The 56,080-nt window shown below is 39.5% G+C and overlaps 1 protein-coding gene, 1 long non-coding RNA gene and 1 pseudogene across 3 annotated transcripts; 2 read left to right on the top strand and 1 right to left on the bottom strand.

Annotated features, from left to right (window-relative positions):
- Positions 1-5,523, top strand: part of LOC131536553 (uncharacterized) — a 13,720-nt pseudogene extending 8,197 nt beyond the window's left edge.
- Positions 5,524-10,856: 5,333 nt separating this feature from the next.
- LOC131536545 (uncharacterized) lies at positions 10,857-27,180 on the top strand. 2 transcript variants are annotated; one of them, XM_058769550.1, is made up of 7 exons: positions 10,857-11,230; positions 11,575-11,892; positions 25,087-25,410; positions 25,562-25,642; positions 26,055-26,102; positions 26,191-26,271; positions 26,351-27,180. In XM_058769550.1, the coding sequence occupies exons 1-7, from the start codon at positions 11,170-11,172 to the stop codon at positions 26,380-26,382; spliced, it is 945 nt and encodes a 314-aa protein (XP_058625533.1). In that variant the 5' UTR covers positions 10,857-11,169; the 3' UTR covers positions 26,383-27,180. The 2 variants fall into 2 exon arrangements, with proteins under 2 accessions (XP_058625533.1, XP_058625534.1); XM_058769551.1 differs by lacking the exon at positions 26,055-26,102 and having other exon boundaries at positions 10,860-11,230; positions 26,351-27,178.
- Positions 15,944-20,550, bottom strand: LOC131536590 (uncharacterized). Its single transcript, XR_009270006.1, has 4 exons — positions 20,042-20,550; positions 19,647-19,738; positions 19,273-19,351; positions 15,944-17,437 (listed from the first exon to the last, which is right to left on the bottom strand). It is a non-coding gene; the product is annotated as an uncharacterized LOC131536590 (long non-coding RNA).
- Positions 27,181-56,080: the final 28,900 nt, after the last annotated feature.

The raw sequence follows: 56,080 nt of genomic DNA, 5'->3' as shown, positions 1-56,080 counted from the left end.
CACTTCTTCAACCTGATAAGAGTGTGGAATAAAACTTTTGGTGAAAAGAATGGCAACCCCTCCACTAAGTGAGGTGTTGTGACTCAAAACTGAGACTCCATCCCACTCCGCTGCCCAATCAGCAGCATTTCTTAAATCACTGTGGGTTTCCTGCAACATGGCAACATAATTTTTTTTTTGTTTAACCACCTCAAACACTTCAGCTCTTTTTTCCATTACCCTTAAACCATTTACATTAATTGTTGCAATATTCACCTCACACATGTTAGAAGAAAATAAAAAACAAAAACAAAGCAAAACTGCACTCACACACCCTTTCATGGTCATAGTATTAAGCTTTTTCACAGTCTTCATTTGTATCATCAGACGAGAGTGTTCTCACTATCTTTTTTAACCGATATATCTCTTTATTTGTAAACAAACTTTCTGACATAAAAAGCCTAGTTTTGTCAACAAACTGTTTCGCGTCGGGAAAAAACTCTGTTACACGCACCCCTCTTTTATTTTTAGTGGCCCTAAGAAAGAGTTTAATGTCATCAACTTCATAATTGCGGGTAGAAAAGTCACTCTGAGACAAACTAACGCTGGAATCAGAGGAATCTTTCCATTCCATCGTCACAATAGACATCCTCCACATCTGCTTTCTTTGCTTTATTAGCTTGAAAATCAGTGGCTTTTTTCCTCTTTGTTGGAACTTTGAATTGGCTTTGTTCTGCCTCCATTTCAGTGCCATCCCAATAAGAATCGGACTGCAAAACATTAACCGCACCATCACTTCTTTGCACGTCTGTCTGCACAACGGATTTAGAAATCGGAGTATCCGCATTTGCTGAAGTATTTTTTCCAACCACGGTCTCGGGATTAGTTGCCGGAGCTGTCACACACTCAGTCCTGGACAGACTCACGTCAACCTGACTCTGTCCCAGACGGAGCAGCGTTTGATGGTCCGGCTTCAGCCGAATCACCAACTCTGCCCCCACTATCATCGGCCACTGACCTATTTTCATTTGATTTACTAGGACATGTGCGAATTAAATGTCCTACCTCCCCGCAATTGAAACATTTCATTTTTTCCATCGTGGCATAAATAATATAATCACAATCATCAACTTTAAGATGCAGTGACAAATCGAGTTCTTCATCTTCCTTTAAAATCATGAAAAGAAAGCGTCTAAACGAAACCACATGTTTCAAAAGAGGGGACTTACAGCCAACTGGTATCATCTTAATAGGTGACACCAGTTTACCATAACGTGACATAATTCTCACCAAAGTTTCATCGCTTACAAAAGGCGGGACATTAGACAACAACACTTTCTTAGATAGCGTAGAAAGAGGGAGTACAGGAGTAAAAAGGTTATCAACAACTATACCAGTCTCAACTACCTCATTTGCTTTCTCAACCGAACTAAGAAAAACAACTGTGGCACTGTTCATCCTGGAGGCCGACATGATGTGTTCATGCCCCACGACCTCACCTACAGCCAGACAACAGTCCTCCACACTCACCGCGGACGCCACTTTCACGCCATGGCGCCACGTGAGATTACTCAACCCTTGTGACCGTAGGGCCGTCATGCTGCCCGCACAGTGAGCAGCAGCACGCGGCCCGACAAGTCCAACAGGTATCAAACACTCAAAAGAGAAAAGCCCAAGCAACCCAAAGCAAGGAAAAAAAGAACTCACGCTCAGCACTCGCACCACTCGCACCACTCTGTCCACTCACGCTCAACACCCGCACCGGAAGCAAGAGAGAGAGAGAGAGAGAGAGAGAGAGAGATAAAGAGATACCTTTTAACTGCAGTATTCTCTAACAGGTTAAATCATATTTGTATGAAGGGAAATGCACACGGAGGGGAAAATTACAATGTTAACAGATCATCATTTGGAACCAAGTCCATATATTAGCATTGTTAACCCTTTATCAATAGACAGACAACCAATTGCCTGCCTCATATTCAAGTGCTTTGGACAGTCACTGCAAAAAAAGCAGTAAATTAAATTCAGCATTTGACAGGATGTCAAAAATGTCAAATGCTGAGAGAAAACACAACAGTCAGGGTCAAAAAGAGACTGTATATTTCTCTTATAATCTAAACAGTACCTTCAGAATAAAGTTGATAGTAAAGTCAGCTGTTTGTAGTATGAGGATGTGCAGTGCTTGCATCACATCGCATGCAGTGTCTGTCCAATCAGAGACGCTGACACAGAACATGTGCATGTAAGGATGTTTACCCGGGGTTCAGTAATGTACAGTGTAAAACAGCAGCATATGAAAACCCAGGATTAATCGTCATCCGCAGGTAAATTATATTCTGTGTGAAACATGAAGCAAGATAAACCAGTATTCAGTTTACCTGTGGTTTACTTTCACCCGGTGTTAACTATTTCATGTGTGAAAAGCCCTCATGTTTTTCATTCTAATTAAAAGAGAAGCTGATATATTTAACGATTTTTTTTTTTAACTTTCCCTTTCTTTTTCTTACCATCAACATGAAGATCCCGCAATCAATAGAATAGCTCTCGTGGACATTCTAAAACAAAAGAATATTATTAAGTTATTTCTGGAAAAGACATGACAGCTATAACATCACACCATCTGTATAAGCCTCACAAAACTAACCTTGTTTTCAGTCCGCTTCCACCGGCAATTGGTATGATTCTGCTTGTCAATTTACTGCAACAAAATCAAACAGATTTAATAATAACCATAAAAAATTGCATAAGATAGCCAAGTTTCACTGTTCTAAAGCAAAAGTTACCACTGACAATGCAGAAAAACTGGGCAGCGGAAACTGTTGTTATTAATATCCACAAACCTGCACTGAAATCAGGTTCTGCTCTGTGTTGTCTGCTAATAACCCGACTGCGAGTGATGAGCATTACTGTGTTATCAGTGAGAAGCTGCAGACGGAAATCCGTCGTAGCATCAGAAGACTGAACACGGAGCAGTTTTTCCGTGAGTGTCCCGGAGCGGAGTGATCACAGACTGCTTACAGCGGAGAGAGGAACGTGCTTTCACTGCAGGCTTCGATCACATCCAGATCTCCAGATCCAGATTCACTCAGCAGGCGGAACACACCTCGTCTGGCCTCAATTTAAGACCTATTCAAACTACAATTAACTTAGTGCGACGAAGAACTTTGATCCATGTGATTGAAGAGTGTGTGATGTGTGTTATTTTGTGTTTCAGTCTCTTCATCTTCATCATCCTCACAGACTGAGATCAGTGCAGGCCGCTCTGTGACTCTCTTCTGTCAGCTGTATTCATATTCATATGCTGGAGTCTCTTGTGATGATTGGATCCGTTCTGAGGGAATTGAGCTGTTCTGGGTGAATCAGGCTGGTGTTAAACTGAAGATATCAGACTCAGATATCAGATATCAGCATCAGATCACTGTAACATCACTCTGACTACAACACTCCTGAATGAAGATCACAACAGAGAGTGGAGATGCAGTGTTACTCACAGAGATCGAGTCCAGAGCTCAGTCACATATACTGTCAAGAGTTCAGGTCAGAAAACAATCTCATGATCAGTTACTGAAGAGTCTCTGTTAGATCTGATAATATAATGATGCTAGAGTTATCTTGTGTGTTTACTAATTAAAACATGATAATCATATTCTACAGTTTGATTAATCTGAACTAACATTCATCTTCACAGCTCGAGATGATCCAGCGTCACCAGTGATTCCAGTCCACAACACAAAATCAACTACAACGACACCAATAACTTCTACACAAGGTACAGACAAACAATGATCTTTCACTGTTCTGAGTTTCACTGGATCCTCTCTTGTTCATGTTAATAAATGCATGTAATCACTTACATTTAAATCAAAAGAGTTGTTTAATTAAATAAAGTTTAGAAGGAAAGATCTGTTAGTGTTTAAAGTTCAGATATGTACAAAGAGTTTTGTGGTAACCACTTTGCTGAACATATCATATTGTTAATGAATTCAGAAAGAGATCACATTGGAGAGAGATTCTTTTAAAATATCATTAGATTAGTTTCCTCCCAACACTTTGAGATTGAAATGCAATGCTAGTAGATGATAGATTAATGAAGCGGTGCGAGTTCATTCATCATTTCTGTGATGTGAAGCTGTAGTATGATGTGATGTTGATGATGAACTGAACATGACATGATCACAGATCCAGCAGAAACTGAAGTCAGAAGGACTGCTGGATCATTATTCAGAGGTCTTTACAAAGCTTTGATTTCATTCCCAGTTTCACAGATTGAGTCTGTTTTTTGTGATTATTGTTGAGTTTGCAGCGTTTGCTGCTCCTACTGTGATTCTTCTTCAGATCATCTGTGCAAGAAGAGCTGGTGAGTGTTTGAGATGATTCACATCGATCTTTAATAATCTGAGAGCTCAGTAATGATTTAGTGTTGAATTATTTTGCAGGGAGGAAGAACTCACAGCACCAGAGGAAATAGTGATGAATGCAATATTACAATAAAATACTCTCTATAAATATCAGACCAGATTACAGCAAGATTTATCTTCATCTCAATGATATTATGGATATTTGCATGCAGCTTTCAAGGATATTTGCTCCATATACACATAATACAGTACATGGTAGTTTTCTAGCCTTGAGTTATCTAATCCTTGCATTAAACTTTTTATAGAGGCTTTTTAAATGTTGTAATGGTCCATTTTAACTGATGATGCAACACGTCTGTTAATTATCATATTACATATTTACAGATGTATATTTTTTTATTCATTCACTGATCATTTAAATCCAGAGACAAGTCCTTACTTATGAAAATGTAAGATTTTTTCTGTATTAGCTCTCTGTGTAAACTCTTGATTACAAACATCTCAGAAATTAAAGGAAAAACGCACTATGTATTTTCTCATGTTATTTTCCCTCCTCTCGACGCTTCACACTCCAGTCCAGCGGGGGGCGCTGTTTGAACCACCATTAACCCTCAGAGGAAGAAGATTAGTTTCACTAGTGGTGGAGAGATGAAGCTTCATGAAGCTTTTGAAGCTTTGCAGCCAGATGTGTTGAAAAGTGCTTCATTTCTGGAGGCTTTGAATGCAGGCGAGCGCCACCTGCTGGTCGATGCCAGTAACCTGCAGCAAAACATTATCAGGAGTGTGACAGCGTTAAAATGTGTGCTACATAGTTCAGAAAGACTTGATACAGTAACACACACTCTCACACAGTAAACACATGTAAAATAATAAATAAACTCTTTGAAGTTTTTATAATGTCTCATAATTGTGTAACTTATTATTTGTAAATCAGCGGTCTCAAAGCTCTTCAGTTTAGCTCCAAACAGCTCCAACTCTCTTTATCTGTTATTGGTATTTCATCCTCTATAGATAACCATACGCTTAACAATGGAATTTAGTCTGTAGATGCATTAATTAGCATTTCCTTCCATTGTGAATGTGACCCCCATATGGCATCTGCTCATATAACATATCCTGTGAACTTATGAAGCTTCCGGCTTTGCTACCGTTAGGACGTTCTTGCTTACTGTTCTGCGCTTTGCTCCCTATTTCTGTACTCTCAGGGGGCGCAGTCGTCCTCGCGGTCGAGTTCACACAACACGATTTTCAAATTTGTCTTAAAACCCAAATACTAAGAATTAACGAATGAATTAATTGGGTTATTTCAAATTAATTGTTATATTTAAGCATTACAACAACACTAGCTACGTATAATACATAGTAGGACCATTAACAGGGATGTGCATGAGTTTTCTGAAGTGGCAATGATGACTGATAATGTAACCAGAGTTCGGTCATGATTGTAGCCTATGTGTGATGCTACTTTTTGTTGACTTCGAAACTTAGTAGCAACTCTAAAATAGTCAGATAGGGAACTTTAATTGAACGCTGTTTATTTTAGCCTATACATACGACATAATCTTTGGCAGTATTCAGCGCATATGAATGCACTAGATGTGTTTATTGTAGCAGCACGGACACACATTCACTGGGATGAGAACGCAAAAAGCACAAAAGCACAGCACAAAAACTTTCCAAAGTTGGTGCAGCCAAGTGATTTTTACTTGCAGCCTGATCTGGATTTTCTTCTGGAAAGCATTCCCATGGTTGTGCCATTCTGGGATGACAGTGATGGACTTGGACTGAGACATATGGGACAGAGCGTGGCAAAGTATCTCAACTCTCAACCATTTCATCTTTTGTCCGAATGCAAAGGGTTGGGAGGTTACAGGAACAGCTGGTATGCATTCCAGTTAGAGTAAAGAGAGCTCCTTACGGCCGGCCTGTGGAGATATTCTCTGTCCCTGGGTATCAGTTCAACCAACCCGAATAGTATGACTCGGATAAAGGGCTTCCTCGGGTTGGCCCCAGTCAGAAGTACCAGTGTGGGAGACGGTGCTCCTCCTCCTCTGGATATTTGGTTCTGAGAAGTCCAGCAGCTTCGTGTATTGAGAGTTTTCCCACTAACAGATTGCTTGGAGACCAGTTGTGATGTAATTGGGGAGGCACTGACAAAAGTGGTCTTAGGTGACCTCTACCAGAGGAATGACCAGCTTCCAGTGGAAAGTTTGCGGGGCCCAGATCATCCAATAGGGAGCTTGGTTGACTACTGAAATATAACCCAATTCACCAAGGACTTGTTGGAGAGGAAGGGGTTTGGGTATCCAAATTGAAAAACTAACGGAATGCATAGTCGATATAACAAACTGGATGACGAGTAATTTCTTACTGCTAAATTCTGAAAAAACAGAGGTGTTAATTATCGGACCTAAAAACCCTGCATGTAATAACCTAGAACATTATCTAACACTTGACGGCTGCTCTGTCAATTCTTCTTCATTAGTCAGGAACCTAGGTGTGCTGTTCGATAGCAATCTGTCATTTGAAAGCCATGTTTCTAGCATCTGTAAAACTGCATTTTTTCATCTCAAAAGCATATCTAAATTGCGACCAATGCTCTCAACCTCAAATGCAGAAATGTTAATTCATGCGTTTATGACCTCAAGGTTAGACTATTGTAATGCTTTATTGGGTGGTTGTTCTGCACGCTTGATCAACAAACTACAGTTGGTCCAAAATGCAGCAGCTAGAGTCCTTACTAGAACCAGGAAGTATGACCATATTAGCCCGGTTCTGTCAACACTGCACTGGCTCCCTATCAAGCATCGGATAGATTTTAAAATCTTGTTAATTACTTATAAAGCCCTGAATGGTTTAGCTCCTCAGTACTTGAGCGAGCTCTTATCACATTATAGTCCTCCACGTCCACTGCGTTCTCAAAACTCTGGCCGTTTGATAATAACTAGAATATCAAAATCGACTGCGGGCGGCAGATCCTTTTCCTATTTAGCACCCAAACTCTGGAACAGTCTACCTAACACTGTTCGGGAGGCAGACACACTCTGTCAGTTTAAATCTAGATTAAAGACCCATCTCTTTAGCCTGGCTTACACATAACACACTAATACGCTTCTATTATTCAAATCCGTTAAAGGATTGTTAGGCTGCATTAACACCGGGAACCGGGAACATTCCCCATAACACACGATGTACTCGTTACATCGTAAGTAGAATGGTATCTACGCTAATATTTGTCTGTTTCTTTCTTATTCTGAGATCACCGTAGCCTCCAGATCCAGTCTGTATCCAGATCAGATGGTGGATCAGCACCAAGAGATGACCTCTACAGCCCTGAACGTCAGCGGAGATCAGGACACCTAGATGACCCCCAGAGACAGATCCCCAGTGAAGACCTCGTCACCTAGACGGCCATCAGGACGAGACCACGGGAATCAGATAAGCCCTTTACACAATCTGACATGGCTGCGGTTGGAACTGAACTGCGGGTTTGGTCTGGTCAGAGGAGAACTGGCCCCCGACTGAGCCTGGTTTCTCCCAAGGTTTTTTCTCCATTCTGTCTCGGAGGGAGTTTTGGTTCCTTGCCGCTGTCGCCTCTGGCTTGCTCAGTTGGGGACACTTAATTTCTAGCGATTATCGCCGATTTGATTGCACAGATACTATTTAAACTAAACTGAGCTAGACAATGACATCTCTGAATTCAATAATGAAATGCCTTTAACTGAAAATTGAGTGTTTAATCTTATCATTATACATTACTGACACTCTATCCTCCAATTTGATACTGTTAAGTGCTTTGACACAATCTGTATTGTTAAAAGCGCTATATAAATAAAGGTGACTTGACTTGACTATCCCCCCACAGCTTTATGAGAGCAGTACAGATAGTCACTTCTGCTGGACATGATGTCTGTCATTGCCTTGAACTTGGTTTGTCCAAGTTGAAGTACTTCCCAAATGTTACACACTGGGATGAAAGCCGGCACCCTAAGGTCAAATGGAACCGGAAGGATTTCATCGAGCTTCACAAGCCCACAGAAATTCCATTTCGTATAAAGTTGCTCCTCTTCCTTTGGCACCAAAGAAACCTGCACCTGCCGCTGTTTCTCCACCACAGCAGGACCCGACAGAGGAGTTGGAGGAGGTGGCAGAAGATGTTGAGCAAGAGGTGGTCAAATGTATAGTGTGAAACGATGACAGTATAGTGATGACAGATGCAAGTATTACCGGCAGGTGGAGCCAGCTGAAGATGAGTTTCGTCGATTTAAATCCAGAGCTGAGTCATGTCCAGGCCTACCAGACATACTTGCAAAACTGTCATGATCAGTCTGTGAGCACACGTACGTTCGGCAGTTTTAAGAGAACGTGCCAGAGGCTCATGCTCGAAGAGTTAGAATTATCATTTATTTTGCATACTGACTTTCATAATGATATTCATAAAATATAGCATTTTATGACTAGTTCCAAAACAGCCTCCTTTTAGAGCATCTCTTTAAACAGTTCAGTCTGTGTCAACTAACTGAGAATCAACAGCCGTCAGAGTGACTCGAGCCGCTGTGAAATCCACCGGCTGAAGGGAAAATGTTCCATCCTCGGCGTAGGAACCCCTGCTAGAGACGTTCAGCAGGTGCAGAGTTGATGAGAGTCCTGGAACCGGGTTGGGATCCGCTGGTCTATATAAATCTGCTTTAGCTACATCAGGTTCCTCATTCCTGGTCCTGGAGAACCGCTTTACAACTCTAATTAAACACACCTGAATCATCTAATCCAGGTCTTTGAGTTTCAGCCAGGTGTGTGAATGAGGAACCCTGTGTAACATGACCCCAAAGAGGGAAATAATCAGGCAGAAGGCGGTAGTGAAGCCTTAAACATATTTATTCAAAATAAAATAATATAAACATTAACATGTTAAAAGGATGCTGCAGACCATTAATACAATTACCCACACAGAAAAGTAAATAAAAATAAAATAAAATAGAAAAAACAAATAAAACCCGCAGATGGCCACAGGTTACCTAGGTTGTGAAGACAAGAAGGGCATACAAACCAATGTGCTCCCACTGCAACCAAGCTCACGGCAAATCACACTGCAGACCTAAAAGGAAAGGAAAATAAGGTGACCAAACCACCACACCACTGCAATCCACCAGTGAAGGCAACCCCGCAGCCACCGTCAGGTCAAAAGAAATCTACAACAAAAAAACAAAACATACAATAATATTAACAGTGGGTAATGCAAATAGAACAAGTAAGTCAACCCTATAAGATGACTATGATCTATTTAGTCACTTTTTTTGTCTTTGGTGTGACCTCAGTTCTCCCTCAACCAACTCTGGTCCAACATCCAACCAAAAAGGAAAAAAAACACAATCTCAACAATAATTCAACCGAAAATAACGGTAATCGTGCATCCCTGTAAGGAAAACACAATCAATTACTAAAAGAAATATTTTACAATATAAAAGGAAAAGTCACATACCCAAACCATTTTAAAAGAAACTAAACAATCAAGAAAAACATTAAAATAATTAAAAACATTTAAAACTCCCTTTTTAAACCCTATAAATAAAAATAAAGATAATATACCTCTACCATCCGTTATTTTGGGTTATGACACTCGGGTAACCATCCAGCCACAATACTAAAAAACAAACAAAATAACATGATTAATAAAACACGTGTTAAAAACACATGGCCACGCAATCATCGGCTAATAAAACTACTACCTCCTAACGATGCACCGTGTTCAACACTCAACAATGTTCCACTCTTTGACATGTAACTGCACAAACGATCCTTACATTTGGTCTATTGCCACCATGCAACACGTAAACCAGCTTGGATCTGGCGCGACTTCCATTCATAAATCGTCAGCGGAGACCAAAGGGCGGAAATGGAAGAACAGATCTCATCACTTCCTTTTATAGAACTGAAGCTGATGGGATTTGTAGTTCCTGAAACACGCCCCGTTACACCTGCTTCACATAAAATCATTGAAATAAACACTGAATCAATGACACTAACAGTGCACTTGTAGATGGTGCAGCAGCTACAGCAAACCTTTATGCGAAAGGAAAAAGTAGAGTTTCAGTTGTAGAAAGCCAGTTAAAGAAAGAAGCGGAACTGTGATCTGAATGTGTGAGAATTCACAGCGTCATCCGTCCAAACTGGGTTCAGAGATGATCTCAGATCTGTGTGGGTTAAACCAGTGCGGTCAAACTAACTGAGTTCCCACGGCCAGCAGCGACACACTTCTGAAACACTAGAACACAAACCACGACACAAAGAGACACAAGATGACCATCAGAGATGAGACGGAAAATAATGTGTGTCTGTGTGTTGATATGATTCAGTTACGTCTCGTACAAATGTGTGTGAAGACTCTCTGCTTGATCAAGCTGGAGCTGAATATTAATTATTTCAAACTACATTAAAAACGGTTTAATTCATTTTCTAAAAGTGAGTCATGGATAGTGGAAACCTTTTCAGCATCAAACCAGTTTTATGATTAATAACTGAATGATTGTATTTCTAGAGTTTAATGGAATGCAGGAAACTACTGAAAGAGGTGAAACTAACAGTAATGCACTTGTGCAAAAGTATCGCCTGTAGATTGTGTTCAGATCAAATCTGGTTAACAGTTCAGTGAGTTCAGTAAGAGCAAGTTCTGACATGTTTCACAAAATATAAATACTATAAATAACTTTAGCATGATTTAAACACTCAGTCGGTCAGAGGATCAGAGGAAGTGAACGAACACAGGAAGAGCTGATCGTATCTAAAGAAAGAGTTGAGAGCATATAATGAAGAGGAAGACTGACAGAAAGAGAAGATGGCTGATGAGTGTGATCTGTGTCTGCTGGGACTCATCTTTCTCTCTTCACTTCTCTCAGGTAAAGAAATCTGTCTTTTCTCTACAAGACATTTAGTTTAATTAATCTGAGAAAGAATTCATTTCAACATAAAGAACATACTGGATTATTCCTGAATGAACTAAAACTAGACCGTTTCACTCTCAAACATCTGATGCTGAATTATCTTCATATCAAGAGTGTGTTTGTGATTTCAGCAGCTCTCTGATAAAGAAAAATAGCTTCTTCTGGAGAGTGTGTTGTTCACATTAAGTGAGGAAACAACACTGTATGATCTGAATCTTCTGCTTTTCATGCTGCTGTGTTAGAGGTTATCATTTATTAATATATAATATGATGATCACTCAGATGTTCTTGTGTTTCAGGTTCCAGTGAAGTGGATGATGCTCATGTGTTCATCAGTTCTGGTCAAAATGTCCGTCTGTCCTGTAATAATGCTCTTCATGACTGCAAATCAACATATTGGATCTATAACAGATTCAGTCATTCAGCAGCAGTTGAACTGATTAATTCAGGGATAAAGAAGAAAGACACAGAGAGACATGAGAGACTGAGTCTGGGGTCTGACTGCTCTCTGAACATCAACAACATCACAGAAGAAGATTATGGATCTTACATCTGCAGACAATATGTGAATAAACAACAAGGAACTGATGCTCGTGTGTTTCTGCATGTTCTTCACGGTAAGTTTATGATTATATGATCAATTTAAGTTCTTCATTTAAACTTTCATGATGATTGCATGGATTAAAGCAAAAAACAAATCTTCTGACTGAAAGTTTTTCGTCGGCCAAACTCCATTCCACAGCCGTTCCTGTCACACACCCAGTTCTAGAGCCGTGCTTTTCTTCTTGTAATTCGGAGCGCTTGTCCTCCTAATTTAAGAAGTTTAGGAGCACCTTCTAATCAATACAGTTTTTTTCAATTGTTAACAAGCATTGTTCAATACTGTTCACGCAGTCTGCATTACTAACATGAATCTTGACCAAACGGTTGATCTCACCTCCAAAACTCACTCAGACCAACAACACACTTCATACACGTCTCAAAATAAGCTTGTTTCATCATAACACTGCGAACAACTCTCATTCAGAAAACATACATTTCATTCATAACACACTGATCTAAAAAACACTAAAAACAGGGATCATTACATAATCTATGAACTGTTGTCTTTGAAGTTTAAATTCTTTCATTATAGGATAAAATAACTTCTTTTCATTTTACTGACTGTATTACAGCACAAAGAATGAAGGAGAAAATCAGCATTTCTTTACATACCAAAAACAAAAACCCATCAACATTTACCTGTGAAAAATATACACATACAAAATTTACTTGTGAAAAATAAAAACACATAAAATACATATAAAAAGTTGAGAAAAATGTTCATATAAAATAATAATAATAAAAATAAATTCTTACAAAGTAATAATTACAAAAAAACATAATTAGTCCAGTGGTTCTCAACCGTTTTGGGCCAGCGCCCCTACCCATTCTCCAGGTCCCTCACCGCCCCCCATCAAATAAAACAGTCTGATTGTCTTCGCTGAACATTACAGTTGATTATTATTTTGTGTTTATAATGAGGACTGTTATTTTTACAGTACCATTCAAATGTATGGGGTCATTATGATTTTTAACACATTAAGTTAATTTAAGGATAAATTGAGTTGATCAAATAAGACAGTGAAGTACTTTTTTACAGTGAAATATTTGAAAATAAGTGTAATAAGATTAATTTAAGCTTAGTTTTCAAGCATGTTGGTGATTTTCATTACTACAGCTTCAATGATGTTGAGATCTGATATATCTTGCCCCAAATTTAATGAGACTTGATAAAAAAATACCCTGTTTAGACTATATCCACAGGGACATTAAACAAACAAAAACAAGATTTTAGTTTGTTCTTCTGTTCCTGGAACTCTTGAACACCTTTTACTGCTGTCATGTATGGATGTTTTCAATTAGCTTTCAGTGAAAAATAACAATATTTATCCCTTAGTTTTAGAAAATACCTTTTTTTTTAAGAATATTGAATTTCCCTTTTTTCTGACATAGTAGACATGGTAATTTTGGTGGGTAAATACCACATTTACACTTGAAAATGGAAGAAATATAAACCCTCTTTTAATATATTTCATAAATTCTGCATGTGACAATATTTCAAAGTTTGCTTAAAAATACTTCAAAGTACAACCCCAATTCCAGAAAAGTTGATATTTATTGTAAATGCAATAAAATCAAGAACCTGTGATTTGTTAGTTCTCTTTAACTTTTATTTAATTGACAGAAGTACAAAGAAAATATTTCCAATGTATATATACACTGCCATCAAGATGACGTCTTTCATGGGAAGTCCATGGTTATTAGATCAAGACAATGCCAGGTCTCATTCTGCATGTGCTACAACAGCATGGTTTCACAGACACATGTGCATGTGACCGACTGGCCAGCTGATCTGTCTCCTGTTGAACATGTGCGGCCCATCACGAAAAGAAGAATCAGACAACGATGACCACAGACTGATGGCTATCTGACGTCTTGTGTCTCGTGAGATTGGGCAAAATTTTGCTCTCAAACTTTTAAGAATAAATGCAAACTCACTGCAGAAAAGATTTGTTTCAAAACCATTAAATCTTACTGACCTTTTTTGAATGGTGGTATAGGCTGTTTTATTTATAATATATATCTTCAAAGCATGTATTTTAACCCATATACAACACTGAATGGCACATGGTGTAACGGGGCTGACGAGACGTGAGATGTGCGGATCCATGTGCAAGCTTTTATTTAAAGGCATGGTCATAAATACAGGCAGGGTCGAAACAATGGCAAACAGGTATGGCAGAGACAAGACAAAGAGTAATCCTAGGACAAGCGTGGGTCGACGATCGTCGAACAGTATTCAATGGGGCAGGGCAGAGAGATAATCCATGTACACGAGCTAGAATCCAAGAGAGGTGCAAACAGTGTCCAAACAGCAAGGCAAGGGTTAATCCAGGGAACACGGGCTAGAAACAAACACGGGAAAACAGGCAAGACAAGACTAAGTCAATAAACTGGGCTCAGAGTCGCTATCGCTGGGAGAGTGATAAACACTATACAATACTTGGCAGTGAGGGACAAGAAGTCCAGGGTTTATATAAGGCATGTAATCAGTGTGTGCATAGGATCAGGTGTGCGTGTGATTAGTGCAATGAATGATGGGAAATGCAGTCCAGTGTGAAGTATGGTGTGAGAGTCAATGTGGTGAGCGAGTGACCTCTGGTGGTGAATGAACGGAAGTGCAGGGACAGGATTCGTGACACATGACATTTGATTTGACTGGACTTGAAATATTATCATAAGTTTCCCAAGAAGAAAAAAAGCCACGTGAATATAAATTAGGCTACATTTACGTGCGTTGAATAAACTCTTTAGAAAATTCTCAATCAGTAAACAAAAAGCATTTATATTATTTTTCTAAACAAGAAAAAACATCTCGTGCTTTATTGTGTCTAAATGCGTGTTGGTTTCACGGAAGTTCACCCGCTGCGCTTCAGAAAGGCGAGCGAGCACTGAAGTAAAGAGTCGTTGCTCTGGAAATGATCCACAGTCTAGAACACAAAAGTGGCTTTCATTTTCAGACGTTTAATGAGGCTCAGAGGTGCCATGAGTGCAATTAAACTCATAGATTCATGTGGAGATTCATGTTTTAAATAGAACATTTTGAATATAGAAATATTAAATGAATTAAATAACTGAAACGAAGCGCTAAAAATGAAACTGAAACCGCCAGCAGGTGGCGGCAAGACACTGATTTTATCACTGAATCATTCATTCAATTGATTCGTTCGAACGGCTGTTTCATTCAGGGATGAAGCGAGTGACCGTCTTTATGAATCACTGACTCATTAGATTCGTTCAAAAACGCACTTTCCTTCATGAATGAAACACCGCTGTGTTTGCTTTTAGAGATGCAGCGGCTCAGCTGTTACTTTATCTGGAACTATTTTCATTGATGATATAGAGCAAAATCATGCAGTACTTGTTTATAAAAACTTGTGTGTTTCCTCTGCAAAAAAAGAAAAAAAAAAAGAAGTCCATTAAAGGTAAAATCAATTTAAATGAATTTGCCCTTACGAAAATTAACCATGGTTTTACTATAGTAAAACTGTAGTTAACCATGACTGTAGTACCCGTGGTTTTTTGGTGCAAACCATGGTTTTACTATAGTTATATTGCAGTAATACTATAGTAAAACTGTAATAAACTATGACTGTAGTAACCATGGTTTTAAAAAAATTATGGTTTTAAACCACAAATTAACTATGTGTTACCATAGTTTAACCATGGTTTTACTAAAGTATTTCAAATTACATTTAAGCCTAGTTATTCAACAAACATCTACAAAATAAAAACAGAATGACACGTTACTATTCTATGATACAGGCTTTATTATAGCAGTTACATCATCTGAAACAAAATATTGTTGTCACATGTCAAAATTACATTTACATTTACAGCAGACGCTTTTATCCAAAGCGACTTACATTGCATTCAAGGTACAGTTTTTTTAACATTTTATCAGCTCTTGCTTTCCCTGGGATTCGAACCCATGATCTTGGCGTTGCTAGCGCCATGCTCTACTATTTGAGCTACAGGAAAGCTGAACTATGCTTTCGAACTATGATTCAGAACTATGAACTATAACTTTATTTAAAAAATAAGTGATAAAGTGATAAAGCACTGCAGTGGTAGAGATGGTTTTCTGCTAATTTACAAAATAAAAATAGCAAATAGTTTCACTGTAATAATGCATTATCTCTATAGAAATTAATTACATGTTGCACAAATAAACATGACTTCGTGTTCACACACAACATTATACCGCCGACCTCTTTAACAATATCTTATGTAGGGCTGCATGCAACTAACACATTTTTTTGATAATCAATTTATTTGTAATTTTTTTAATTAATACTAGTAATTGGATGACAAATAAATAAATAAATAAAATATATACATAATTTTTTAATTAAGATCATTTTAATTCATTATTTTAAAGAATGTAATTTCACATCCTGTCTATGAAAACAAATATAAAGAATGTCTCAATGTCGGCTCTGCTGTTCATTATAAGCATTAAAGTGTTAAAATACAAACATTACATTCTAAACCTAAAAACAACAGATTGCTTGTTATTTTGAAACAGAATTGAAAACAATTTAAACAAAAAAACACAATGTTAACTTGTAAGAGGTACGAAGAATAAACACAATCATTCGTCTGAACAGAGCAATTATATTATATTATATTAATGGACAGTTCCAACAATAGTGCCTTTACTGTTACTGCTCTCATAAATATGATTACTTGTGTTACATGTAGGGCTTTAAACCTACACTTAATTTCTAGCAAAAAAATATTTGTAATGTGTATTTTAGTCAGAATTATGAGCGGTCTGTTTGTTTTGATGCACTATTCAAATTCGTTGATGATTATTTTAATTATCGATTAGTTGTTGCAGCCAGGCCTAGTTTTATACGACCTGTAAACACAAGCCCAACACAGACAGATGTGTGCAGTCCATCGCATTAACAACCTTGATTACAATATCAATAACGGTAAAAAAGGTTCTTTCAGTGGAAAAGTTTTACACATACTACAAAATACATTCACAAGAAATGAGAAGTACTTTAAAGAATGTTTAAATGATATCAACTCACGAGAAGATTTCAGTCATTTCAAGCCTAAAGCAAGCTGATTTATTCTACACCGAGTCACCTCATGAGGCCCGATGAAGGCCAGATGAATCCTCCACACTTTTACTTGGTGAAGGAAATGCCCCTCTTTTCAAAAACGTCTCATGCTGCATACATGGCAGTAGTGGTCAGTATGAAGTCTATCATATAGTCCAGTAGGTTACAGTCCACCTTTGGTTTGGTTGTCTTGATCCTCACCCCATATGGTACACTTCTACACAATATTAATAAACAGCTTGCTGGAATACTCAGTTGTTATTGGTCAGTTGCACACTCGTCTACACTCTTAAAAAAAGGTGACAGAAAGAACCAAAAAGGGGGTTTCGCGGCGATGTCACAGAGAAACCTTTTTTGGCAGGTTAATGTCAGTCCCTCATCATCCACTACTATCCACTATCCACTATAACTGCCACTGCTGGTTCAAAGAGTTCCCGCTTTCACAGTCCTTCTGCTGAATGGTTGAGGCTGGGTACATAGCATCCTGTAAAAAAAACATAAAAAACAACCTCTCATTAGTTTCTTAATTTTAATAGGTTTAGCACAGATATAATGATGCAAAACGACAAACAACAATAATGGAAAGGTATTTTTAAGCTGAACAGCAGTCAGAATAGAAACAAAATCAAAGCAAATGAAAGTATTTTGTAAGTTCATGCATCCATCTATTCACTCCAAACCACTTATCCTCTCCAGGGTCTCGGGGGCTGAAGCCTATCCCAGCATCTTGGACCACCAATCCATCCAATTAATGGTATTTAAGCAATATAGTAACAATTATACAGTAACTGTCAAGATTTTGGAAACATTACAGTGTTTTGGGAAAAAAAAATATCTTCTGCTCACCAAGTCTGCATTTATTTTATCAGGAATACAGAGAAAATAGTAATATTGCAAAATATAATTACACGTTAAAAAGAACTGTTGTCTATTTGAATATATTGTAAATTGTAATTTATTCCTGTGATCAAAGCTGTATTTTCAGCATCATTACTCCAGTCTTCAGAGTCACATGATCTTCAGAAATCATTCTAAGATGCTGATTTGCTGCTCAAGAACATTTCTGATTATTAAAACAGTTGAAAACAGTTTTTGCTTCTTAACATTTTTGTGGAAACGGTGATACCTTTTTCAGGATTCTTTGATGAATAGAAAGTACAATTAACAACATTTATTAAATGTATTAAACAATTTAGTAAATAGAAATCTTTTCCAACATTATAAATGTCTTCACTGTTACTTCTGATAAATGTAATACACCCTTGATTAATAAAAGTATTAATTTCTTTATTTTCTTACCACAAATGTTTGAATGGTATTGTTTCCATAATAATGTTAAGCAGCAAAAACTGTTTTCAACAAAGGTAGTAATCAGAAATGTTTCTTGAGCAGCAAATCAGCATCTTGGAATGATTTCTGAAGATCATGTGACACTGAAGACTGGAGTAATGATGCTGAAAATACAGCTTTGATCACAGCAAAAAAATTACATTTTAAAAAGCATGCACAGACAAATCCAAATTAAACCTTGTGGCTCGTTACGATACATTGATGTCCTAAGACACGAAACGATCGGTTTGTGCGAGAAACTGAACAGTATTTATTTCATTTTTTACCTCTGATAAACCTCAATGTCCAACTGTTACAATATCCGGCGCTTGACGCATCACCCTGCTCTGGCACATAGATATATATACATAGATGCCTCATTAACGACTGTTTCTATGGGCTGCTATATGTAAGGATCTATGTATATGTCTATGTATATATATCTATGTTCCAGAGCCGTTGACGCATCACGCGCCGGATGTTGTGGATGAGCTCAGGAGAGTTGGACATTGCCTGTATCAGAGGTAAAAATGATATAAATACTGTTCAGTTTCTGACACAAACCGATCGCTTCGTGTCTTAGGATGTCAATGTATCGTCATGAGCCGCAAGGTTTCATTTGGATTTGTGTGTGCAAGGTTTTTCTCTCAAAGTTTCTGTGCCCATTGATTGGCATTATAGGACTGACAGACTGCAACGGTTTGAGTTAAAAATCTCCGTTTGTGTTCTACTGAAGAAACAAAGTCACCTACATCTTGGATGCCCTGGATGTAAGCAGATAAACATCAAATTTTCATTTTTGGGTGAACTATCCCTTTAAATGATAATATTTTACAATATTTCTGTTCTTACTGTATTTTTAATCAAATAAATGCAGTAGTGGTGAGCAGAAGACTTACTTAAAAAACACATTCAAAAAACATTTTAAAATATCATATCAACCTCTAACTTTTGAACAGTAGTGTCCTGTATGTTTGAGGTTTTACTTACTAGTCACATGGTTCATAGCGACTTAGAGATGTTGTCCGACAGGAGACTCTGCGCTCCTCTGCTGCACGGCCATCATAATCTAGAAACATAATATGCAATTTATCACAGAGCCAACGATATTTAGCTTTATTTAAAGGAAGCAAGCTAGAGCAGAAGTGAAACGCAGAAAAGAAAACAGTACATACACACACACACACACACACACACACAAACAATTTCTTAAAATAAAATTATTAATGTTCATGTATTTAGGTTTGTGTCACTATCTTTCAAAACCTTCCTTTAATGAACTGTAATATAACAGATGCATGGTGATATAAGATAATATGTTGTGAAAAAAAAAGCATATGAATGCATATTTCTTCTATGCTCACCTGTGTTTCCTGCATTTCTGTCAGCAGCTCCCTTCAGAAATTTTGAAATCTTGGAGCTTCTCTTCCTTTGTAGAAAGATTATATTATCACTCCTGAAACCACAGAACAATTTTTTTTTTTAAATTTATTCATCAGTATTTGGTTACCATGAAAGATCAAAGCACTTTTGAACTAATGTTAGATTCAGTTAATTCGTGCTTCTGTAAGTGGCGTCACCCATTAACAGTACAGCGGGTATTTTAGGTTAAATAAGTTAGACAACTTCCAATAAACCATTGACAAACTGACAGCAAACCCTTTACAAAGCTATCAAAACCTATCATCTACACATAAAGATGTGATTAAAAACCCAAACTTTCATAAATAAGAGCTCAAGCTTCAGAGTTATAACATACCTCGTCTGAAAACAGATGCTAGCGGACTTTTTCGAAGACTGTAAAACATTTCTGTGAAGTAAATATTCAACAGAAACATGTCAGTTACATGTAAGAAAGTGTCTGGAAGTTGTGTGTGATATTTGTGTGATTTTAGGGACTAAACTCATCTGAAAGCAGTGAAAACAGCAGCGAGAGACGGAGATTTACTGTTCGTCAGTTACAGTGTTGCGCACCGTTTCCATGGAAACTCCCTCCGCTGCAGCGTTTGAATGAGCGCGCGAATTCAGCACGCGAGTCCGTTTAAACACGTCACAGTCATGCAGCATTCATAAACCTCTTAAAATCTTTCTTTAAATCGCGAATTTGAAACTCATTTTGTAGTTCTACGACCAATACATTGGTGCAAAATGTATGATAGTGGGATAAAATCAAAATAAAAAATATATATATATTTTAAGATTTGTATCACTTTTGTAAAACATGATTTTTATACTAAACATTGCTTTTGCTAAATAATTAGCCTAATACATTTTTTGAGTCATGCAAAACATCATTAAAATAGGAGTAAAAAGTATAAAAGGACTGATCTACTGGTCTTTTTTAATTAAAAAAGCACCACAACACTATTTATAACTAAACATTCATGCTTTATTGAGCTTTAATTGAACACAACTAAAAGAAAATGAGTCTGGAATGAGTTCTGGACCAAGCAGCTAGGAACATTTAGCTCACTTGATCTCACTTTCCAGAAAAAAAAATATTTACAAAATGTTGATTGTGAAGAACCATTAAATAGTCTAAAGAACCTTTTGTGCAATGGATAGGTTCTTTTGGATATTAAAGGTTCTTCATGGAAACATACACCCTGCCAAATAACCATTTTTTAAGAGTGTATTTTTTGTAATAACTGACAACACATTTGCCAAATTTGATTGTTTCATTTTCAGAAATCATGAGATTAATTATGATTATTTTATTGAGCCCTATTTTTTTTTTTTAAGAGTAAGAAATAACTAAATCTGTAGTTAATACTGTTGAAAAACCATGGGTTATTTTGTAATGGTTCCACTAAAAATGCTGTGGTAAACCATAGTTCATTTTGCAATTACTATGTTTTTCTACAAAAACTATAGATAAATCATGGTTACCGCAGTTAAACCATGGTTTATTTTGTAGTTACTATGGTTTTACTACAAAAACCATAGTTAAACCATGGTTACTACAAAAAAACCATGGTTAATTTTCGTAAGGGTAAACTTATTGTAAAAGATGAATCTGCAGAAGATGGGTCAAGAATAGCTCCATAATTGTTCAAAGTAAAAAAAAATAGTTTTAATAAATAAAGAATTTGTAAAAATCAAGGAAATTTCTCTGGTATTTCTGTCTTTTTGCTGTATCAAAAACAAACCGAACCATGACACCACTGTATCGTATCGAACCGAGCTGTGAATTTTGTGAACCGTTACACCCCCCTCCCCCCCCCACACACACAAACACATACACACAGACACACACACACACACACACACCTTGTATCCTCTTGTTAAGTATTTTTAACCTCTTAAGACCCTGCGGCCTCATATGAGGACAGTATATTTCAGTGAATTTCTCTGAGACTGTACATGCCACAGTTTTAAGTCTGGATGTCGTGGTACGGAGCACATTCAGGGCTCTTCAGAGATAATAAATGATTGGATGTTTCACCGTGACCTCCCTCTCCTTGGTCTTCAAACATGTCTGAAATTAATTTAGTGACACTCTTATGGAAATGTGATAATATTTTGAAATTATCATTTAAATCTGTCTAATTTTGAAACTGTCTGCCATAAATCAACATCTCAGGGAAATGTTATGGGGTTTCAAATCAAAATATGATTTCTGTTATGAAACAGGACGTTGATTTCGTACATGTCCTCATATGAGGACACCGGGACTAAAAGCATGTTTATTACGCATTTTGGGAGACATAACAAATGAATAGGGAGAGAAATTATATTTCGATATTCTATGAAATTTTATATATAATGGAAATTGTGTCAATTATTACTCCCATTATTACACTTATTTTTTCATTACATGTTGCCCCAAAAACACATAAATATGCAAATTAGATTTAGTTTATAGATACTGTAACATGGCTGACGAGACGTGAGACGTGCGGATCCATTCGCAAGCTTTTATTAGGCAGAGACGTGGTCGTACAGGCAGGGTCGAAACAATGGCAAACAGGCATGGCAGGGACAAGACAGAGTAATCCTAGAGCAAGCAAAGGTCGATGATCGGCAAACAGTATCCAGTGGGCAAGGCAAAGAGATAATCCAGGGAACACGGGCTAGAATCCAATACGGGGTAAACAGTGTCCAGACAGCAAGGCAAGGGTTAATCCAGGGAACACGGGTAGAACAAACACGGGGAAACCCATCAGGGGCTTGGTAGAGTTGCTACGGCTAGGGGAGCGGTAAATGCATACAATACTCGGCAACATGGGAGAGAATGTCCAGGGTTGAAATAGTGTGTGTGATTAGTGTGTGCGTGGGATCAGGTGTGCGTGTGATTGATGCAATGAGTGATTGGTGACAGCTGTGATCAGTGTTGGATGATGGGAATTGGAGTCCATGTGATGTGTGGTGTGCAAGTCCATGTGGTGAGCGGGTGACCTCTAGTGGAGGGTGAATGGAAGTGCAGACTAGATTCATGACAGATACACTGTATATAATGAGAAAACCCGTTTATGGCCATTTTACACACATTATGCAGAAAGAAAAAAGGTACATCAAATCATTCTATTATAACAGTTGAGAATCATCTTTATACGAAGTTTGGTAAAAAAAAAAAAAGAAATCTTGAAAACTAAAAATGTATTCAAATCAGTTGTTTTTGCCTATGCATGTTCATTCATGTATTTTTTTTTTTTTAGGAATTTGAGTCCCGATGTACTCTACGGAGGACATAGATATTTCATTCATAAGATATGCTTTTTTTTTTTTTTTTTACATTATTTTTAATGCTCTAAACAATGTAAAGACATGGAAAAACTATTTTTCCTAAAACTTTTTTCTCGGGTCTTAAGAGGCTGAAGTCAAAAGTTTATCATCTTGTTATGTCTTAACTTAATACTGAACACAAAGAATAAAACACAAATTAAAACAAAGCTTAAGCATTTGAACACTTCATTTGAAATTAAATGTATGTTTTTACTCAAACATTTCAGAATGAACCATTTTTTTTTTCATACACATTACACAAATCTACACAGGATTGTCAAAACACAAAATATACTAAATTTTAATAAAATGTACTTTTCCTATTTAAGTAGCAAAGACATAAAAAAAAAAAGTCTATCATCCTTAATTTGGAAGCGAAAGGCTAAAGCTCTTTGTCCAGGTGTCGATCATCATCTGTTTCAGGCTGAAAGCTGAAGAAGGACGTTTTCCTGGTCTTCCTCTTTCAGTTTGAGAAAGCACGGCTCTTCCACTAAACCTTTGAAGACTTCTGGTTGTTGCAAAGCCATCCGACAGCAGTGCAGACAGGGTTCTTCTGTTATCTGTGGCTTCTTCTTGAGAGAAGTGTACAAATGTTTCCTGAGAAAAAATAAAGTTCATTTGCAGTCAAATGACCGAGAGAGAGAGAGAGAGAGAGAGAGAGAGAGAGGGATAAAGAGATACCTTTTAACTGCAGTATTCTCTAACAGGTTAAATCATATTTGTATGAAGGGAAATGCACACGGAGGGGAAAATTACAATGTTAACAGATCATCATTTGGAACCAAGTCCATATATTAGCATTGTTAACCCTTTATCAATAGACAGACAACCGATTGCCTGCCTCATATTCAAGTGCTTTGGACAGTCACTGCAAAAAAAGCAGTAAATTAAATTCAGCATTTGACAGGATGTCAAAAATGTCAAATGCTGAGAGAAAACACAACAGTCAGGGTCAAAAACACTGTATATTTCTCTTATAATCTAAACAGTACCTTCAGAATAAAGTTGATAGTAAAGTCAGCTGTTTGTAGTATGAGGATGTGCAGTGCTTGCATCACATCGCATGCAGTGTCTGTCCAATCAGAGACGCTGACACAGAACATGTGCATGTAAGGATGTTTACCCGGGGTTCAGTAATGTACAGTGTAAAACAGCAGCATATGAAAACCCAGGATTAATCGTCATCCGCAGGTAAATTATATTCTGTGTGAAACATGAAGCAAGATAAACCAGTATTCAGTTTACCTGTGGTTTACTTTCACCCGGTGTTAACTATTTCATGTGTGAAAAGCCCTCATGTTTTTCATTCTAATTAAAAGAGAAGCTGATATATTTAACGATTTTTTTTATTTATTTTCCCTTTCTTTTTCTTACCATCAACATGAAGATCCCGCAATCAATAGAATAGCTCGTGGACATTCTAAAACAAAAGAATATTATTAAGTTATTTCTGGAAAAGACATGACAGCTATAACATCACACCATCTGTATAAGCCTCACAAAACTAACCTTGTTTTCAGTCCGCTTCCACCGGCAATTGGTATGATTCTGCTTGTCAATTTACTGCAACAAAATCAAACAGATTTAATAATAACCATAAAAAATTGCATAAGATAGCCAAGTTTCACTGTTCTAAAGCAAAAGTTACCACTGACAATGCAGAAAAACTGAGCAGCGGAAACTGTTGTTATTAATATCCACAAACCTGCACTGAAATCAGGTTCTGCTCTGTGTTGTCTGCTAATAACCCGACTGCGAGTGATGAGCATTACTGTGTTATCAGTGAGAAGCTGCAGACGGAAATCCGTCGTAGCATCAGAAGACTGAACACGGAGCAGTTTTTCCGTGAGTGTCCCGGAGCGGAGTGATCACAGACTGCTTACAGCGGAGAGAGGAACGTGCTTTCACTGCAGGCTTCGATCACATCCAGATCTCCAGATCCAGATTCACTCAGCAGGCGGAACACACCTCGTCTGGCCTCAATTTAAGACCTATTCAAACTACAATTAACTTAGTGCGACGAAGAACTTTGATCCATGTGATTGAAGAGTGTGTGATGTGTGTTATTTTGTGTTTCAGTCTCTTCATCTTCATCATCCTCACAGACTGAGATCAGTGCAGGCCGCTCTGTGACTCTCTTCTGTCAGCTGTATTCATATTCAGATGCTGGAGTCTCTTGTGATGATTGGATCCGTTCTGAGGGAATTGAGCTGTTCTGGGTGAATCAGGCTGGTGTTAAACTGAAGATATCAGACTCCAGATATCAGATATCAGCATCAGATCACTGTAACATCACTCTGACTACAACACTCCTGAATGAAGATCACAACAGAGAGTGGAGATGCAGTGTTACTCACAGAGATCGAGTCCAGAGCTCAGTCACATATACTGTCAAGAGTTCAGGTCAGAAAACAATCTCATGATCAGTTACTGAAGAGTCTCTGTTAGATCTGATAATATAATGATGCTAGAGTTATCTTGTGTGTTTACTAATTAAAACATGATAATCATATTCTACAGTTTGATTAATCTGAACTAACATTCATCTTCACAGCTCGAGATGATCCAGCGTCACCAGTGATTCCAGTCCACAACACAAAATCAACTACAACGACACCAATAACTTCTACACAAGGTACAGACAAACAATGATCTTTCACTGTTCTGAGTTTCACTGGATCCTCTCTTGTTCATGTTAATAAATGCATGTAATCACTTACATTTAAATCAAAAGAGTTGTTTAATTAAATAAAGTTTAGAAGGAAAGATCTGTTAGTGTTTAAAGTTCAGATATGTACAAAGAGTTTTGTGGTAACCACTTTGCTGAACATATCATATTGTTAATGAATTCAGAAAGAGATCACATTGGAGAGAGAGATTCTTTTAAAATATCATTAGATTAGTTTCCTCCCAACACTTTGAGATTGAAATGCAATGCTAGTAGATGATATATTAATGAAGCGGTGCGAGTTCATTCATCATTTCTGTGATGTGAAGCTGTAGTATGATGTGATGTTGATGATGAACTGAACATGACATGATCACAGATCCAGCAGAAACTGAAGTCAGAAGGACTGCTGGATCATTATTCAGAGGTCTTTACAAAGCTTTGATTTCATTCCCAGTTTCACAGATTGAGTCTGTTTTTTCTCTTGATTGTGTCTATCATCATCTTTCCTGCAGTGATTGTGATTATTGTTGAGTTTGCAGCGTTTGCTGCTCCTACTGTGATTCTTCTTCAGATCATCTGTGCAAGAAGAGCTGGTGAGTGTTTGAGATGATTCACATCGATCTTTAATAATCTGAGAGCTCAGTAATGATTTAGTGTTGAATTATTTTGCAGGGAGGAAGAACTCACAGCACCAGAGGAAATAGTGATGAATGCAATATTACAATAAAATACTCTCTACAAATAACAGACCAGATTACAGCAAGATTTATCTTCATCTCAATGATATTATGGATATTTGCATGCAGCTTTCAAGGATATTTGCTCCATATACACATAATACAGTACATGGTAGTTTACCTTGAGTTATCTAATCCTTGCATTAAACTTTTTATAGAGGCTTTTTAAATGTTGTAATGGTCCATTTTAACTGATGATGCAACACGTCTGTTAATTATCATATTACATATTTACAGATGTATATTTTTTTATTCATTCACTGATCATTTAAATCCAGAGACAAGTCCTTACTTATGAAAATGTAAGATTTTTTCTGTATTAGCTCTCTGTGTAAACTCTTGATTACAAACATCTCAGAAATTAAAGGAAAAACGCACTATGTATTTTCTCATGTTATTTTCAGCAGCTAGAGTCCTTACTAGAACCAGGAAATATGACCATATTAGCCCGGTTCTGTCAACACTGCACTGGCTCCCTATCAAACATCGGATAGATTTTAAAATCTTGTTAATTACTTATAAAGCCCTGAATGGTTTAGCTCCTCAGTACTTGAGCGAGCTCTTATCACATTATAGTCCTCCACGTCCGCTGCGTTCTCAAAACTCTGGCCGTTTGATAATACCTAGAATATCAAAATCAACTGCGGGCGGCAGATCCTTTTCCTATTTAGCACCCAAACTCTGGAACAGTCTACCTAACACTGTTCGGGAGGCAGACACACTCTGTCAGTTTAAATCTAGATTAAAGACCCATCTCTTTAGCCTGGCTTACACATAACACACTAATACGCTTCTATTATTCAAATCAGATGGTGGATCAGCACCAAGAGATGATGTCTACAGCCCTGATCGTCAGCGGAGACCAGGACACCCAAAATAACAAAATAACTAAAATATAATAAAATACCTAACTACATAATACTACTATTGTTAGAACTTGCAACAAAATTAAAATAGAAATATAAACTTTTGAACTGCGGGTTTGGTCTGGTCAGAGGAGAACTGACCCCCGACTGAGCCTGGTTTCTCCCAAGGTTTTTTTCTCCATTCTGTCTCGGAGGGAGTTTTGGTTCCTTGCCGCTGTCGCTTCTGGCTTGCTCAGTTGGGGACACTTAATTTCTAGCGATTGTCGCCGATTTGATTGCACAGATACTATTTAAACTAAACTAAAATGACATCTCTGAATTCAATAATGAAATGCCTTTAACTGAAAATTGAAAATTGAGTGTTTAATCTTATCATTATACATTACTGACACTCTATCCTCCAATTTGATACTGTTAAGTGCTTTGACACAATCTGTATTGTAAAAGCGCTATATAAATAAAGGTGACTTGACATCAGGTTCCTCATTCCTGGTCCTGGAGAACCACTTTACAACTCTAATTAAATAGAGTTGTGAATGAGGAACCCTGCTTCACATAAAATCATTGAAATAAACACTGAATCAATGACACTAACAGTGCACTTGTAGATGGTCTGCAGCAGCTTTAGCAAACCTTTATGCGAAAGGAAAAAGTAGAGTTTCAGTTGTAGAAAGCCAGTTAAAGAAAGAAGCGGAACTGTGATCTGAATGTGTGAGAATTCACAGCGTCATCCGTCCAAACTGGGTTCAGAGATGATCTCAGATCTGTGTGGGTTAAACCAGTGCGGTCAAACTAACTGAGTCTCCACGGCCAGCAGCTACACACTTCTGAAACACTAGAACACAAACCACGACACAAAGAGACACAAGATGACCATCAGAGATGAGACGGAAAATAATGTGTGTCTGTGTGTTGATATGATTCAGTTATGTCTCGTACAAATGTCTTGACTCTGCAGTAGTTGCAAAAACTTAATGACTTCGAGGCTCCAGAGAGAGTCTGAGCTCCAGAGTTCATTTATAATGGAAACTTGATGTCTGCAGTCTCTGTTCTGAACTCTTAAAGACTGAACAGCACATGTTTGATTAATGCTGATGTGTGTCTGTTGATGCAGCTGCATGTTTTACTGTGTTAAACAATGACAATGCTGATGACACATACCGACTTTCATAATGACATTCATGAAATATAGCATTTTACGACCAAAACAGCCTCCTCTTAGAGCATCTCTTTAAACAGCTCAGTCTGTGTCACAGCACACAAACCCAACTAACCGAGAATCATCAGCCGTCAGAGTGACTCGAGCCGCTGTGAAATCCACCGGCTGAAGGGAAAATGTGCCGGGGTTTGGTGTTTGTTAATAAAGGACTCTGGATCTGATCTGTTTTCTCAGGACTGGAGAGAGAAAAGCAGCACATTATAATCCATGAGTAGAAACACTTTAGAGACGCTCATGTAGTGTGTGTGAAGACTTTTTGCTTGACCAAGCTGGAGCTGAATACTAATTATCTCAAATTAAAAACTGTTTAATGCATTTTCTAAAAGTGAGTCATGGATAGTGGAAACCTTTTCAGCATCAAACCAGTTTTATGATTAATAACTGAATGATTGTATTTCTAGAGTTTAATGGAATGCAGGAAACTACTGAAAGAGGTGAAACTAACAGTAATGCACTTGTGCAAAAGTATCGCCTGTAGATTGTGTTCAGATCAAATCTGGTTAACAGTTCAGTGAGTTCAGTAAGAGCAAGTTCTGACATGTTTCACAAAATATAAAGCAGCACTTCATTACGCTCAGGTATCGTGTCACTAAATATAAATAATATAAATAACTTTAACATGATTTAAACACTCAGTCGGTGAGGATCAGAGGAAGTGAACGAACACAGGAAGAGCTGATCGTATCTAAAGAAAGAGTTGAGAGCATATAATGAAGAGGAAGACTGACAGAAAGAGAAGATGGCTGATGAGTGTGATCTGTGTCTGCTGGGACTCATCTTTCTCTCTTCACTTCTCTCAGGTAAAGAAATCTGTCTTTTCTCTACAAGACATTTAGTTTAATTAATCTGAGAAAGAATTCATTTCAACATAAAGAACATACTGGATTATTCCTGAATGAACTAAAACTAGACCGTTTCACTCTCAAACATCTGATGCTGAATTATCTTCATATCAAGAGTGTGTTTGTGATTTCAGCAGCTCTCTGATAAAGAAAAATAGCTTCTTCTGGAGAGTGTGTTGTTCACATTAAGTGAGGAAACAACACTGTATGATCTGAATCTTCTGCTTTTCATGCTGCTGTGTTAGAGGTTATCATTTATTAATATATAATATGATGATCACTCAGATGTTCTTGTGTTTCAGGTTCCAGTGAAGTGGATGATGACTCATGTGTTCATCAGTTCTGGTCAAAATGTCCGTCTGTCCTGTAATAATGCTCTTCATGACTGCAAATCAACTGTATGGAACTATAACAGATTCAGTCATTCAGCAGCAGTTGAACTGATTAATTCAGGGATAAAGAAGAAAGACACAGAGAGACATGAGAGACTGAGTCTGGGGTCTGACTGCTCTCTGAACATCAACAACATCACAGAAGAAGATTATGGATCTTACAGCTGCAGACAATATGTGAATAATCAACAAGGAACTGATGCTCGTGTGTTTCTGCATGTTCTTCATGGTAAGTTTATGATTTTGTGGTCAATTTAAGTTCTTCATTTAAACTTTCATGATGATTGCATGGATTAAAGCAAAAAACAAATCTTCTGACTGAAAGTTTTTCGTCGGCCAAACTCCATTCCACAGCCGTTCCTGTCACACACCCAGTTCTAGAGCCGTGCTTTTCTTCTTGTAATTCGGAGCGCTTGTCCTCCTAATTTAAGAAATTTAGGAGCACCTTCTAATCAATACAGTTTTTTTCAATTGTTAACAAGCATTGTTCAATACTGTTCACGCAGTCTGCATTACTAACATGAATCTTGACCAAACGGTTGATCTCACCTCCAAAACTCACTCAGACCAACAACACACTTCATACACGTCTCAAAATAAGCTTGTTTCATCATAACACTGCGAACAACTCTCATTCAGAAAACATACATTTCATTCATAACACACTGATCTAAAAAACACTAAAAACAGGGATCATTACATAATCTATGAACTGTTGTCTTTGAAGTTTGAAGTATTTCATTATAGGATAAGAATAATATCTTTTCATTTTACTGACTGTATTACAGCACAAAGAATGAAGGAGAAAATCAGCATTTCTTTACATACCAAAAACAAAAACCCATCAACATTTACCTGTGAAAAATATACACATACAAAATTTACTTGTGAAAAATAAAAACACATAAAATACAAGTTGAGAAAAAATTCATATAAAATAATAATAATACAAATAAATTCTGAAGTAATAATTACAAAAAAAAAAAAAAAAAACATCATTAGTGTAATGAGGTGTGTGTGCAGTATTGAGTCCAGCTGCTGCAGGAGTTTGTCTGTTCTCTCTGATGTTGGTTTCCTCTGGGTTTCTCCCACAATCCAGAGACACACAGGACAGGTGAACTGGAGACTGTAGTGAGTGTGAAGATGAATGTGTGTGATGGACTGGCCATCTGTCCAGGGGCTTGTCCTGCCTATGACCCAGGAAAGGCTCCAGCCTCCTGACCCTACACAGGACAAGCGCTGGGAAGATGTGTGGAATAGACGGATGGATGGATGTTCAGTACTGTGAGGGTTCTAGTCCTCCCTCTCTGACACTCTTTCTTCCCCACCAGTGTGTCTTCCCTGATCCATGTTTCCAAACAAAATCATTCCAAAGCCATCCATTTATCAAAAGATAACCAAAAAGAAAGAAAGAAGCAAGCAAGAAAGAAGAAGACTAAAAATAGGACATCTAGCTCGCCTTTCAGGTGAAATTGCATTTAGTTGTGTTTGGATATTCAATTTCATAATAAATATTCTGCTAAGATTTAATATTTTTAATATAATTCCTGCAGAAATGGACAGTTTGCCATCGTTCTGATTTGAATGTGCTTCTATCAGTGCTTTCTATGAAAAATGTGCTGAAAATGTCCAGTGTTTTGGAGTATGAGTATGCAGGTTGTGGAGTATGAATGACAAAAGTGTTTGTGGATTTTGAAAAATGCATTTTGTCTGAAAGCAATGAAAAATGATTCACAGTTTGGTCCGCATAGACTTCTGTATCGCTGAATGTGTGAACAGTTTTGAAAATGTGGCTTCAGTATTAAACAATGCTTGTTAGCAACTGAAAAAAACTGTAATAAAAAAATTAATTTGTACTACAGAGGTGGCACGGAAGAACACAAAAGTGGCTTTCATTTTCAGATGTTTAATGAGGCTCAGAGGTGCCATGAGTGAAATTAAATTCATAGATTCATGTGGAGATTAATGTTTTAAATATAACATTTTGAATATAGAAATATTAAATGAATTAAATAACTGAAACGAAGCGCTAAAAATGAAACTGAAACCGCCAGCAGATGGCGGCAAGACACTGATTTTATCACTGAATCATTCATTCAATTGATTCATTCGAACGGCTAATTCATTCAGGGATGAAGCGAGTGACCGTCTTTATGAATCACTGACTCACTAGATTCGTTCAAAAACGCACTTCCATTCATGAATGAAACACCGCTGTGTTTGCTTTTAGAGATGCAGCGGCTCAGCTGTTACTTTATCTGGAACTATTTTCATTGATGATATAGAGCAAAATCATGCAGTACTTGTTTATTGATCTGTTGTATTAAATCAATATCACATTTGCAAACTCCCTTAATAATTAAAAGCCGTCACTCTTTTATCGCGATCTATGGGCGCACAGAAACTGAGAGCGCGCGAGTGAAGCACCTGCAGATGATACATTACTGCGGATCCTGCGGGGATGAGGAGAAGGGTCTAACCGCAGAACCCTATGACGTCACAGCAGTCTGAGGCCGGAAGTGTTACGTCCTCTGTCGTGTGTCATGTGTTCCCGCATCTTGTGTCCATATTTGGTCTTGTTCCTGTCCTTGTTAAGTGTTATTATTAGTTAAGTCTTGTCCAGCTGTGTTTCATCTAATTATCAGTAATTGTCATGTGTATTTAGTTCCTGCCTGTTTAGTTAGATTTCGTCTGGTCTACTCGTTATTCCCCGGTGTTCCTGTCTGTGTGAACCTTGCCTTGTCTTGCCCTGTCCTGATGTCCTCATTAAAGACTATTATTTTGAAGTTACTCCTCGTCTGCGTGTTCCTCGTTCCTCCCTGCTGTGTGCACCGTGACAGGAAGTGGGCGGAGCTATTTTATCCTAATAGGGGATGGGGGCGTGACGTCACTGCTCTAGCGCTGCGGTGGCTGATGGGAAAAATCGCCATTTTGTGAGGCCACTTGTTGCGACGCGCCGAAGAAGTTGAACGTGTTTTAAATAGAATACAGAAATTGAATAAATTGTAAATCAACATATTAAAGTTTAGTATTATTTAAACATTATTTAGTCAAGAGCAGTGAGGGATTTCCTCTGTCTTTTGTTGTTTGATTAACATTAATGACAGACGGCACAGCTTTATTAGGCTGCTGTCACAAGACCTGTCTCATGGATCCAATACTTATACATATGCGTTCGCAACTTAAGACAAAACCGACAATGCTTATGCGGATAACGTTACTCGTTAGGACGACCATTTTGACGTTATTTTGTGTGTATTTGTCCACTTAAGTGTAACAAGCTTTGTTTGTTTGTTCGCAGCGCGCGCTTTGGATGTGACTGCAGCGCACAGAAAAGCGCCTCTGGAGCGCACGAGTACCGAAAGACTTAAAAAGACATGCAAATAATACATTTCTGTGACGATGCAACAATGACCGATTAGGCAATTGACAATTCTGTCAACTATACCGAAACGCGAGCTAAAGTCTTGTATCGCAGCGTGCAGCAGCACTAGATGCGCCGATGTGGAGAGAAGACGCGGTGCAGCTGAATCATTCGCGCTGTTTTCAAATGACTGGTTGTGTGAATTTATTTACTCATCTAACCTACACGCTATACTGAATAAATGTTTTGCAGGAATTTCCCTCATTTTAAAGTCGAAAGCTGCGGGAATATATGCACAATCCCACACCGAAATTCAGGACCTGATTAAGCATAATTCTACTGTACATAGAATTGTGAAACATGACTTTTCCAAAACTTTGTGGGTTTATTTATTTTTCCAAAACTTTACAGGCCTGGAAATTGCTGTTTGCATGACATTTCCAGGTTTTTCATGACCATATATGAACCCTGAATGTGACGATCGGGTGCGGATATCTAAATCAGACAAAAATATAGGTGTGGGTGGTTGGCCATCTTTTCCAGGTACCGTTTTCTTGCGTCCGGTAGAAGTTTGTCTCTGTATAGTACATTTCGTTCTTTTAATCGACTTGTCAACATTGTTTTTCGTGTGGTTGTTTTAAGCCTCGCCCGATGTGGCCTCACAATATGGCGGCGCCCTCTTGTTTACGTCCCAGAATGAAGCCCATTGAAGGTAAAATCAATTTAAATGAATTTAAACTTATTGTAAAAGATGAATCTGCTACATGACAGTAGGCTACATCAGCTGGAATACTTCAAACCAGAGCTGTTTTTGTTTTATATGCTGCCAACACGACACCCCAGAAGATGAGTCAAGTATAGCTCCATCATTGTTCAAAGTCAAAAAATAGTTTTAATAAATAAAGAATTTGTAAAAATCAAGGAAATTTCGCTGACATTTCTGACTTTTTGCTGTATCAAAAACAAACCGAACCGTGACACCACTGTATCGTATCGAACCGAGCTGTGAATTTTGTGAACCGTTACACCCCTACACACACACACACAGACACACACATGTTTGTTTTTGTGAAAAGTGGGGACTCTCCATAGGCTTAATGGTTTTTATACTGTACTTACTGTATGTGCTATTGTCCTACACCAACCCTACACCTAAACCTACCCCTTACACACACACACACACATGTTTGTTTTTGTGAAAAGTGGGGACTCTGTACAACATCAGCGTCTCAGGAAAATGTTATGGGGTTTCAAATCAAAATATGAGTTTCTGTTATGAAACAGGACGTTGATTTCGTACATGTCCTCATATGAGGACACCGGGACTAAAACCATGTTTATTACGCATTTTGGGAGACATAACAAATGAATAGGGAAAGAAATTATATTTCGATATTCTATGAGTTTTTATAAATAATGGAAATTGTGTCAATTACTCCCATTATTACACTTCTTTTTTCATTACATGTTGCCCCAAAAACACATAAATATGCTAATTAGATTTAGTTTATAGATACACTGTATATAATGAGAAAACCCGTTTATGGCCATTTTACACACATTTTGCAGAAAGAAAAAAGGTACATCAAATCATCTTTATACGAAGTTTGGTAAAAAAAAAAAAGAAAAGAAATCTTGAAAACTAAAAATGTATTGGTGTTTTAAAAAATCAGTTGTTTTTCACACAAGACACAACACTGGGAAATAAACCATTCACATCTATGTCGAATTGAAACTCTGCTATCAAAACCTAACAATCGTTTGTCAAAATGTCACTCTGATGACAAAATGATACACACTTGCATCATATGAATACACTTTCAGATTAGTAGCAACACACTAGTGTACTTTATATAAAACACTGCAGTCTTTAATTTTCACTGTTTTTATTCAGTTCATCAGTTAGCATTCTGTGAAGCTCAATGCAACACTTACAGTTTTTGTTCTGTTTTTTTTCCAACAAAGGTTTTCACAACAACCAAAAATGAAAGTACTGAAAGGTTACAAACGACATCAACTCAATACTGCACATCACAGTACTATACTTTACAGTACAGTAAATGCAGTAACACAAAAATTACAGTAAACAAAATACACTACTGTAAATACAGAAAAACAGGCCAATTGTGCGTGGGTGGGATTACGGATCCTGCCGTCTGTTTGGGTCTGGCCACAGGATCTCATCAACGTCACAAGCAATATTTTCTCCTGCTAAGCAACGGGGAAAATAACTCCTCGTGTGCCGAATCCATCCATGGATTGACGTTACCTCAATGTCTCCGCATGCCTCTTCCATTGCCTGTAGAAGAGGCATGCGGGCATGTGGTTGGTGGTCATATACGCGCCATCTCCAAGCGGAAAAAAATTCTTCGATAGGGTTTAGAAATGGCGAGTAAGGGGGTAAGTATACAACTTCAAATTGATCATGGTTGGTGAACCAGTCCCGGACCACAGCAGCCCGGTGGAAACTAACATTATCCCAGACAACAACAAACCTGGGCTGCTCTGATCTGTCCTGTACAACTGCATCATGAAGTGCATCGAGAAATGTTAGTATATGTCGCGTATTGTAGGGACCTAGTTTGGCATGATGGTGTAGTAGCCCTCAAAGGCTTATGGCGGCACACATTGTGATGTTTCCCCCACGCTGCCCCGGGATGTGCACAATTGCCCTTTGCCCAATTATATTACGACCCCGTCGTCTAGTTTTGCTGAGGTTGAAACCAGCCTCAATGTAAATCAATTCATGAGGCTGTGCAGCTCCATCCATGTCCAAGATTTTCTGCAACAAAAAATACATAGCATGGATGGCTGGCATTACTCAAAACACAACTACAGTACTACACATACAGAACCCCCACACACACACACCCCCAACACACAAACACACAGGTACCGGTGTCCCTCTCTGAATGTATCTATGTGGTACTGATACAATGGTACATATTCAGCCATTACTGTACTGATTACATAATTACTGTATTGTAAGTGTAAAGGACTGCAACACTTACCTGTACATATTCTTGTCGAAGTCCTTTGACCCTGATACAGTTCCTCTCAAATGGGACCTTGTACAATTGCTTCAATGTGATTTTGTGCTTTACCAAGACACGTCTGATCGTGGTAATGCTTACTCGATTGATGTTGATGAATACTTGCCTATCTGCAAGTATTTGTTCCCGTAGCTGGTGGAGACAGATTGCATTGTTTGCTCTGACCATTTCCACAATGGAAATTCCTGCTGTTGGGTGAAGAGGCGTTGCCGACCATCCCCAGAAGGTCTTCTAGTCATTCTGTAGAAAAATGCAACCACAAATTGTTATTGGTTTGGTTCTTTTTTACAGTACTGTATACTGTACACAGTACTGTAACATTTCAATGGTACACTGCTATGTACTATATGTTCCACAAAACTACCATTTTTTGCTACAAAAGGAGCACTAGCCAACTTGCAATACAGTACATGTGATACAGTAATGTGCTATGGTACAGTACTGTAAATACGGTAGATATAGTCTGGAGTGGAGAGTTGAGTTGAGTTGAGCTTTATTGTCATTCTGCTACATGTGTGGACATATAGTGGAACGAAATGTCGTGTCTCGCAGGACCACGGTGCTACATACTAGTTAGACATGAGATACACATACAGCAATGCAAATATGGGGGAAAAAAACAAAAAACACAATAGGGCTATACAACAGTTTAACCATCTGACTATACATATACTATAAATACTATAACTACTATACCTAGTTGACTACACATACACAAACTGAGACTGTACAAGAACTTTACATAAATACTGTACTGTACTGTACAAGAGATATTTGTACATGAAATTGTGCAGGAAATATATATATTTTTACATTAAATTGTTCAGAAGAGAGATTTTGTGGGAAGCAGCGCATAGTGCAAAAGACTTAGTAGTGCAATGCTCCAGTAAACATTATTTTATAGTGCAATATTCAAGTAAACATATATTATCTTATTGAGTCTTTGTTGCAGGGAGTGTTTATAGAAAGAGTCTAGTGTGCATATAGTGGGACGAGTGCGTTACTACAGGTGGTTTGTATAGCCCACTCACCTGTGTGTAGCACACCCAGAATTGCACTTAGGAGAAATTTGTCAATAGTTATTTATAGTTGGGGGGCTGAGGTGTTCATGGTTTCAGAGCGGGACAGGGAGATTGGAGTTAAGAGCTCTCACAGCCTGGGGAAAGAAGCTGTTGAGCAATCTGACAGAACGAGCTTTGATACTCCGGTACCTTTTTCCTGATGGCAGGAGCTGGAAGAGGTTGTGGGAGGGTGGGTGGGGTCCTTCACGATGCTGGAGGCCTTGCTGGAGCATCGTGCAAGGAAAATGTCCAGGATGGAGGGAAGAGGGGCACCGATGATCTTTGCGGCAGTGTTCACTGTCCGTTGTAGGGTCTTGCGGTCAGCAGCACTGCAGTTCCCATACCAGACAGTGATGCAGCTGGTCAGCACACTCTCAATGGTGCCCTGTAAAAGGTGGTGAGGATGGGTGGAGGGAGACTTGCCCTTTTCAGCCGACGGAGAAAGTAGAGGCGCTGTTGTCCCTTCTTGTTGAGTGACGTGACGTTGGTGGTCCAGGTGAGATCCTTTGTGATGTGCACCCCCAGGAATTTAGTGCTACCGACTCTCTCCACGGTTGAGCCGTCGATGGTCAGTGGGGGGTGGTCAACAGAGTTTCTCCTGAAGTCCATCACAACCTCTTTTGTCTTACTCACATTGAGGGACAGGTTGTTAGCACCACACCATTCAGCCAGCTGTGCCACTTCCTCTCTGTAGTGCGTTTCATCGTTGTTGCTGATGAGGCCTACCACAGTTGTGTCATCAGCAAACTTGATGATGTGGTTGGAGCTGGACTTGGCAGTGCAGTCGTGGGTCAGCAGCGTGAAGAGCAGCGGGCTGAGCACACAGCCTTGTGGGGCCCCTGTGCTCAGTGTGGTAGTGCTCGAGGTGTTGCGGCCGATACGGACTGACTGAGGTCTTGCAGTTAAAAAGTCCAGGATCCAGTTACAGAGGGAGGTGTTAATGCCCAGCAGGTTTAGTTTGTGGATGAGCTGTTGTGGGATTATTGTATTGAATGCTGAGCTGAAGTCGATGAACAGCATTCTTACATAGGAGTCTTTCTGTTCCAGGTGAGTAAGAGCTAGGTGGAGAGTGGTGGATATTGCATCGTCCGTGGAACGGTTTGGACGATATGCAAACTGGAATGGGTCCAGCGTGCTTGGGAGACTGGACTTGATGTGATGCATGACTAACCTCTCAAAGCACTTCATCATGATTGGGGTCAGTGCTATGGGACGATAGTCATTCAGACAGGACACATGGGACTTCTTTGGTACTGGGATTATGGAGGTGGATTTGAGACACGTGGGGACGACTGCCTGGCTCAGCGAGATGTTGAAGATGTCTGTTAAGACATTCGTCAGCTGTGCAGCACAGTCTCTCAGTACACGTCCAGGTATGTTGTCAGGGCCCGCAGCCTTCGTGGGTTAATCCTGGATAGGGTCTTCCTTACATCGGCTGGGAGAGACAGAGTACCTGGTCGTTTGGAGATGTGGGTAGTTTCTGTGCAGGTGTGTCGTTCTGTATCTCAAATCGTGAGTAGAAGTGGTTGAGTGCCTCTGGTAGGGATGTGTCATCGTCACTGGCCTGTGGCGGGCCTTGTAGTCAGTGATGGTCTGGATGGCTTGCCACAGGGTCCGAGTGTTTTTACTGTCGCTGAAGTTGTTGTTGATTTTTTTAGCATACTGATGTTTTGCCTTCTTGATGCCATGAGACAGATTGGCTCTTGCTGTTTTGAGGGCTGCTTTATCTCCTGATCTGAATGCTTCATCTCTGGTCTTTAGCAGCCCACGAACCTCTGCTGTCATCCATGGCTTCTGGTTGGCTCGTGTGGTGATGGTCTTGGTGACTGTCACATCATCTATGCACTTTTTGATGTAAGCAGTCACAGTTTCAGTGTACTCCTGTAGGTCTGTGTGGTTGTTGTAGGTGGCCGCCTCTTTAAACATGTTCCAGTCTGTGTCCTGGAAGCAGTCCTGCAGTGCTGAGGTGGCATTTTCTGGCCATACCGTGATTTGCTTTTGAACCGGTTTGGTGAGTTTCAGAAGTGGTCTGTATGCTGGGATTAGCATAACAGAGATGTGATCCAGTACCCGAGGTGGGGGCGGGTTCAGCTTTGTATGCATTTTCTCTATTGTATAAACAAAGTCCAGTGTGTTATTTCCTTGTTGCAAAGTTCACATGTTGGTAGAACTTTGGCAAAACTGTCTTTAAGTTTGCGTGGTTGAAGTCACCGGCTATGATGAAAAAGCCGTCGGGGTTATTTGTTTGTTGTTCGCTGATGGCGCTGTACAGCTCATGACGCGTCCTTTGCGTTTGCACATGGGGGGATGTAAACCGCGACAATAACAATGGCCGTGAACTCCCGCGGCAGATAGAACGGTCGACACTTCACAAACATAAACTCCACCAGCGACGAACAGTGTTTTGATACTAACGCAGCATTGTTACACCATTCTTTGTTGATATACACACACAAGCCACCGCCGCAAGTCTTACCAGACAGTGATGAATCTCTGGGATGTCCGGGATGTTGTCCTTTAGCCATGTTTCAGTGAAAACAAACACACAACAATCCCTTGCCTCATGCTGTGTAGACCGACTGAGTTGAATTAAGTCCAGTTTGTTTTCCAGAGAGCGAACGTTTGAGAGCATGAGTGTTGGAAGAGCCGGTCTTGAGGGGTTAGCCCTTAGCCTGGCTCAGATACCTCCACCGCCTGCCCTCTCTCACACCGCTTGACGCCGCCTTGTGCGGGTAGCGTCAGTAGGCGAGGCCGCGGTCTCGAGGTCCGGCTCCAGCAGTAAACAAAGGCCTCGTAGCTTCTCAGTAGCCGCCGGCGAGAGTTTGTGTTTGTATGTGTTGTTGATATCCAAAAGGCTTTGACGATCATAGATATATCCCGGAGTGATCTCCCGATGAATTAGCGGTAAATTGACATTGTTTGGAGACGAACAGACGACATTAAAAGACATAAAAGCACCGTCTTTGGGACCCGAAGAAGCCGCTGCGTCTGAGCGCGCCGCCATCTTGGATTTACCTTCTTAGTTGAAGACATACCTGTTTTCCAGTCTGAATGTCCTTATGATGGATGCAACTGTGAACCGGCTTAGATGTGGGTGGACTCTCTGCCCAGCTTCCCTCATTGTCAGGCCATGATTTATCACATGATCCACCAACGTTGCTCTAATATCATCTGAAATATTGTTCCGTGCATAGCCTCTTCGACCATGTCCTACTCCTCTCTCTCTCTCTCTCTCTCTCTCTCTCTGTCTTTGTCTTTGTCTTTGTCTTTGTCTTCCGCTTCCTCTTCCTCTTCCTCTTCCTCTTCCTCTTCCTCTTCCTCTTCCTCTTGCTCTCCCTGCCTCCATGCTTGCAAAGTTCTCAAAGTGGCTCAACTGAGGCTTATTTCTGGCTGGCTGATTGGTGATCAGTTTTGTAAGTAAGTGTTTTCAGGTGTGTGTCTAAGTGTTTTCAATCACCCAATGTGTTTTGTATTTTGAATAGATGTGTTTTCCCAATGGTACCCATGAGATTTCATTTATGAACGAAGTGTCTTATGTATGAAATAGTGTGTAGTGTGCAGGAGCAAGTGTGTTGCAGAATTGCAACTGAAGTGCAAAGCAGCGCTTTTGTTTAAGGTATGGTTAAACTGTGTTTAAGGTGTAGTAACAAAAGCTTCAAGTTTTGTTACTTTGGTCTAAGCATGTGTCTATAGTGTTCAAGCAATAGGCAAAAACTGTAATAAAATGTACTTTTCCATTTACAGTTTTTTCTGATGGCTTAAGCACATTTTTTGTAACTATTGGCTATTTTTGCAAAACTCTACACACAAATAAGAAAACCCTTCACCAAATCAGCAAAACATTGTAGTTTTCTTGCAAAAGCTAATAAACCATGCTTAACTCTTCAAACCTTCGTAAAAATGGTATTTTCGTATCAAACGGTTAACACAAGCCATCACATTAATAAGCACACAATGCACCAACTACACACTGATGGTATGAATAAAAAACACATCTGGCTTTTGCTTTCTCTGTGCACAAGGTAGGCTATGTCAGTTTGAGGTCATACTTTTGTCATAGTTCTGTAAACATAGAGGGATCCAAACTTCAAGTACTGGTGTTTATTTACACACATCAAAACAAACACAAGTGTTTTTTTCCAAGTCAAAACAAAATAGTAATTTCACTGAGAAAAAAAAAGAAATCAGTCTACATCGTGTCGTCTCTCTGGGTCCGGCCACACAATTTCGTCTACATCACATGCAATGTCCTCTAGTCCAAGGCACCGGGGAAAATATCTTCTGGAATGGTGTATCCAGGCCTGACATGATGCCTGGTCAATATCCCCACATGCCTCCTCCATTGCCTGTAAAAGTCAAGTCAAGTCAAGTCACCTTTATTTATATAGCGCTTTTACAATACAGATTGTGTCAAAGCACTTAACAGTATCAAATTGGAGGATAGAGTGTCAGTAATGTATAATGATAAGATTAAACACTCAATTTTCAGTTAAAGGCATTTCATTATTGAATTCAGAGATGTCATTGTCTAGCTCAGTTTAGTTTAAATAGTATCTGTGCAATCAAATCGGCGATAATCGCTAGAAATTAAGTGTCCCCAACTGAGCAAGCCAGAGGCGACAGCGGCAAGGAACCAAAACTCCCTCCGAGACAGAATGGAGAAAAAAACCTTGGGAGAAACCAGACTCAGTCGGGGGTCAGTTCTCCTCTGACCAGACGAAACCCACAGTTCAAAAGTTTAGATTTCTATTTTAATTTTGTTGCAATTTCTAACAATAGTAGTATTATGTAGTTAGGTATTTTATTATATTTTAGTTATTTTGTTATTTTTGGTTGATATATCTGGGGATATATCTCTGGGGGTCATCTGGGTGTCCTGGTCTCCACTGACGATCAGGGCTGTAGACATCATCTCTTGGTGCTGATCCACCATCTGATCGGATACGGACTGAGAAACAGAATAGGAAAGAAACAGACAAATATTAGCATAGATGCCATTCAACTTACGATGTAACGAGTACATCGTGTGTTATGGGGAGTGTTCCCGGTTCCGGTTGATCTAATTAATGCAGCCTAACAATCCTTTAACGGATTTGAATAATAGAAGCGTATTAATGTGTTATGTGTAAGCCAGGCTAAAGAGATGGGTCTTTAATCTAGATTTAAACTGACAGAGTGTGTCTGCCTCCCAAACAGTGTTAGGTAGACTGTTCCAGAGTTTGGGTGCTAAATAGGAATAGGATCTGCCGCCCGCAGTCGATTTAGATATTCTAGGTATTATCAAACGGCCGGAGTTTTGAGAACGCAGTGGACGTGGAGGACTATAATGTGATAAGAGCTCGCTCAAGTACTGAGGAGCTAAACCATTCAGGGCTTTATAAGTAATTAACAAGATTTTAAAATCTATCCAATGTTTGATAGGGAGCCAGTGCAGTGTTGACAGAACCGGGCTAATATGGTCATATTTCCTGGTTCTAGTAAGGACTCTAGCTGCTGCATTTTGGACTAACTGTGGTTTGTTGATCAAGCGTGCAGAACAACCACCCAATAAAGCATTACAATAGTCTAACCTTGAGGTCATAAACGCATGAATTAACATTTCTGCATTTGACGTTGAGAGCATTGGTCGCAATTTAGATATGCTTTTGAGATGAAAAAATGCAGTTTTACAGATGCTAGAAACATGGCTTTCAAATGAAAGATTGCTATCGAACAGCACACCTAGGTTCCTGACTGATGAAGAAGAATTGACAGAGCAGCCGTCAAGTGTTAGATAATGTTCTAGGTTATTACATGTGGGGTTTTAGGTCCGATAATTAACACCTCTGTTTTTCAGAATTTAGCAGTAAAAATTACTCGTCATCCAGTTTTTATATCGACTATGCATTCCGTTAGTTTCTCAATTTGGTGTGTTTCACCGGCCGCAAAGAAATATAGAGCTGAGTATCATCAGCATAACAGTGAAAGCTAACACCATGTCTCCTGATAATATCTCCCAAGGGTAACATATAGAGCGTGAAAAGTAACGGCCCTAGTACTGAGCCTTGAGGTACTCCATACTGCACTTGTGATCGATATGATACCTCTTCATTCACTGCTACGAACTGATGGCGGTCAGATAAGTACGATTTGAACCATGCTAAGGCACTTCCACTAATGCCAACAAAGTTTTGTAGTCTATTCAAAAGAATGTTGTGGTCGATAGTGTCGAACGCAGCGCTAAGATCCAGTAGAACTAATAAAGAGATACAACCACGATCAGATGATAGAAGCAGGTCATTTGTAACTCTAATGAGAGCAGTCTCAGTACTATGATACGATCTAAATCCTGACTGGAATTCCTCACAGATATCATTTTTCTCTAGGAAGGAATATAATTGTGAGGATACTACCTTTCTAGTATCTTTGACAGAAAAGGGAGATTTGAGATCGGTCTGTAATTAACTAGATCTTTGGGGTCAAGTTGTGTTTTTAATGAGAGGCTTAATAACAGCCAATTTGAAGGTTTTGGGGACATATCCTAATGACAATGATGAATTAATAATAGTCAAAAGAGGATCTATGACTTCTGGAAGCAGCTCTTTTAGTAGTTTAGATGGAATCGGGTCTAACATACATGATGTTGGTTTAGATGATTTAACAAGTTTATACAATTCTTCCTCTCCCACAGTAGAGAATGAGTGGAATTGTTCCTCAGGGGGTCTATAGTGCGCTATCTGATGCGATACTGTAGCTGACGGCTGCAGGGATACAATTTTATCTCTGATAGTATCGATCTTGGAAGTGAAGTAGTTCATAAAGTCATTACTGCTATGCTCTTGGGAAATCCCAACACCTGTTGATGCTTGATTTTTCGTTAATTTAGTTACTGTATTGAATAAATACCGAGGGTTATGTTTGTTTTCTTCTAGAAGAGACGAAAAGTAATCAGATCTAGCAGTTTTTAATGCTTTTCTGTAGGATAGGGTACTTTCCTGCCAAGCTAAACGAAATACCTCTAATTTAGTTTTCCTCCAGCTGCGCTCCATTTTCCGGGCTGCTCTCTTTAGGGCGCGAGTGTGCTCATTATACCACGGTGTTGGACTCTTATCCTTAATCTTCCTTAAGCGTAAAGAAGCAACCGTATCTAAAGTGCTAGAGAAGAGAGAGTCCACAGTTTCTGTTACATCATCAAGTTGTTCTGAGCTATTGGATATGCTGAGGAAAACTGAGATAAGTCAGGAAGATTATTTATAAAGCAGTCTTTTGTGGTAGAGGTAATGGTTCTACCATATTTGTAACAAGAAGTTGGCTTTACAGCTTTAGCCATATGGAATATACAGGAGACTAGATAATGATCTGAGATATCATCGCTCTGCTGCAAAATTTCAACGCCACTGACATCAATTCCATGTGACAGTATTAAATCTAGAGTATGATTTCGACAATGAGTAGGTCCTGACACGTGTTGTTTAACACCAATTGAGTTTAGAATGTCTATAAATGCTGATCCCAACGAATCTCTTTCATTATCAACATGGATATTAAAATCACCAACGATTAGGACTTTATCTGCAGTCAGCACTAACTCCGATAGAAGATCAGAAAATTCTTTAATAAAGTCTGTATGGTGCCCTGGTGGCCTGTATACAGTAGCCAGTACAAACATCACAGGGGATTTATCATTAACACTTGTTTCTTTGCATAACGTTATATGAAGCACCATTACTTCGAACGAATTATACTTGAAACCCAACCTCTGAGAGATACTGAAAATATTTCTATAAATTGTAGCAACACCTCCCCCTTTACCTTTTGGACGCGGTTCATGTTTGTAACAGTAATCTTGGGGTGTAGACTCGTTTAAAGTAATGTAATCATCTTGTTTGATGTTCTGATCGGAACGGAAGAGTGGTGTTTTGACCCGCGACTAGGCCGCCTCACAGTCACCCAGTTGCCCTGCTGCACGGGCTCAACCGAAACCGAACAATGTACAGGACTCCCTGAGCTAGCATCCAAAGCAGTATCTACAGCCCTCACATTCTTACTGTCCTCAATTAAAGTTTGGATGCGTGTCTCTAGTTCTAAAACCTTCTCTGTCAGCCTAACTATTTCCCTGCATTTATCACATGTGAATCCCTCGCTGCTGACAGAGACAGATAAACTATACATGTGGCAAACAGTGCAAACAACAATAGCAGGAGAAGAAGCCATTACTCACCGTGATTGATGAATGATACCAACTTAACTTACCACTTACCACTGTTGTTTGATGAGCTCGTGAAAAACGGAGCGAGGAAAAAATAAAATAATAATAGGCGCGAATAGAAATGCAAATGGAACCACGAGTGACAAGCTAATGGGCTAACAAGCTGCACTCGCGGTTTTTAAAGGAGAACGATCAAATTAGTTAGATTAGTTTGAAAGATAACACCAGAAATATGGTGGGAATTAAGTTATATATTATCACTTTAGACAAAAGGGATTGAAAGTAAGGTAGAGATTCAATAAAAAGCGAAGGTACACGGAGCTACAAACACAAACCTCTCAGCAGCACAACAGACTGAAGCAATCGAACTCAGATGCAATGGACATCAACAACAACATCTATGCGTTGATGGGGATGACGGTCATAGGCCTTCCAGCGCCAGGCAGAGAAGAACTCTTCAATTGGATTGAAGAATGGAGAGTATGGGGGGAGGTTGAGTACAGTGAAGAGTGGGTGATCTGTAAACCAGTTGCGGACCAAAGCAGCCCTATGGAAACTAACATTGTCCCATATGATTACGTATCTGGTCTGCTCTGGTCTCTGAACATTAGTGAGCATGTCATGTAAGGTGTCCAGGAATGTAATAATGTGTGCAGTGTTGCCCAGGGTTGCATGATGGTGAACAACACCATTTTGACTTATAGCTGCACACATAGTTATGTTACCACCACGTTGTCCTGGGACATTGATTATGGCACGGTGTCCAATAATGTTCCTGCCACGTCTCCTTGTCTTAGTGAGGTTAAAACCAGCCTCATCCACAAAAAACTGCTCATGACCCATGACATCTGCCTCTAGCTCCATCACTCTCTAGACAAGACAAAACAAATTCAGCACAGCAGGCCCATGCACAGCACTACAGTATGCACTTCCAGATTCAGTACCAATGATACTATAGCTTACCTGCACATAGTCATATCGCAGCTGTTTTACACGTTCACTGTTTCTTTCAAAAGGTACTCTGTAGATTTGTTTCATTTGGATTCTGTTGCGGGCAAGTACACGACCTAATACAGAAATGCTCTTCCTTGTCCTCTTCCTCGTCCTCTTCCTCTTCCTCCTACTCTTCTCACTCTTCCTGCTCCCTCCATTGTACTCCACACGGACAGCTTACCTGTAGTTTATTTATAGTGCTTAGGCTGATTGCAAAGTGAACTAATTATCTAAAACAGTTTTCACATGTGACAGTGTGCCAGACAGTTGGCCAAATAGTGTAAATAATAGCCATAAATGTGTACAGTTTTGCTAGGAGTGTGTTGATCATTTGGAAATTGAGTGTAAAGCAGTGAGTTGTGTTTACAGTTCCGCAAAAAGAGTGCTGTGCAGTGGATTGTACCTACAGTTTTGCAAAGTGTTTGTTACAAAATTGCAAACTGAGTGCAAAGCAGTGTTTGTGCTTTTAGTTTTGCAAACTCAGTGAGTGGTTTTGCTATAAGTATTAATAGTTTTAGAAATTGTGCTATAAGAATCACAGTTAGGGTTTAAGCATTCAGAAAAAACTGTAAGTAGCAAAGACATAATATAGTCTATCATCCTTAATTTGGAAGCGAAAGGCTAAAGCTCTTTGGCCAGGTGTCGATCATCATCTGTTTCAGGCTGAAAGCTGAAGAAGGACGTTTTGAAGAAGGTCTTCCTCTTTCAGTTTGAGAAAGCACGGCTCTTCCACTAAACCTTTGAAGACCTTTTGTTGTTGCAAAACCATCCGACAGCAGTGCAGACAGGGTTCTTCTGTTATCTGTGGCTTCTTCTTGAGAGAAGTGTACAAATGTTTCCTGAGAAAAAATAAAGTTCATTTACAGTCAAATGACCAGGAGAGAGAGAGAGGAGAGAGAGAGAGAGAGAGAGAGAGAGAGAGAGAGAGAGAATTTGAATTTTAACAAAACTTTAATACAAAAAAAAAAATCACAATACAACAACCACATTTCACTTCACATTACCTAAAAACAAAAGCAAATCACATGAATGTAAAAACCACATCAGCTTCAAACAAACAACACAAAGCACCGTTACAGCACCAAATATTTTCAAAAGTGTCAAGATCATTCATAAACTTATAATAATTCAAATCAGTCAATATCCTTGCCTTCATCATATTTTAAAATATAACAATTACATCCTGTTCTAAGTTGTGTTCAATTTTCTTCTTCCTGCTCATATAAACAGCCAACTTGGCCTGCCCAATTACAAAATTCAACAATTGACAAGAAAATCTTATTTTCCTTGCATATTTAAAACCAAAAATAAACACTTCCAAAGAAAAGGTTTCACTAAAACTTGTGAAAATGTTTCCTAATAGCAAAAACAAAGGTTCCAATCTAGCACAATTCACAAAGGCATGAAAAATGGTGTCTCTCCCATTGCAAAAAGGGCATTTAGCACCAATCTCCGGGTTTAAAACTGAAATGAAAGAGTTGACCGCAATAGCACCATGAAGGATCCTCCATTGCAAGTCACCTGTTCTTTTGATCAATGGTGGTTTATACAGTGCCCTCCACTGAGGTCTTCTATCTGCATCCAGTTTAAAAAATCACGCCATGGGGTGTCGATCTTCCCATCTAACATTTTCTTGTTAAAACTGATCACACAATACTTATACAGTGTTTTCCCAATACAAGATAAAAATTCAACATACACAGAATCAACAATCTCCAAAAAAATTCCAGCAAAACCTTCCACATTCACGGAAAAAAACAAAAGAGGGAGAGAATCCGCTGGATTGGGTTTACTGAGGCCATCACGAAGGCTAGACAACAAAGACCATTCTGTTGGTTTGAGAGCAGCCCGCCACTTCAACAATAACTGTGCAACTAGACGAGTAGATCTAAAACCCAACCGTTGAGCAATAGCTTCATCATTTTTTAAATCAAGTCCTGCTATCTCCAGTAACTGTCCCAAAGTGATGACTTTGTTATCAACGAGTGCCTTGTTAAGTCCTGGAAAAAGTCCATTTGCAGATAAATCCAGACGTGCTCCACGAACTAAAGGTTCCTCCAGAAGCCAATAAAGAGACTGTGGATCTTCTGTTTGTCTGAAAACAAAAAGACTCCAAACTTTAAAAATGTTCCTATAAAACACTGGCAAACCAGAAGTGTTCAGTTTCCTGGGGTCCAACAAAAAAAGAGTTTTATCCAGCCCCAGATTCTCAAGCTTATGTAAAATCACATATGCAACAGCACACCATTTAAAATCAACAGAACCAACTAATAGTCTTTGAATACGCTGCAACCGAAAGGCTGCTATTCTGCTTTGCAGATGTATTAAGCCTTGCCCACCCTCCTCTTTAGGCAAAAACAACACACTCTGTGGGACCCAATGGAGTTTATCCCAGAAAAAATCAATTAAAGTAGCCTGGATTTTAGCTAACAGATGAATAGGTGGATCAACACATGCAAATTTATGCCATAATGAGGATGCAACTAAATTATTAGCTATTAAAATGCGGCCTCTATATGATATATTTTTGTATAAACATTTCCATTTTTCCAGACGACCCTTAATTTTCTCGATAACCCCTTCCCAATTTTTTTGCACTATTAAATCATCACCCAAAAACACACCTAAATATTTAATACCTGATGTTCCCCAAACTAAGCCCTCTGGTAGTTCTGGCTTTCCTTCTAACCATTTACCCAATAATAAAGCTTCACTTTTCCTCCAATTTACACTTGCAGAAGATAACCCTCTAAAGACTGAAAGTAGCTTTGACAAAGTCCGTATATCACTTTGCCTACTAATCATAACTATCACATCATCTGCATAAGCTGACAATATGAGATTATCCTTACAATTTGGCAAACAGATACCATGTAGTTTAGTCCTTATTTGATGTAAAAGAGGTTCAATCGCCAAAGAATAAAGCATGCCAGATAATGAACACCCTTGCCTGACACCTCTATAGACTTTAAAAGGAGCACATAAACCACCATTGATTTTAAGAATGCTCTCAACGCCACTATAGAGAACTTTGATACAATCAATAAACTTTTGGCAAAAACCAAAAGATTCTAAAACTCTCCAAAGGTAACAATGCTCCACACGATCAAAAGCTTTCTCCTGATCCAGGGAAATTAAACCACAGTCCAAGTTAAGCATCTTGGAGACCTCAAAAACATCACGAACCAAAGAAACATTATCAAATATCGATCTGCCGGGAACACAGTAGGTCTGGTCAGGATGGATAACACAACTCATCACCCCTGCTAACCGATTTGTCAATGCCTTGGAGAGCAGTTTGTAGTCACTACAGAGCAGAGATACGGGCCGCCAACACTTGATGTCAGTAAGGTCACCTTTCTTGGGCAAGAGGGTTAACACTGCTCTACGGCAGCTCAGAGGCAGCCGGCCTTCAGCCAAGCTTTCATTCAATACCTCCATCAGATCCTCTTTCAGTTCAGCCCAGAAAGTCTTATACCAATCAACTGGCAGACCATCAATTCCCGGAGCCTTTCCCGACTCCATTCCTTGAAGGGCCTTGTACAGCTCTGCCTCACTCAAAGCACCTGAGATTTTAGCATTGGCTTCCTCCGGTACCTGAGGCAATTCGTCGAAAAAGTCACTTTCACCCTCATATCCTGCTCCGATTTCATCCTTATACAAATTCTCATAGAAAATAACTGCTCTCCTGCGGATTCCTGCAGGGTCTGTCAATAATCTACCAGATTCAGAGCGCAAAGCATGAATGGCTCTACTCTGGCCATTCTTCTTCTCCAAGTTAAAAAAAAACCTGGAAGGAGCATCCATCTGGCTCACACTCAGGAACCGTGATCTGACCAGAGCCCCCTGTGCTTTAAAACCCAGCAAATCAGCCAACTGTGTCTTCTTATTGGCCAAAGTATCAAAATAACTTTGGACACCAGTTGACTCAGCCAATTCCTGAAGTTTTAGAATATCAGCCTCCAAGGTGTTCATAACTAAAGCAGCCTCTTTAGTGACGTTTTGAGTATACTGTATACAAAACTGTTTCATTTGAATTTTTCCAAAATCCCACCATTGTCGTAAGGAATTAAAAGATCCCTTTGTGGTTTTAAATTCACCCCAAAACACCTTGAAGGTATCTCCAAAATACATATCACTTAACAAGTTTACATTTAGCTGCCAGTACGCACTCTTTGGTTTAATTGAATTTAAAAACACACAACACTGTACCATACTGTGATCAGTAAAACCCAACGGGGTGATTAAACATCTACTTACAATATTGCATTGATGCTTATAATCACCCAAGATGGCGGCGCGAGTACATCGCGAGGCTCTGGGTCTCTCCAGATTTTGCAATTTTGCTGTATTTTTCTTACTCATCTCGGGCCTGTTCGTGCAGAACAGTTGTGCCTTTACATCGTACACCCGTTGTGAGCTTTTGGATATCGGTTTGCGAATTTCCGACACTTTTATGGACAATCTTCGACTCCTTCCTGAGATCGCTAGGACACCCGAGGCTATGCACCCTACCCGGCCGGGCGGAAGTGCTCGCAGGCGGCGTCGAGATCGTAAACAAAGGCGGGGGAAGCGCGGAGGACTAAGAGCTAAGCTAAGGCTAACACCACACCGGCTCTCTTTACCCAGCATTTTCCTTGCCAATGTACGGTCGCTAGTGAACAAAATGGAGGAGATTCGACTCAGCATCACACACAGCAAGAAACTTTTGAACTGTAACGTCCTAATCTTCACGGAAACCTGGTTAAACAGCGGAATACCGGACACCGCTATTGAGCTAGCGGGACGCCACACACTCCGGGCGGATAGAACATTAGATGGCTCCGGTAAGACCAGAGGTGGTGGATTGTGCATTTACATTAACAAAGCTTGGTGCACAAACTCTGCTATTGTTGGGAGTCATTGTTCAGCTAACCTTGAGTTTCTCATGGTTAAATGTAGACCGTTTATCTACCGCGGAGTTCACTTCCACCATTATAACTGCAGCCTATATTCCCCGGATGCTGATGCCAAGCTTGCTATGAAAGAACTTCACGCAGCCATCAGTAAACAACAGACTGATCACCCGAAGCGGCTTTTATTGTTGCAGGTGACTTTAATCACTCAAACTTAAAGTCAGTGCTACCCAAGTTTCACCAGCATGTTTCCTGTCACACCAGAGGAAACAAAACCTTAGACCATGTTTACACAAACATGGCTGGAGCTTACGTTGCGACACCCCTCCCCACCTGGGACAGTCAGATCACCTTTCTTTGTTCCTCACCCCCAAATATGCACCCCTCATCAACTGTGTGAAGCCATCAGTGAAGACCATCAAAGTGTGGCCTGCGGGGGCAGATTCCACACTCCAGGAAAGGTTTCTACACACAGACTGGAGTATGTTTGCTTCTCAAGCCACCAGTGGCACTCACACAGACATTGACTCTTACACCTCCTCTGTATTGGATCATATCAATATCACCATTGACAGTGTTACAACCCAGAAACAGATCACCACATATCCAAATCAGAAGCCTTGGATGAACAAGGAAGTGCGACTCCTGTTGAAGTCACGCAACACTGCCTTCAGATCAGGAGATGCACAAGCCTACAGCACATCCAGAGCAAACCTGAAGAGGGGCATCAAAAAGGCCAAGCACTGCTACAAGCTAAAGATAGAGGGACACTTTTCCAACTCTGACCCTCGACGCATGTGGCAGGGCATTCAGGCCATCAGTGACTACAAACCCACCCACTCCACCCCCGCAGCCACTGATGTCAACTTCCTGAACGAGCTAAATTACTTTTATGCTCGCTTTGAAAGAGACAACAGAGAAACTGCCACCAAGCTCAATCCTCAGATGACCACCCACCAATCATACTCTCCTCCACAGATGTCTGCAAGGAACTGAGCCGGATCAGCGCGCACAAGGCTGCTGGACCAGACAACATCCCTGGTCGTGTTCTCAGGGCATGTGCGGAGCAGCTCGCTGGGGTTTTACAGACATTTTCAACCTGTCTCTTGCCCAAGCAGCCGTACCAATATGCTTTAAATGCACTTCCATTGTGCCAGTGCCAAAACACTCTAGTCCGAGGTGCCCTAATGACTACCGCCCTGTAGCACTCACACCCATCGTCATGAAGTGCTTTGAGCGGCTGGTCCTGGAACACCTAAAAGACTCTCTACCATCCACATTGGACTCACACCAGTTTGCCTACCGTAGCAATAGGAGCACAGAGGACGCAGTTTCCATGGCACTGCACTCTGTGCTCACTCACCTGGACAATAAGAACACTTATGCACGTATGCTGTTTGTTGACTTCAGCTCAGCATTCAACACTGTCATCCCAACCAAGTTAATAGCCAAACTTGGAGACCTGGGCATCAATACCTCAATGTGTAACTGGATTTTGGACTTCCTGACCAACAGACCCCAGAATGTTCGATCAGGATTCACCTGCTCCACATCCATCACACTTAACACTGGTGTACCACAGGGCTGTGTGCTAAGCCCGTTTCTCTACTCCCTCTTCACCTCCGACTGCAAGCCTGTGTATGGATCTAATTCCATCGTCAAGTTTGCAGACGACACCACGGTGATTGGCCTCATCAGTAACAACGATGAGACTGCCTATAGGGAGGAGATCCAGCACCTGGCCACATGGTGCACTGAAAATAACCTGCTCCTCAACACCACCAAAACGAAGGAGCTCATCGTGGACTTCAGGAAGGAGTCAAGAGGCACACACGACACCATCCACATCAATGGAATGGCTGTTGAGCGTGTCTCCAGTTTCAAGTTCCTGGGGATCCACATCTCGGCGGACATGTTGTGGAAAACCAACACCTCCAGCCTGGTCAAGAAGGCTCACCAGCGCCTCTTCTTTCTGAGGACACTGAGGAAGAATCAGCTCTCCTCAGCTATCCTGGTGAACTTCTATCGCTGCGCAATAGAAAGCATCCTGACCAACTGTGTCACAGTATGGTATGGGAGCTGCTCTGTTGCGGAGCGCAAGGCACTGCAGCGGTGGTGAAAACTGCCCAGCGCATCACAGGGACTCCACTACCTGCCATCGAACACATCCAGAGGAAACGCTGTCTGCATCGAGCTCGCAGCATCCTTAAGGACTCCTCTCACCCAGCCCACAGACTGTTTTCTCTCCTGCCCTCCGGCAGGCGTTTCAGGTGCCTCCGGACCAGGACCAGCAGACTAAAGAACAGTTTCTTCCCCAGAGCTGTCTCTTTACTGAACTCTACCCCCCGTTGATCCACTTCCTCATATATTATTAACTCTTCTCTCCTACCTCACATCTGCCTTATTTGCACTACTGAATGTAAATATTTATCACAGTAACAACTGTTTACTTTTGTATCTTGCACTACCATACCTAAATTGGACTATGCTCATTTGCACTGCCGACTGTTGTTACATTATCAATGCTTACATTAATATTTTGCACCGTATGTCTAATTGTAATACGCAATCACTTCCACTGCACTTTTACACCTTGTTTATAGTAACAGTCATCTGTATATATATTATATTGATAGTACATATCACCTGTAAATTCTGCCTATAGTAATAGCCATCTGTATATTTATTCACTATACATATTCACCTGTAAATTCTGTATATTTATTCACTATACATATTCACCTGTAAATTCTGTATATTTATTCACTATACATATTCACCTGTAAATTCTGTTTATATTAATAACCATCTTTCTATATATATTTATACATATACTCAGTACATATCCTTGTCCTGCACTTATTCAACCATTGTATATACTGCACTTGCTACTATTGCACTTCTGGTTAGACCTAAACTGCATTTCGTTGCCCTGTACCTGTACTTGTGTAATGACAATAAAGTTGAATCTAATCTAATCTAATAAACATAAAACCGATCCAACCTAGCCAGAGAGATAACACTGTCACGAACATGAGTCCAGGTGTACTGTCTTTGTGTCCCATTAGACTGTCTCCAAATGTCACATAACTCATGTGTCTTAACAAATTGAGTTAAACGATTACGAGAGGGCAAATGGGGCTCACAATGATTCCTATCCAAATTTGACACTGTACAGTTAAAATCACCACCCAAAAATAAGTATTCCTCGACACAACATTTTTGCATGACAGAACAAAGTACATTTAAAAACACCATCCTTTCCACAGCTGAAGTAGGGACATACACACAAATAAAGACAAAAGTAAATTTTTCAAAAGTAGCTCTTACTTTTAAAAGTCTGCCTTTAACCACTTCTTCAACCTGATAAGAGTGTGGAATAAAACTTTTGGTGAAAAGAATGGCAACCCCTCCACTAAGTGAGGTGTTGTGACTCAAAACTGAGACTCCATCCCACTCCGCTGCCCAATCAGCAGCATTTCTTAAATCACTGTGGGTTTCCTGCAACATGGCAACATAATTTTTTTTTGTTTAACCACCTCAAACACTTCAGCTCTTTTTTCCATTACCCTTAAACCATTTACATTAATTGTTGCAATATTCACCTCACACATGTTAGAAGAAAATAAAAAACAAAAACAAAGCAAAACTGCACTCACACACCCTTTCATGGTCATAGTATTAAGCTTTTTCACTGTCTTCATTTGTATCACCAGACGAGAGTGTTCTCACTATCTTTTTTAACCGATATATCTCTTTGTTTGTAAACAAACTTTCTGACATAAAAAGCCTAGTTTTGTCAACAAACTGTTTCAAGGCCGGAAAAACTCTGTTACACGCACCCCTTTTTTATTTTTAGTGGCCCTAAGAAAGAGTTTAATGTCATCAACTTCATAATTGCGGGTAGAAAAGTCACTCTGAGACAAACTAACGCTGGAATCAGAGGAATCTTTCCATTCCATCGTCACAATAGACATCCTCCACATCTGCTTTCTTTGCTTTATTAGCTTGAAAATCAGTGGCTTTTTTCCTCTTTGTTGGAACTTTGAATTGGCTTTGTTCTGCCTCCATTTCAGTGCCATCCCAATAAGAATCGGACTGCAAAACATTAACCGCACCATCACTTCTTTGCACGTCTGTCTGCACAACGGATTTAGAAATCGGAGTATCCGCATTTGCTGAAGTATTTTTTCCAACCACGGTCTCGGGATTAGTTGCCGGAGCTGTCACACACTCAGTCCTGGACAGACTCACGTCAACCTGACTCTGTCCCAGACGGAGCAGCGTTTGATGGTCCGGCTTCAGCCGAATCACCAACTCTGCCCCCACTATCATCGGCCACTGACCTATTTTCATTTGATTTACTAGGACATGTGCGAATTAAATGTCCTACCTCCCCGCAATTGAAACATTTCATTTTTTCCATCGTGGCATAAATAATATAATCACAATCATCAACTTTAAGATGCAGTGACAAATCGAGTTCTTCATCTTCCTTTAAAATCATGAAAAGAAAGCGTCTAAACGAAACCACATGTTTCAAAAGAGGGGACTTACAGCCAACTGGTATCATCTTAATAGGTGACACCAGTTTACCATAACGTGACATAATTCTCACCAAAGTTTCATCGCTTACAAAAGGCGGGACATTAGACAACAACACTTTCTTAGATAGCGTAGAAAGAGGGAGTACAGGAGTAAAAAGGTTATCAACAACTATACCAGTCTCAACTACCTCATTTGCTTTCTCAACCGAACTAAGAAAAACAACTGTGGCACTGTTCATCCTGGA

This window comes from Onychostoma macrolepis, chromosome 03 (genome assembly GCF_012432095.1).
Source record: "Onychostoma macrolepis isolate SWU-2019 chromosome 03, ASM1243209v1, whole genome shotgun sequence".
NCBI lineage: Eukaryota > Metazoa > Chordata > Actinopteri > Cypriniformes > Cyprinidae > Onychostoma > Onychostoma macrolepis.
This window is presented reverse-complemented; position numbering and strand designations above follow the sequence as displayed.

Excerpts from the sequence above, each read along its gene's own strand:
- LOC131536545 (XM_058769550.1), top strand. The coding sequence starts at position 11,170 with ATGGCTGATGAGTGTGATCTGTGTCTGCTGGGACTCATCTTTCTCTCT. Across the intron at positions 11,231-11,574 it reads TCTCTCTTCACTTCTCTCAG|GTTCCAGTGAAGTGGATGAT; the intron begins GTAAAGAAATCT and ends CTTGTGTTTCAG. Across the intron at positions 26,103-26,190 it reads TGCTGGATCATTATTCAGAG|TGATTGTGATTATTGTTGAG; the intron begins GTCTTTACAAAG and ends TCTTTCCTGCAG.